Consider the following 72,089-nt stretch of genomic DNA (forward strand, 5'->3'; position numbering starts at 1 on the left):
AATCATTTAAACTTGTTACGGTCATAGGAAACACTTGTATTTGATGAAATTTACCTCCCCAAAGTCAAAATGGTCAAGTTTATGCACAAGTAGGGGGTTGGTAGTAAATAAATAAGTCTGAGGACAAGTCTGAAAATAGAATTTCAGACTTACATCAGCAATGGATCCTTCACCAAATTTCCCCAAAATTCACTAAAATTGGTGTACAAGTGAAATCACCCAAGTATGGAGGAGTTGGAAATGAAAAACTTAGTCTGAAGACAACCTATAACAAGTGTTTCAAACTTACACCAGCAATGGTGTACTCTGAAAAAAGCCTCCCAATGGCCCCAAAATGATTCTGCAATAAAGTCGCCTAAGTGTGGGATGGCTAGGAAGTGAAAATGAAATCTGAAAATGCACACTTCAACCAACAATGGTGTCCAGGTAAGCTCCAATAATGGTGAAAAACTCGGCTATGATCACAATGGCAGCCTACTAGCATAAATGAAACTCAGCAAAACTAACAAAATCACCCCACAAAGTGAAGTGATTGGCCACCAAACAAAATCGTGGCATCTCCAATCATGGAACCACCTTGTAAAATCGTCCAATGTGGCAAAATGTGCCACCAAATCTTGCTAAAGCTCCCTCCAATGGCAGCGCATAAGTGAGATTGGGCAAAATTGCCCTCTAATATGCAATTCCATCTCACAAATGGTGCCCAATAGACACTTAAACAAAATTGCCTAGCAAGGAAAACTCTCCAATTCACCTTCAATCTGCCACCTAATTATCACAATCAGCACTTATAATATTATTTTAATGTTGGGAAATCTCTTTTAAACTAGTTTTCACCTTGTCAACTCACCACACAAGCAATTTGGGATAAAAAATTTCCTTTTTATACTTGCCAAGGGGAAATCAATTTGCCTTAGGAAAATATCGAATCATTAATAATCACTGCAAATCATTAAATAATTATTTTTTATTATTAAATAATTGTTTGTCAATACCAAAACAATTATATTTGGCCCCACTTGCATTAAATTTATTTCACCTTCATCAAAATTGAACCAATTGGGGAAAATCGCCCCATATCTAGATAAAAATCCAGATGAAAATTCATCACAAAACGTCCTTATTTCTTCCAAGGGAAAAATGACCCCTATGTGGATAAAAATCCAGATGAAAATTCATCAAAAATCATCACACAATGCCTTAGGGGAAAATCAATTTCCATCTAGATAAATTTCCAAATTAAAAATCATCACAAATCATGCTTGGGGGGAATTGCCACCTATCGGGACAATCATCTGCATTAAAATCCATCAAATTTGCTCATAAACTGATCTATGGGAAAATCATACTCCATCTGGATAGGCAATTTCATCCGCATTAAACTTCATACTTTAGTCCAGTGGAAAAGCATGGTTCATTAGGACAAATTCCAACACTTAGACAAAATTCGGGCCCCTTGGTGGAAAAATGTGGTCAATGTCAAGACAATTAGGGGAAAATCGCCCTCCATCACGATTTCGAGTGGGAGAAAATCATGGGTCGTCAAAAATTTGCTCAAAACTGGGGGAAAACACCCCTCATCAGAATTTTTGACCCTTAGACTTCAATTTAATGGATATCCATCAGGGATTTGATGATTCCCACACTCAAGAACATCTAGACATGTCAAATTTCACCATTACGCATCAGGACTTAACCAAATTTATCAAAATTTGAGCGAGAAAATAGGGATTTCATCGGGATAAAGTGCAATCTTGACTTGAATTACATCTTAGGAGCAATAAAATAACCCCTAAATGACCTCTTCATGCTTAGGCAAAAAAATATCACCGACTTCAACACATTTAAACTCAATCATGCTCAAAAGTCCAGACTTAGGCAAAATTGGGACTACTTAGACATTTAACACTTTACTTGCACTTAAAAAATGTGCATAGAAAATCAGGAAAACATCAAAACAATATCAATTAGCTAACCACAAAAGCTAAATTGCAATGAAATGGATCCTAATACATTCAATGAAAGTATGGAAACAAAACATTTAAAATAAATGCAAACCAACGCAAATGCTTCTTCCATTCCCTTCCATTTTTCTTCGTTCTCCTTCAAATATATGTGGCTCTCACCTACAAAGCAAGTGTATTGAAAGCAATTGATGGAAATATGATGGCAAAAGCAAATTGAAATTGACAGCATAAGGATACTTGAAGTGTGGTTGTTTGAAAATGAGCAATGAAAGCTCAATTTATAGAAAAATTGAGGATTAATTAAATGGCTAAGATTGATTTAAGACTAAAAATAATCAACAGACAAGATTGAGTGTACAACAAAGTTGCTATTCGTGGAAGGATGAAGATAGAAGAAAGCAAATGAGAAGATATTATGAAAATAAATAATAAAAACTTTAATTAACTTCTCACAAATACCAAATTAGCAAGTTGAAGAGATAAGGGAGATAAAAATTAGAAAGTGGAAGAGATAAGTGGGGTCATAAATAAAGAAATAAAATTTATTTATTTCACCCACACATGGTAATTAAATAAATTAAAAATTTATTTAATTAGAACAATTGGAGAAAGGGAATTAAATAATTAAAAGAATTATTTAATCAAAGAGGAATAGTTAGGATTAATTGATTAAGATCAAGATTAATTTATTAGAAAGTGACAATGATGAACATTAATTAAATAATGAAAATTATTTAATTAATGGTTTAGAAGAACAATAATTAAATAATTAGGACTTATTTAATTATTGGAAATTAGGAGAAGAATATTAGCACTAATTAAAATTATTTAATTAGTTTAGACGAAAAAGGTTAGTGAAAAGTGTCGTCGAAGACTTAGGACAATTTTTTCAATGTCTACAAATCCTATTCAAAACTCGAAAACCCTAATAGCACTTAGGCATGATCATATCAAAACTTGAGACTCAGGTACCTAAAAAGCTCAAAATTGCCGCATAACTGCCAAAACCCTAAACTAACATGACACAGAAACCAGGAAAGAGGGGGTCCCTGTTTGCAATGGGGTGATCTATGAAAAGGTCGCCATAGTACTCCAAGATAGGAGAAATCTATAAGAGAGTATGAGGCTCTGTCACATCTCCAAATGTGAAGAACTTGGTACTGTTTGTGGAACTTGACTAACAAGAGGTCGGAAATGTCAATTGGTGAATACATTATTGGTAATTTTGAAGTAATGATAGTAAAACAGGGAGCGGGGTAGTCAAGATGACCCTGCAACTGTATAGGCAAGGTATAGAGTGTTAATGTTAAAACCAAAAACATAAGACATAGAAATCTGAAACTTAGAAAATCTCACAAGAACAAGATACATAGAATTTATCCTAGGAAAACCCTCCACCTGAGGGTGAAAACCCCAGCCACACAAAAAAAAATATTTTATTGAATGCACAAATTGTGTACAGAACTTAAGAGATCAAATCCTCACACACATATGATCTCAGTTGAACATAATAATTATATCAGGAGACTGAAGATGATGCAAGGTCACAACAGCAAAGTCCTGAGTTTTTCATCGATAATCATCAAATACATCAGAACATCGATCACACTAAACTTCACATCCCTCAGTGTATTATCGCACATAACATGACCCAATATAGCTCACAAAGAAGAAAGACGAAAGGCCAAACACCAAAAGAAGATGTCAGTTACACAACCGACATACACAAAGAGCCAAAGAACTTCAACAGAGGAAATCCACGAAGAAGTAACTTCTGCCAACTCACATACAGATCGTAGACGAAATACTTCCAGCTAATCATCGAACAAGAAATAAGGAACGACAAAACGGAAAGACAACCAACAGAGAAATAAATAAAATCTCCTGAAGCATATGCAAACATTAACACTCCCTCTTAGCAAAGCAGATATTATTTTATGATTTTCAAGTCATGGAGTCTCTCAACATGGCAAACACAATGGCTACACCCATATGTGTAAAAAGAAACATTTTATCACGGATTCTCTCAACATGATAGCATCATGGATTCACTCAACATGATGTTCACCATGGCTACTCCCATGAGTGAAATAAACACAAGCTCTCATCACGAAGTCACTCAACGTGATGTTTTCATGGAGTCTCTCAACATGACATCCACCATGGCTACTTCCAGAGGGTGGAACAAGGACTTTCACCTCATACTTCTCTAGCAAAGAAGAATACATTAACAAGGGCTTGCACCTCAAATTTCTCCATCATAGAGAAAAATGCATTACAAGGGCTTTCACCTCAAATTTCTCCATCACAGAGAAAAATGCATTAACAAAATCTTCATGATGATGTGGCTTCCTAATATCAACCTTTTGACCTCCTCGTCCAAGGTTGCCTCTAATGAAATGACAGGCTCCTTCTGAAGCTAGATGTCAAGCTCCCTCTGAAGCTGAAATGTCAGGCTCCCTCTAAAGCTGAAAAGATCAAGATCCTAGGACCTAGAACATGTGTAGCCTCCACCTCTTTATTGTTGGTACCCATTGAGTTAGTCATGTAGTCGAGTCTTATCTTCTCATAAGACTCCTCCAGCACTGTTCTTTATATCAGGAATCTTTTGGTATGCATTAAGGTATACTCAAATACACCACATACTGAGTGTTCTCTCCTTTGAACAACATAGAGATTGCAGACAATAGCAATGACAACAATGTGATAAGTGATCACAGCAAATACAAGTTGATAGGATGCAGATGCCAGATAAGAGGAACGACATGGAGAAGCTGTGATCTTGTCCTTCCAAAACAATAAAGTGGACCTCACAAGATGTAATACCCTCAGATCAGTTGCATTACAAAGTGTTGGCATTGGGTTGTCATTGATGGCAATCAGTATGGGATGACTACGGGTATGAGAGATGTATGTGCAACATTGTCAGGGAGAAGTACAGGTTGAGATATCTTTGATATCACCTTATGTTGTAGAACATCGTTAAGGTAAGGAAGATGACTCTGGGAGTCACTAGTACACAAGGTGGTGCCTGACTTGTGTGGATGGAATGGTAAAGTGATCAGTACCGGTATAGTGCATCATCGGTAAGGAAAGGATGTCAACTGGTAAGTGATGTGTTGACATGGGGAAGTCAGATCAGCCAACTAAGTGGTTGTCAGCCTGCAAAGGTCATGACCAATGTACAAGCAAGATGAGCAAGGTGCTTGGATGTTGTTTGTGATGAAGAGGCAGAGTGTTACCTAAATCGCATCAACACTGGAGGAGAAGAATGCATAGATCACAGGTATGTTGTAAGGTTGCAGGACAATAGGACTCCCACCTGATGAAGATACAGTCATCATGAGAAGAAATGACTGACAATGAATGTGCCCACACTGGATCACATGTGCATGTTTGAAGATATGCTGCACAAACAGGGAAGTCACATGAGTATACTGCAGGATGCAGAAGACAAGGTGCCACTCCACTGGTAAGTGTAACTTATCTCCTATCATGCATTGTGTGCATCATAGTTTTGTGAGATAAGGAAGAAGAGGTGTGCATTAAGTGCATGAAATCAAGGATATGTACTGGATCAACTGAGAAGGCATGTTGAGCTACTGATATAGATGAAGAGTGCTTGTGAGTGCTTGTTAGTATGTAAGTCCACCGGAAATATGAGCAAGGTGCAGATGCAGATGTCCTCCCCACCTTGTGGGAATGTGCATGCTTGGGATAGACATGTCTAAAGACTAGTTTAGGTGTTTCACCGACAGTTCAACAAGTGCAGACATGAGGAGTTGACCAATAGAATGTGAGTTATCGGGAGGGTTAGAAAACTAGCAGGAAAGAGGGACCGGTAGAGTGTTTGGTCGGTGATCCTATCTGGACCGACATGAAGAGCCTTGTTGGTAGTTGGTCGGCATGGATGCCACTTGGAGTTAAGGTGGCAAGATCGCAGAGATTGGTGAAGTGTCATGTCGAGATAGGTATTTCTACAGGTGTGCATTGAATGTGGATCCCGTGATTTATGGATCGGGTCTGAGAAGTGTGGCTCGAGGAAGAATGAACGAGAGAGAAGAATTAGGGAGTTGTTGGCGCCTGGATCGAAGCAAGAAGATCAGACTGTGAGAAGACCTCAAGGAGGAAATAATAGAAACATTAATGGCATTTTGACAAAGGCAAGTCAAGATACATGATCGTGTTTGCTACATTTGGAAAACGTGTATTGGAAGGCGCTCTATTGGTGGAATTGTACAGTTGGATGTCTGGGAGATCAGATCAGGGAAGATCTGATTGGATTTTTTTTGCCTCGAGGGAGATGAGGAAACCCTAACCAGCTAGTTTTTGAATTGGCCTTTGGTGGGAAAACCAATCTATAAATATGCAGGCCAAAGACATAGTTAAGGTGTTGTTGAAGAGAAGAGGATAGTGCTACTGCGAAGTGATTGAGTGTTACTTCTGATGGTTTGATGAAAGAATAAGTATCTGGTAGAATACTGAGAGGGGGGGGGGGGGCTGAATCAGTAAACTAAAAAAGTGATACAAACTTCCCAATCTCAAATTCAAACTCACAAAGTAAACTTTCACTATCAAGATCAATACTCAACATCAACTAGTTAACTGTTATAACAACTTAATAGTAAACAACTTCAATCTTGTAAACATCAAAATGCTTAATCATAACTCAACATATTCAATCTCTCAATGCTTATAGCTATCATGCCTTATCAGAATAGTTAAGTAGTCAATCAAATCAACAAATAAGATCATAACCACAAAAAAATTCACCACTTGACACAAATGTTTATACGTGGAAAACCCAAATAGGTAAAAGCCATGGTGAGATGAGACTCACAAGGATAGCTATCTAAACTCTTCTGAAGTTCGCCATGTTAGGAGCCAAGCCTGTTAAAGCTTTTACAATAAGTCATGTTAAGATCCGATTCTGTTAGGAATCACCCAGTTAAGGGATTTACAAAATGCCTTGATGAAAAGCAAATTACCCTGTTAGGAGTAACCTCGGTAGAGGGTTTGAGAATCCAAGCTAATGGACCACCTTGTTAGAGGATTTAAGAAGTAACCAAGCTTGTTAGAGCTTACCTGGTTAGGGGATTTCAATTATGTTGTAATTGATAGAAAAAAACTGGTTTTCTTAATCTGTCTGAATAGAACTACATTTGCTTGATCAGATCCTTTTTAGGTTCAATCTACTTCTACACAAACTACAGATCCATTCTCTGGTTAGGCAATTACACACTCAACTGGTTTTAGCCAACACTTTTTCAAAACTCTTACAAACTACTTGATCGACCTTAAATACAAATCAATTAGGTCAGTAACACAACAAAAACCTAATTCTCTCATAGAGATTACAAACAAGTTGGTTCAATCTTGACCATTAGAAATCATAACAATCTCTTCACATTCTTCAAGAAAATTCCAACCACTTCATCGGACTTTGTAACTCATCACGCGCTATGCATTAGGTGCAATACACTTTGCTCATTCCCTAGACAATCAATCAATCAAACAAACAAACAAACAAATAAAGGCGCCAAAACAGTCTAAACTAATCCTCATTCAATGATCACATGTGTCTCCATCATTATCGCTCATCATTCGATCTTAAACCAACAAACTTGATCAGTTAGAGTTTAACAAAAAACAATTGGTAGGGTTTACCAGTTACATTGCATAGAAAAGGGTTTAACCTTATACACCGGTTTACCGGTTCAACTCACAAACTTAACATACTGGTTTACAACATCTTCCACAAAGCTCTTCCTATCGGTTACAAGCCAATATCAATAACAACAACAATATCAGAAATATCATAAATACCATTACCGGTTCAATTGACATCAATGACAACATAACATATTATTAATGCAATCTGCAAGCAAATGCCAACAATCTCCCCCTTTGGCATTGATGGCAATACAAATATCAATGCCTTTGATTGCTACTGTGATTGGTTAACAGGAATCTTGGTTTACATTACCAAGTATTCACCATGCTCTGTATGTCTCTGGCATGTGCTAGTTTCCAATCACATAATTCTTCTCCCCCTTTGACAGCAATGCCAAATTGAAAGTAAAACATTTAATGTCAAATTTTCACTGTGCATCTACAACATACTGCAACTTGATGCTCCCCCTGTGGAATACATCCACTTCTTCATCAATCCATGTAAAATTTTACAAGTAATTCAGGGACTAATGCAATTAGCATTATGCTCAACTAACTTCATGAAGAGGGACAACCCCCAATGGACTTCTAAGATACTCAAAAGTGGTCTTAGGTAGAGGTTTGGTAAAGATATCTGCAAGCTGCTCTTGGGTGGAAACATGCTCTAAGATAACATCTTCACTTTGAACTTTTTCCCTCAAAAAGTGATACTTCAATTCAATGTGCTTGGTGCGAGCGTGCAAAACAGGATTCTTAGAAATATTAATGGCACTTGTATTATCACATAATATCTTTATAGGTTATGAGATATTCATCTTAAAACCTTCCAAAATGTGCCTCATCCAAATAGCTTGTGTGCAATTCATATAAGCTGCAACATACTCAGCTTCAGCAATAGATTGTGAAGTACAACTCTGCTTCTTACTACTCCATGAAACTAGCCTTCCTCCTAGAAAGAATGCTCCACCGGTAGTACTTTTCCAGTCATCAATATTTCCTGTCCAATCAGCATCAGTGTATTCCTTCAAATGAAAGTTTTCTCCATATGGATACCATAATCCATAGTCAACAGTACCTTTTAGATACCTAAAAATTCTCTTTGTTGCTCTCAGGTGTGATTCCTTTGGATTCTTCTAAAATATAGTAACTATACCAACTGCATGGGCAATATTCGGTCTGTTGTGAACAACATAGTGTAATTTTCCATTCATTGACCTGTATTCTTTTTCATCAACAGACTTCGATTCATCCTCCTTGGACAACTTACAACCTGTAACCATTGGTGTTCCAACTGGTTTATAGTCACTCATGCCAAAAGTCTTCAAAAGCTCTTTCACATACTTAGATTGAGTAATGAAAATACCATTCTTCATTTGCTGTATTTGCAAGCCTATGAAAAAATTTATTTCCCCTACTAAAGACATTTCAAACTCATTTTTCATTTCATCTGCAAAAATATTGCTCATGACATCATTACCTCCAAAAATAATATCATCAACAAATACTTCACTAACCAGTATTTCATCTCCTTCAAACTTGAGATAAATATTACTATCATCATTGGTTCTTGCAAAGCCTATCTTCATCAGATGTGTATGGAGTCATTCATACCATGCTCTGGGTGTCTGCTTTAATCCATACAAAGCTTTATGAAATCGGCATACCATGTCTTTCTCATTTGTCAATGCATAACCATCAGTCTTCTCTATGTATACCTCTTCTTCCAATATCCCATTCAAAAATGCAGACTTAACATCCATCTGGTATACCTTAAACTTCTTATGGGATGCAAATGCAAGTAAAGTTCTGACACCTTCCAGTCTTGCTACTGGTGTAAAAGTTTCGCCATAATCTTCTCCTTCTTCTTGAGCATAACCCTTGCAGACTAATCTTGCCTTGTTGCGAACTACAACACCATCTTCATTTAACTTGTTTCTAAACACCCATTTAGTACCTATAACATTCTTGTTTACCAGTTGGGGTACTAGGGTCCAAGTGTTGTTGTTCTCAATTTGATCCAATTCCTCCTCCATAGCTTTAACTCAATGATCATGACCAAATGCCTCCTTAGCACTTCTAGGTTCAATGGTGGAGATCATGCAAGAGTTCTCTCTTATTTTCCTTCTAGTTAGTACTCCAGCATCCTTATCCCCAATAATCTGCTCAAGACTGTGGTTCAGTCTTACATACCTAGGAATAACATGATCATTCTCTTCAGGTTCAGCTTCTTCATTATCATCTTCTTTTGAATTTATTTTTTCCGGTTGAACAAGTACATCAGGATTTTCTTTACCGATTTTTTATTTGACAGTTTCAAGTTCCAAAAGCAAAATGCAAGGATCTTCATCCTTTTTCTCTAAACTGGTTCCTTCTGAAACTTTAGGACATTCATCTACATGAACATCAGCACTCTCAACAATTCTTTGTGTTCAATTGTTGAAGCATTTGTAGGCCTTACTCTTGGTGGAATAGCCAAGAAGTATGCCTTCATCACTCTTAGCTTCAAACTTGCTTATGTAATCACCTCTTTTAATAAAACATTTGCTACCAAATATTTTAAAATAACTAACATCAAGTGATCTCCCATACCAATATTCATAAGGGGTCTTGTCCTTACCTCTTTTCATCAAAACTCGGCTCATTGTGTAGACAATTATACTTATAGCTTCTTTCCAAAATGTTTTCACTACATTTCTTTGTATCAACATTGTCCTAGCAGCTTCAACCACTGACCAGTTGTTCCTCTCTTCTATACCATTCTATTGTGGTGTCCTTGGTGCAGAAAGTTGTCGCTTGATACCATTCTCATCACAGTACTTAGTGAATTCCTTAGAAGTAAATTCACCGCCTTGATCTGTTCTCAAACATTTTATCTTTTTGCCACTCTCATTCTCAGCTAAGGCCCTGAATGCCTTGAAATTACCAAAATATTCATTCTTATCCTTCAATAATGTGACCCACATCATCCTTGAACAATCATCAGTGAAGATCATGAAATATCTATCACCTTGAATGCTTCTTGTTCTTATTGGTCCACATAGATCTGTATGAACCAAATCTAACAAGTGCTCTGCTAAGAAGGAATTTCTCTTGAAAGTTGAAGAAGTCATCTTTCCTAACTGGCATTCTTTACAAAGAGCATTAACCAGTTTGTCTAGTTGAGGCAAACCTCTTACTGTCTTGGACTTTCTCGCTTTAACAATGTTATCAAAGTTTATATGACAAAATCTCCTATGCCAAAGCCAGCTATCATCTATCTTTGCAATCAAACAGTTGCTGACTTTAGGATTAAGATGAAATAGATTACCTCTGGTTTGTTTCTCGATTGCAATAAATTCACCTTTGTTGTCAAAGATTTTACACATACCATTTCTAAACTCCAATGGGTATCCTCTATCATTAAGTTGTGCCACACTCAGAAGATTGTCTTTAGGCCTTCAACCCAATAGACATCGTCAACACTGCTCTTCCCATTAAGAGAAATAACTCCCTTACCTTTAACCATATAGGGTGAGTCATTGCCAAATTTGACAACACTGCCATCAAATGACTTCAAGGAAATAAATTTGCTCCGATCACCAGTCATGTGATGTGAACAACCACTATCAATGATCCAATCATCAAAGTTATCCATCCTGGACACTAGTGTCTTTTGATCTGATATCTCTTCCTTAATAGCTACAAACACAATATCTTCACTAGCATCATCATCAGATTCTTCATTAGTAATACCACTGTTAATAGCAATAAGACAATCTATCTTGCCTTTCCCCTTATACTTCTTGAATTTGTCTCTCTTGTATTCATTTTCACCATTAGGACAGTTAGCTGCTATATGACCAATCTTGTTGCATGCAAAACATTTTAAAGGTAGTTTCCTCTATATTTCCCAGTGCCTCTAGGCAGTCATTTTGCAAACAATGCTTCAAGTTCCACTAAGTTGTCTTCATCATCAGCATCTCTACTGGATCTAGATTCATAACCATGACAAGTATCTCTACTTTTTTCTCACATATGGGTTAGAGACAGAACCTCTAAATGCAGATTCTGATTTATGTACACTACCATCATAACCATTTAATTCAAAAGTAGTAAGTTTGCCAATGATAGAGTCAAGAGTTACCTTAGTTTTGTCAATCGACTTCAGCTCCTGAATAGCTGCAACTCAGATAGCATAGACCGGTAGCATGGTTCTCAGTACCTTACTGATCACTATGGCATCTTCCACTTTCCCTCCTGCACTCTTTATTTCACCAACTATCTATTTTATCCTTTGACCATACTGTTGGATATTCTCACCTTCAGACATTCTCATGTCATCAAACTTTCCTCTTAGGCTCTCCTCTTTAGCAATCTCAACATGTTCATCACCGCTATAAATTTCTTCAAGTTTTTTCCATACTTCATATGCAATTTCAAGAACATGAACATCTACATATTCAGCATCAGACAGGGAACTGATAATAGCCTCCAATGCTTGATGATTTTCTTGTCGTTCTTTCTTCTGATCATCAGTCAGAGTTCCAATAGGTGCAACATATAGAGTTTCTACATGATCCCAATACTGACTTCCCAGACTCTATAGTTATCTTTGTTGAACTTTGGACCTTCTTTCTTCATTATGATCTACAAGATCCTTTCCTCAAGTTGTTAGGCTTTTAGGTTAAAGAGAGCTTGAGATGCTCTGATACCAATTGATGGTATGATGAAAGAATAAGTATCTGGTAGAATACTGAGAGCGGGGGGTGAATCAATAAACTGAAAAACTGATACAAACTTCCCAATCTCAAATTCAAACTCACAAAGTAAACTTTCACTATCAAGATCAATACTCAACATCAACCAGTTAACTGTTATAACAACTTAAAAGTAAACAACTTCAATCTTGTAAACATCAAAACGTTTAATCATATCTCAACATATTCAATCTCTTAATGCTTCTAGTTATCATGCCTTATCAAAATAGTTAAGTAGTCAATCAAATCAACAAATAAGATCATAACCACAAAAACATTTACCACTTGACACAAATGTTTATACGTGGAAAACCCAAATAGGTAAAAACCACGGTGAGATGAGACTCACAAGGATGGCTATCTGAACTCTTCTGAAGTTTTCCCTGTTAGGAGCCAAGCCTGTTAAAGCTTTTACAATAAGCCCTGTTAAGAACTGATTCTGTTAGGAATCACCCGGTTAAGGGATTTATAAAATGCCTTGATGAAAAGCAAATTACCCTGTTAGGAGTAACCTCGGTAGAGGGTTTGAGAATCCAAGCTAATGGACCACCTTGTTAGAGGATTTAAGAAGTAACCAAGCTTGTTAGAGCTTACCTGGTTAGGGGATTTCAATTATGTTGTAATTGTTGGAAAACAACAGGTTTTCTTGATCTGTTTGAATAGCACTACATTTGTTTGATCAGATCCTTTTAAGCTTCAACCTGCTTCTACACAAACTGGAGTTCCATTCTCCGGTTAAGCAACTACACACTCAACTAGTTTCAGCCAACACTTTGCCAACACTCTAAAAGACTACTTGATCGACCTTAAATACAAATCAATTAGGTCAGTAACACAACAAAAACCTAATTCTCTCATAGAGATTACAAACAATTCAGTTCAATCTTAACCGTTAGAAATCATAACAATATCTTCACATTCTTTAAGAAAATTCAAATCGCTCCATGATTACCGCTTCATCAAACTTTGTAACTCATCATGCACTATGCTTTAGATGCAATCCACTTTGTCTATTCCCTAGTCAATCAAACAAATGAACAAACGCGCCAAAACAATCTGAACTAATCCTCATTCAATGATCACATGTGTCTCCATCATTACCACTCATCATTAGATCTTAAACCAACAAACTTGATCGGTTAGGGTTTAACAAAAAAATAACTGGTAGGGTTTACTGGTTACATTGTATAGAAAAGGGTTTAACCTTATACACCGATTTACCAATTCAACGCACAAACTTAACATACCGGTTTACAACATCTTCCACAAAACTCTTCCTACCAATTACAAGCCAATATCAATAACAACAATAATATCAGCAATATCATAAATACCATTACCGTTTCAATTGACATCAATGACAACATAACATATCATTAATGCAATCTTCATGCAAATGCCAACAACTTCTGCATGTGAGAGCAAATCAACCAAGTGCTCAACGAGTATCTGAAATAAGAGAGAGAGTGAAGAGCAAAACCGGTAGTGGTTATACCGGTAGAGCAGAAATGAAGAGAGTTGTAGAGAAGGCAAACATTGGACCAGTAGAGTATAGCATAGATAAAGTGCAGAGTAGAGAGGAGAAGATCCAGCAGAGAAGAAGAAGAGAAGAGGTGTATTGGTAGGGTTTGTCAGTAGTAGAGTAGCAAGTGAGAGCAGCAGAAGAGTGAGTCGGTGTAGCAAAGATGGTATTTCACTGGTAGAGTAAGGTATAAGAAATGGTTGCAAGATTCACTTGTAACAAGATAACTACTTTTGTAATTGATGTTTTCATTGTGAAAATTGAGTTGTAGCTCAGTGTAGGGGTTGTAGCTCCTTTGGGTTGAAGCCCATAAAAATGTTGGGAGTTGATGCTCCTTGGGTTGGTGCCCTAAATCAGTGGTTGATGCTCCTTGTGTTGGTTCTCTAAATTAGGGGTTGTAGCTCCTTGGGTCGGTGCCCTAAACATTGTAACTGAGTTTTCACTATGAGGCTAGATTGGAGCAGTAGACTCCAGCAGCATTGCTCACCGAGGTTTTTCCCATCTTGGGTTTTCCTCATATATATTGGTGTTATGTGATGTCCCTTGTGTGATTGCATTTGTGTTGGTCTCCCCACTAACTGGTAAGACTGCATTGAGTTAGATCTATTAACCGGTAAGCTCACATAGGTTAGCTAAAGAGAAAAATGGACAACCACTAATTCACCTCCCCCCCCCTCTTAGTGGTGCATTGTGTCTAACAATTGGTATCAGAGCCAAGTTCCCAATTAAACGATCTTTCTCCAGCTTGGGTAGATTCTGGCTTAAGGACACAATGGTTTGTTTAGTGTCAATCCCTGCTCCAATCTTTGATGGATCAAACTATGCCATTTGGAGTTGCAAAATGGAAGTCTACCTATCCTCCCTAGGTTATGATGTCTGGATGGCGGTTGTCAATGGTCTTCCTAGGAATGTCAGTCCTCTCACCGGATCTTAAGAAGAAAGAAGATGCTTGTGCAATGAAGAAGCCATGAAGACCATATTCAGTGGGCTCACCAGTGATGTCTCCTCACAGATGGATAAGTGTAAATCAGCAAAAAGTCTATGGGATAGACTAAAGAAACTCTAAGGAAATGAACCCTGTACCACTGAATCAGCTTGCGAGAGTGAGAAGAACAATGTTGAAGATACATGTGAAGATGACATAGGCAATTCAGATTGTTGCTACAGCTTTGGTGATGTGGAGACTCATCTCTTCATGGCTCATGAGACAGACATTGAGAGTCACACATCAAAAGGGGATAATGTAGATAAATCCCACCAGTATGATGTGTTTGACAGCAACACTGAAAAGGAAGGAGGAGGAGAAAAGATAAATAGTTCTAGCCGAAAAGATTTATTTGGAAATGATGATGAAGAAGATGCAGAAGTAGATCTTGAGTGTGAACTGGTAAGTGCTCTAGAAGAGCTCCAAAATGTTAGAATGATTTTAAAATCTACAAAAGATCAGTTCATGAGGATTGTAGCCAGTTGAGAACCTTCCTTGAAGTGTCAAACCAAAAGGTTGGCTTATTGACCACTCAACTAGAAGAGACAAAAAGAGTGACTGATGATTTGAAATCAGTCTTGGACTCCAAGGAAAGTGAAAGGGAGAATCTGAGAAATGAATACAAGCTATTCAAGAATGTTGCTATAGTAGAGCAGAACCGGGTGACAAAATGTCTTGAGGAATCTGAGAAATGCATCTCAGAGTTGAAGTCTCGGGCAAAGAACACCAAGGTGTGTCAGTGTGAAGATCTAGCATCTAGGCTAGAAGTCAAAGATAAAGAATATCATAAGCTGCTTGGAGAAATGGAGTCTCTCTGAAATGACCTTGAGAAGTGTCAGGATGAGCTCAAGGTAAGAATCTGGTTTGATGGCAGCAGTGATGCCTTGGACAAAATGTTGAAGAAGCAAAAGCATGCCAAGGACACTGAAGGGTTAGGAAGTGGTGTCGATGAATGCTCCACTAGCAAGAATGCCCCCCACAATGACATTCAATTTGTCTCCTCAAATGGAGAGAACAAGGGACAGACCTTCATAGTTAGAAATGATCCCTGAAAGAAGGTTGATCTAAATACAACCGAAGAGGACTTGCAGACAGAAAGGAAGACCGGTGCTGCAAGAAGGAGGAACAATGCAGATCCCAAAGGTAAAGGGAAGATGGGAGAAGACAACTTCACCTGAAGCAAGAACATGAGAAGTCAGCAAAGAAGACCTCCTACCAGAAGTGGACAAAGAAATGCTACCACCCACAGGGCAAAGCAAGTTTGGGAGAAGAAGAGATCAGATGGAAGAGCCGCACAGAATGGACAACCAAGGATCCATTCTCAAAGAAGAAGAAATGGAGAAGCTAAACCAGTAAGATCTCCTCATGCATGGCAAAATAAAATTGTAACTCATATGCCATTCTTTACCAGTTACTGCTTTGCATGTAATGCTTATGGCCATAGGGCAGAGGAATGTAGAATGAGGTCTAGAAAGAATAATATAGGATCCCATGGACATCATGCATATGAGAAAAATATATCCAGGAGTAGATAAATGCATGTACCCTCTCCCAGTTATGCAAATGTTGTCTATCATAACTGCGATGGATTTGGCCATAGAGAGTTTGAATGCAGGAAGAGGAATCTGCAGTCACATGGAGGCTGGTATAACTATGCTCTGCAGAAAGGTGAACTCAGAGCATTTGGAAGTCAGAGACCTGCATGGAACCAAAGGAGGAATGTCCCTGCAGGAGCAAGAGGTCCACCAATTTCGGTTGCCAGTCACAGCAACATGACCAGAAGGAGATGGTCAAACTAGTATGTCAAGAGATTCCCCAAACATGAAGTTGGGATGGATGTTGTGTGCTACTATAGCACTGCTTCTGGTTGTGATGGAGAATCAGGAAAGGAAGGACCCATCAGCAGAAGAAGGAAAGACCTGCTCCCAAGCCTGAAAAATGGGAAGAAGAATGAGACCAAGCAGGCATGGAGGAAGAAGACCATGAACCAGCATTGTGCACCCAATGCATGGGTGATATCTCCTAAGGCCTACAAGAGATGCAGGATCTTAGGGGGAGTAGCACATTGAGTTTATCATTCACCCCCTTAGTGAAGAAGGCAACATGGAAGAACACATTGATGTCGGTATGAAGAATGGAAATGATATGATAAGTGTGTGTAGAGGTTGTCGTAACTACACATCTACAAATCAGTGTTGAATCACTACTACATGTGTCAATAAGTGGAGGTTAACAATTGGTATCGGATGTTAATCGGGATGTGCAGGATGTTACCGATATAGATGCCTACAGGTACTTGTAGGTTATGTAAGACAATGAAGTTGGAAATCGTTGCATTAGCCCTAGTAGCATGGAATGTTGAGTTCATGTCTCAAGTGGTATTGGAAAAGACCTGAATGACATATGTTGGCTCGGTAGTTGATCATGCAGGCATGCATATTTTTGGACTAATCAGTTAGAATTATGACTTGATGATGACATTGTATGGCATTGTGTTCATCCAGGATCATGTCATAGGCTATGGTGGATATAATGGAACTGAAAGATCATCAGATGATCACAGTTGCACAGCTTAACCAATATGAAGACAACTGGAGCCACAGTATTAGACCTCACCGGAGATAAGGACCTAAGATGTATGACTCAGGGGGAGTTCAAGTGGCTATGACGCAAAGTCGGGATGCTTGAACTTAGAAGAGTAAGTGCATTGACTGCCCAAAACTGCAAGTTGACTGGCAGATGAGAAGTGTTTAATGGCACATCCCTCTGAAATTAAGTACTGTAACAAATGGTATAACATTTGCATGCTCATTTGGTGTCATTTGATAGTTGAGTCCTCCATCTCAAGTGTTGTGACTTGAGAAAAATGCAACAAAATGTATCAATTGGTATCAAAGAAGGAGAGACATCCGCTAAAGACAAAGGGGGAGAAAGAATTTTGTCAGTACCTAGTAAATACAAGGAGGAATGATACCCTGACAATGCCCTTTGACATTGTTGTCAAAGGGGGAGAAAGACTTTGTAGTATGTCGGATACTACATGACTTGACATCAATGTCAAAGGGGGAGATTGTTGGCATTGGGTTGTCATTGATGTCAACCGATATATGGATGACTACCAGTATGAGAGATGTATGTGCAACATAGTCAAGGAGGAGTATAGGTTGAGATATCTTTGATATCACCTTGTGTTGCAGAACACCGTTAAGGTAAGGAAGATGACTCTGGGTGTCACCGGTGCACAAGTTGGTGCCCGACTTGTGTGGATGGAATGGTAAGGTGATCAGTACCGGTACAATGCATCATCGGTAAGGAAAGGATGTCAACTGGTAAGTGATGTGTTGACATGGGGAAGTCAGATCAACCAAGTAAGTGGTTGTCATCCTGCAAAGGTCATGAACAGTGTACAAGCAGGATGGGCAAGGTGCTTGGATGTTGTTTGTGATGAAGAGGCAGAGTGTTACCTAAATCGCATCAACACTGGAGGAGAAGAATGAATAGATCACAGGTATGTTGTAAGGTTGTAGGGCAGCAAGACTCCCACCTAATGAAGATGCAGTCATCATGAGAAGCAATGACTGACAGTGAATGTGCCCACACCAGATCACATGTGCCTATTTGAAGATATGTTGCACAAATAGGGAAGTCACATGAGTACACTGCAGGATGTAGAAGACAAGGTGCCACTCCACTGGTAAGTGGAACTTATCTCCTATCATGCATTGTTTGCATCATAGTTTTGTGAGATAAGGAAGAAGAGGTGTGCATTAAGTGCATGAAATCAAGGATATGCACTGGATCGACTAAGAAGGCATGTTGAGATGCCAGTACAAATGAAGAGTTCTTGTCAATATGTAAGTCCACCAGAAATATGAGCAAGTTGCATATGCAGATGTCCTCCCCACCTTGTGGGAATATGCATCCTTGGGATAGACATGTCTAAAGACCAGTTTAGCTGTTTCACCGGCAGTTCAACAAGTGCAGACATGAGGAGTTAGCCGGTAGAATGTGAGATACCGATAGGATTAGAAAACCAGTAGGAAAGAGGGACTGGTAGAGTGTTTGGTCAGTGATCCTATCTGGACCGACATGAAGAGCCTTGTTGGCAGTTGGTCGACATGGATGCCACTTGGAGTTAAGTTGGAAAGATCATAAAGATTGGTGAAGTGTCATGTAGAGATAGGTATTTCTACAGCTATGCATTGAATGTGGATCCCGTGATTTATGGATCGGATATGAGAAGTGTGTCTCGGGGAAGAATGAACGACAAAGAAGAATCAGGGAGTTGTTGGCGCCTGGATCGAAGCAAAAAGATCAGACTGTGAGAAGACCTCAAGGAGGAAATAGCAGAAACATTAATGGCATTTTGACAGAGGCAGGTCAAGATACATGACCGTGTTTGCTACATTTGGAAAACGTGTATTTGAAGGCGCGCTATTGGCGGAATTGTACAGTTGGTTGTCTAGGAGATCAGATTGGAGAAGATATATGATTGGATTTGTTTTACCTCGAGGGAGAGGAGGAAACCCTAACCGGCTAGTTTTTGAATTGGCCTTTGGCGGGAAAACCAATCTATTAATATGCAGGCCAAAGACATAGTTAAGGTGTTGCTAAAGAGAAGAGGATAGTGCTACTGCGAAGTGATTGAGTGTTGCTTCTGCATGTGAGAGAAAATCAGCCACGTGCTCAACGAGTATTTGAGATAAGAGGGAGAGTGAAGAGAAGAACCGGTAGTGGTTATACCAGCAGAGCAGAAGTGAAGAGAGTTGTAGAGAAGGTAGACATTGGACCAATAGAGTATAGCACAGATAAAGTGCAGAGTAGTGAGGAAGACATCCAATAGAGAAGAAGAAGAGAAGAGGTGTACTGGTAGGGTTTACCGGTAGTAGAGTAGCAAGTGAGAGCAACAAAAGAGTGAGTCGATGTAGCAAAGATGGTATTTCACCGATAGAGTAAGGTATAAGAAGTGATTGCAAGATTCACTTGTAACGAGATAACTACTTTTGCAATTGATGTTTTCATTGTGAATACTGAGTTGTAGCTCCTTTGGGTTGAAGCCCATAAAAAGGTTGGGGGTTGATGCTCCTTGGGTTGGTGCCCTAAATCAGGGGTTGATGCTCCTTGGGTTGGTGCCCTAAATTAGGGGTTGGTGCCCTAAATCAGGGGTTGTAGCTCCTTGGGTTGGTGCCCTAAACATTGTAACTGAGTTTTCACTGTGAAACTGGATTGGAGCAGTAGACTCCAGCAGCATTGCTCACCGAGGTTTTTCTCATCTTGGGTTTTCCTCATATATATTGGTGTTATGTGATGTCCCTTGTGTGATTGCATTTGTGTTGGTCTCCCCACTAATCGGTAAGACTGCATTGAGTTAGATCTATTAACCGGTATGCTCACATAGGTTAGGTAAAGAGAAAAGTTGACAACCACTTATTCACCCCCCCCCCCCCCCCTCTCAGTGGTGCATTGTGTCTAACATAGAGATCCCATCGTGTTTTGTAGGGTTGCTCAAGAAATTCGAAATAGGCAAAAAGGAAGTCACAGCTTAGAGAATGGCGTTGTATTCAGAAAACATAGATCGAATAACACCAAACAATAAACAAGCAACCTTCCCAGAATCCTGAGGCCTCCTGTGAGGGAGACGGCCTCAGACTCATTCTGATACCATGTTAATGTTAGAACCAGAAACATAAGACACAAAAATCTAAAACTTAGAAAATCTCACAAGAACAAGATACATAGAATTTACCCTCCACCTGAGGGTGAAAAACCTAGCCACACAAAAAAAAAAATATTGAATGCACAAATTGTGTATAGAACTTAAGAGATCAAATCCTCACACATAGATGATCTCAGCTGAACATAATAATTATATCAGAAGACTAAAGATGATGCAAGGTCACAGCAGCAAAACCCTAAGCTTTTCGTCGATAATCATCAAATACATCAGAATATCGATCACACTAAACTTCACATCCCTCAGCGTATATATAACACATAACACGACCCAATATAGCTCACGAAGAAGAAAGACGAAAGGCCAAACACAAAAAGAAGATGTCAGTTACACAACCGACATACACAAAGAGTCAAAGAACTTCAATTGAAGAAATTCATGAAGAAGTAACTACTACCAGCTCACATACAGATCAGAGATGGAATACTTCGAGCTAATCACCGGACAAGAAATAAGGAACAGCAAAACGAAAAGACAACCATCGAAGAAATAAATACAATCTCTTGAAGCGTACACAAACATTAACATAGAGAAGTGGTAGCTGGGAGAACTTGGTGAGAGCATAATGATCAATATGCTGTAATTTTCCTTTTCATTAGTATAACGGGAGTTGCCCCCTTTGGCAGCGCTTATATATATATATATATATATATATATATATATATATATATATATATATATATATATATATATATATATATATATATATATATATATATATATATATATATATATATATATATATATATATATATATATATAATTGTGATAATGTCATGGACTGAGAAAGATTAATTGTTTTAATGAACTAAATGTTAACATGAGATGATATTTTTTTTTTTGTTTTGGCAAAAGTGGCAAGCCACTGATATATATATTAATAAGAAAGCCGATTCAAGAGCTCAATAGGGAAATAATCGGGAAGAAAACCCTATATCCTTGCTCAAATACAATGAAAAAGAGGAAAGGAGGCTATGAGAAGAAGCCCCCCGAAGATTCGGAGAGATAGATAGGACCTGCCCATAAAATGAGCCTCTTGGAGGCTAAATTTAGAGTAGCAGGTCAGGACGAGATCGGAAGAAACCTTAAAAAACTGACCCCCACAACCGGTTATCATGAAGACTGGGAAGCGGAAATCCGGTTATCGGAACACTGAAGAGCTGCCACGACTAGTTTCCGGTTGTGTTGTACCGGGACTTTGATATCGGTATGTTGTCCTCGTGATCGGTTCATAAAAGAAAAGCCTCCATTACCGGTGCTAGCCGACAGGCTAAGAAGATGGCTCCGCTACCGGTTCTGATATACCAGTGGAAATAAACACATAAACCAACACCAGTAAACAAGGGGCAGTCAAAAAAATTTGGGTCATACCGATTGCTGTCATATTTTCCACCCGTCAAAAAGGAGCATATTCTAAGTAGCAAAAAACAAAGCCAGAATAACTTTACTCGTCCATGGCGGCGTCCTCCTAGGTCTAAATTACAGGGGCATCGAAGGCAGGCAGAAAGGAGGTAGTCCATCCCATGGCTTCATCCTACACCGGTGCGTTGAGGTTTGGCACCCTATCTATAGGTCGTCCCCTTTCCATCGGTTGCGAAATTGACAAACAGGGATCAACGTTTTCTAATTCCAGGATCACCATGAGAGCCCCAACTTTAATTTTGACTCTGTGCACAATGTGGTCATCCAATTGTTTGCCGAATTGATGCAGGTCGTTCTTCACATGGCGGAATTTTTGCCGTTTGAGGGCATGTTTTATTCGGTCATAAAGTACCATGTAAGCATGGCTAGATTGAATAAAGTGACGTGGAAAGAGGCCCCCAAGGAGATTCGACCCCTGCCATAGATTATATTTTACCAGGGCTTCATGGAACAAGGCCGATGCAAGCACATCTTGTCTTACCAACTTAAAGAACACTAGTTCAAGCAGAGGAATAGATTGCAAGAGATCCAAAGCATTTGATAGAAAAGAACTAAGAAGTTGATAGGGATAAAGAATCATTTTGGCTTGAGGGGATAAAATCTCCTCACCGATGAAGTCTTTGACAGCTCTTCTCAATTGTGGATTGTGCAGAAGAAAAAGTTGGTCGAGGTCCCTATCATTGATGTGTCCATGAAAAGCCGCTGAAGGTTCTGAAATTTGCACTGAAACCCGGTCATTCCATGGCATATACTCCCAATGCATTTGCCTACACCCTACGCAAGAGCTGCTCTCCATATTGCAGAGCACTGAGATACTTCAAAAATTTAAAAGATTTCAAAAATTTCCACTGAGAACTGTGTATATAAAAGCAGGTTGGTTCCATTTATAAACAAAAATTACCATCTCAAAGTGCAATAAATGATCAAACTTTAGGATCATATTTGCAATTCTTGCATTAATTTGTGACCGTAATGCAGTCGAGAGGATGTGTGAGAGGCCTAAGTCTGTTTTGCCCCGTGTGAAGTGACGTTATGAAAGTCCCAGAGTACTCTGCACTAAAATTTCATTCATACCATCTACAAAATGCATTTAAAAGCATAAATGCTAGTGTCCTGTCAGCCTTTTTGTTCACAGGCACCGGTTAAATGCTTACATGCAAGTATTTATTAGGAAGTAATTTGTGATTTGAGTGTTGTACTTTCCTTTAGTACCAATTCAAGCAATTTGGGAAAAGAAGACAGTTTAGTGGGAATTGCAACCAACTCAACTGAAATGCCATCGCAGCCCATATTTGCTAACATGTCAGCAACGGAGCTGCCCTCTCTTAATGTGTGGCTGACAATGTAGTCCAAGAAAGTGTCGAGAAGATCCAAGGTGTGCTTCAAAACATACGATAGATGCCAGGTCTTAGATCTTTTCGAGGTAATTGAATTGATAATAACTAATGAATCTCCTTCTATGTGTATATTGGAGAAGCCACACTTCCTTGCTAATACTAGACCAGCTAGTAAGGCATTTGCTCCGCCAAGTTATTTGTACCCGGAGGGATGGGTGAAGCTTGGAAAGCACACATTTTGCCAAATTGATCTCGAATGCAAACTCCAATTCCCGACTTCCCTGGGTTTCCACGAGAAGAGCCATCAAAGTTGATCTTAAAGAAATTAGGTGCTGGGGGTACCCATTTTATGGACAACCTATCTCTCACATGAGCTGAGGACCAGTTTAGGGGATTTTTAGCATGACATATTTTCCAGAGAGGCTAAGGGGATTTTCCTTTCATTTGTCATATTACTATTCCATAGAAAATCTCTAACGAGTTTCTGCAATTGTTGAATGACGGATGAGGGAGCTTTGAGAAAAGACATGTAATAGTTCGGTATTGTTGTTAACACTGACTTGATAAGAAGGATTCTACCTGATAGTGAAAGTCACCTTACTTTCCAAGCTGAAATTCATGTCTTGATTCTACCAATGACAGCAGACCAATAAGAAGGTTTGTTTGTTCCCATAAAAAAGGGGATGCCAAGGTAGGAAGATGGCAATTGGTCCATTGAGAAGCCCAAAGTCTTGCATATTCTTAGTGACAAGATTGAAGGTGTGTTGAAAATGAAAATCTTAGACTTGGCAGCATTAATTTTCTGACCCGAAGCAGAAGAATAGATATCCAGTGTTTGCTTGATGAGCCTGGCTTCTTTTAGAGAAGACTTACCAAATAACAATGTATCATTAGCAAAAAGAGAGTGAGTTATTGTTATTAAAGTACATGGGAGAGTGACACCAAGCCAAAGCCCTTTTGAAGATTGAAAATTGATGTATCTGCTCAAAGCATCTGCCATGAGAATGAAGAGAAAAGGTGATAAAGGGTCGCCTTGTCTTATTCCCTGTGTACCCTGAAAAAACCCTAAGGGATGTCCATTTATTAGAATAGAAAAATGTGCACCTGAGACACAAGTTTTGATCCATTTGCACCATTTGTTTGAGAAGCCGAATTTTGATAATACTTTAATAAGAAAATCCCACTTAACCCGGTCATATGCTTTCATCATATCAAGTTTGACAACAAAATTTGCTTGTTGGTTTTCATGGATAGAGTGTAAAACCTCATGTGCTACTAGGGCTCCTTCCATAGTCTCCCTACCTAGGACAAAACCCCCTTGTTCTTGCGAGATGATCTTAGGTATAAGGTAATGCATTCTAAGGTAAATGGCCTTAGTTACAATCTTATAGATTGTGTTACAAATAGAAATAGGTCCGAACTCTGCGAATGTTGATGGAGAAGGGGTTTTTGGGATGAGAACAATATTTGTTGCATTAAAACTTTTTAGCATTGCTCCCCTTTTCCTGGATTCTTCCATTACCGCTAAGAGGTCAAAACCAATCACATCCCAACACTTTTGAAAAAAGAGGGCGGTGAACCCATCCGAACCTGGGGCTTTATCTGGGGAAAGGGAGAATACCACTTTGTGGACTTGCTCCAGAGTGAAGGGGGCTAGTAGGACTCTGTTATCCTGGTTGGAGATCAGAGGTGGGATAGATTGCAGTAGAAGCTCAGCATTATCCTTCCAAAAAGGATATAAATTAGAAGGTGAGGGGGCTAATAGATTCTTGATAAACTTTACTCCTTCATCTTGAATGTCTGCTAAATTTTTAATCAATACCCCTGTGTCCGCATGCTTGATTGAGAATATAACATTAGATGCTTTTCTTTGTTTTGTGGGAGCATGAAAGAATTTTGTTTTTATCTCCCTGCTTCAGCCAGAGCTCTCTTGATTTCTGTCTCCAGTATTCTTCTTCTCTCGTACAGGCTTCTTCCCACTCACTTTGAAGACCCTTCTGTGTAGAATGCAGGAGCTGGTCCAATCCCTTGGAAATTATGTTTTGGTTAACTTCTTCCAGTTGTTGAGCAATGATTTTTTTTTTAGCAAAAACATTCTTAAAGATCTTTCTATTCCATTCCTTAGCCTGGACCTTAATAAACTGAAGTTTCTTAAAAAATTGGAACATCTTTGTTCCACTACATGCAGGGGCAGATACCCACCATTGTCTTAATAAAGCCTGAAAATGTGGATGTCTAAACCACATGCGCTCAAACTTGAAGGAGGAACCAAAACACAACATAGGGTTCTGTTTTTGTCATTCAAGGACAATTTGGAGTAGGAAGTGGTCTGTTTCAGAAATAGGAAGAATGTCTGAATAATAACTGACCTGATTAAGGCGCCATTCCAAGGGAATGAAAAACCTATCGAGTCTCTCTGCAATTTGGAGGAAGCCTGATCTCCTGTTAGTCCAAGTGAAGAGACTATTATTGGGGATCACATCCAATAAGTTGTTTTCTATGGTGAAACTTAGAAAATCCTGCATAGATCGTGGGGGTGGGCAGATTCCTCCTTGTTTCTCCTTATGAGACAAGATTGCATTAAAGTCTCCTCCAATGATAAAATTATGTGCTTCTTCTTGTTGGAGTAAAAGAGTCAGTTTGTCCCATAGGTCTTTCTTTTCCTGGGTGGGGATGGGACCATAAACATTAAATACTGTAAAGGTCATGTCATAGCATACTACTTTCAACATTTGCCAATTATGATCTTGATCTAATAAGTGAACTTGAACTTTTTTAGGATTCCATACTGTAAGCAGTCCTCCCGAGGCCCCAACACCTTGCATGTGGGCAGATCCAAATTGTGTCCATTTAGCCACTGTTTTGTGATGCATTTCCTGTGATAACTTCGTTTCTTGGAGTATAAAGATGTCAGCCTTTGAAGAATCAAGGTGAGATTTGATTCTCCCTCTTTTGTCAGGAGCATTAATGCCCCTGACGTTCCAAGAAATCATTTTCATTATGAAACGGGAGTGCCTTTTGCACTCCTTGTAATTCTTTTTGATACCTTGAATTTTCCATCTAGAGTACTCTGCACACCTGCCTCTATTTCTTCTTGAATCTTCACAGAGTTCGGTTTCCTACCTCTCTTTTTTGGGGTTGTAAACACTTTTGATTTCAAGTTGGGGCTCTTCTCAACCGATAAGGATTGTGCATAGTCAAAAATAAATTTTTATGTCTCACCATCTTGTGGAGGGGTTTCCATTTCTTCCTGCCTAATTTCCAAGGGGAGTTCCCCTTTATCTGAGAGGTCAATAGTTGAACAGCAACACCTTGTATTTCGTAAGGGACACATTACATTTGTCATACTAACACCTTCCTCCTTTGCAATTTCCTCAATCATAGTGGCAGCTAAAGTGGACAAAATATCATCTGCTACTTCCTAGATATGACCCTCCTTATTTGAGACAGCTATCCCTGAAACTAATAAATTCTGCATTAAACTCTAAATATCAATCGGGGATTCGTTGAACATTAGGTCTCGAACTATAGCTTCTCTGTCATCAAATGTTTTGTCACATAATTGGAGAACCGGTGTGGGCGTGGAGCCAGATTTATAGCTATAAAGAATCCAGCTATACATGATAAAGAAATGGGTCAACTGATTAATCCACTGAATGTAGGATGGCTCAAAATTTAAGGCATCCTGAGGTTCAGAAGGACCATTACATGGTTGTACAGGATCAGAAGACAAAACTACCTCGCGCTGGTGGGCAGTGCACAGAAGAGGGTCTGAGCAGTGATTTTTACAGACTAAAAACTCTGAGCGCTAATGACCACTACAGGAATTAGTGAAATGGCCTAGTTGATGCTGATATTTGCAGATGACCTCTGCATTATCCAAAACAATGTCTTGATGCCACAAACCCCATTTTGATGTGATGGTTAAGTGCCTTGGCAGGGTTTTATCTAAGGCAAGGAGAAGGCAAACTCTAACATCTCTTTGGATTGTTTCAAAGGGTATAAGATCATGAGAAACAAAGATGCCTAGTTGATTGGCCATGGTCTCCACAATATCTGGATCTCTGTATTCCAAAGGCAAACACGGAAAAGAGATCCAATGGGGGTAAAATCTACAAAGATTAGCATCTGGTTTAAAATTTGGAATCCAGGATAAGGTAAAAAGACTAGCCCCTTGACAAAACCAACCTTTGTTTTTATGAACTGCATCTCTAACTTCAGATGAAAAAACAGAGCTATAAAAAACCCTGAATGGCTGTTTATGAAGAAAATGTCACGAAGACCCAACCAGTGACTATTTGCCCATCAAAGCAGAGTTTGAAGAGGGATTGAAGAACTAAACTTACCGGTGAGAGCCGATTTTCGGAGAAAGGAGAGCGACTGGGAGAGAACGTGGTCAAGAAAGGTTATCTTGATAGTGGAAGCGTTCTCAACCGGGGCCCGAGTCGGAGTGGGAAAAGAGGAGTCCGCCTCTTTAAAATTTGCCTGTTTTCTTTTCCACACAAGGTGCACTGGTTTCGACTTGAGGGGGTCTCCATGATCACCTTGTTGATCTGCTCCACTTTCCCCTTCGGCGAGACAATCCTTGAGAGAAGACTGTTGAGATGCTTTGCAGATGTCAAAAATCGGTTGTTTCTTTTGGTGTTTTGATCGAAACGCATTCGGAAGTGGAAACTTTTTGACAGGATTTTGAAAAAGAATTTCCTACCCAAATAAATTTTGAAATGATGGGCCATGGTTAAAAGAAAAAAAAATTCCCGCCTGAATGATTTTTGAAGTGGGCGGTGGCCTAGGTGTCCTCTGGAGTCCTTACGAGCCCCTTGGTTGAGAGAAGCTCCCTGGACGTAGGTGTTGGACTCCAAATGATTCCGCAGATTTCCTTTTACTTTGTGGGGTTGAAAATGAAATGAGCGGGCCGGTTGAGCAAGAGGACGATTGAAAAAAGTGTCGGGGCTATCTGACTGGTCTTGTAGACAATCGAAACGATTCAACCATCGGTTCCCTAAAGGTAAGTCTGAAACTGGTTTGATAAAAGGTTTGTCCCTGAAGATATTACAAAACTTGGTATATAAGTGATTTCAATGTCTACAATATATTTTAAAAACTTTATATATATATAAACAAAAACTAACAAAGTTGGAATAAAAGGGAATAGTCCCTTCCCATACCCAGCTTCTCTTTAAGACCCAAGTTTCATTTTTCATTCAACTTCTCTTTTTTCTCCAGCTTCTATTTCTTCTGATTCTGGTAAAAGGAATTGTTGTCCTTTCTCCGCCCTACTTTCAGTTTTCATATTTGGAAGAACATTTGTTATTCTTTTCTATAGTGATGCAAATGTTGGTCTTCCTAAAATGACTTTGTTAGTTAATCTAGTTTGATCTATTAAGTTGAAGGAAGAAGGGTCACACAATCCTTCTTCCATTTGAGCCAATAAGAAGACACTTCAGGGGTTGAAAATGAGAAATGTCCTCTTTCATGATCATGTTAACCTATCAAGGACATTCAAGGACATTCCTATGTAAGATATTATATAAACTTTTGAGCATACAATTTTAGAAAAACAAAAAGATCATTCCTCCTCATGATCGATTATCGAGTGTGATTTAAAACATTTATCCAAGAAAACTGGAAGTGTTTCAAATTATATCCCAATCATAGACAATCCTTTATGTGCCCACATTCCATTGAGGAGCTAAGTTTAAGATTTTATGCTTCAATTGAGTCTACCAAAAGATCTTGTAAAACCACTTCAAAAATTCCTCCCAATCATAGACAACCCTTTAGATGTCCACATTCCATTGAGGAGCTAAGTTTAAGATTTTATGCTTCAATGGAGTCTACCAAAAGATCTTGTGAAACTATTTCAAGAATTCCAATTCTGATAAGCAATCAAAGATATATCACCTACCAAACTAAGAAACAGCGTCCTAGTTAAGGCGCCACATATGATAGACATTAGATTCCCATCACAAACCAATCTCATAAAGTCAAATGGCACTAGTAAAAATAGTTGAACAGACTTCTCATTCACCTATATGCAACCAAACCCAAATTAGTTGCCCTATCAAAGCATTAAGTGGAAGGTTAAGTTTTTAAATGTTCCCACTTCTTATCTTAAGTAGATGGTGGATACTTCCTCCCCACAACCTTCATACAGGTAAACAGTCCCACAGCATATGTTTAGCAGGCGATGAGCCTACTAAATCTGAAAACATGCATTTAATATAAACCAGGGCAATTAAAACCTGTGTTGTCAAATATGACTGTATATCCTACTCCATTTGCAGCTGAGATTTAACACACCACACATAGCTTCCTTGAACAAGTGTTATGGACTTCATAACTAGTTAGATAAAACTGAAAACAGATGACCTAATATCCTGCTTTATTACCAACATGAAACTATAGTATTTCCCAGAAGATTCAAAGAGAGATCCTCCTTGAACAAAGTTCACAAAAGAAAAAAGAGTTAGCAGGTAGCAATGATTCTTAATCAAGTCATACCAGTTTCGTAATTTCGACCTTGTTTCAGTTACCTTATTTTGATCTTGATGATGTCGATCCTGAAAATGTTTTAAGCCTCTTCATAGATAAAGATGAATTCTGGACTGCACTTGCTTCTTGACTGAAGGGTGTTTCTGAATGTATTGAACTGAAGCAACATTATGCCAATACATAGATAGAAAAATTAATTTGAGTCCAGTCCAGCACAAAAAGCTGTACCATGTAGTAGGATATGAGGTATCTCAAACCAGAAAAGATATCCTGTTGAAGACAGTGGCAGCCTAACTAAATAGATGTAGCTTGCTTGAATGGGAAATAACATAGCAAAAGCAAAATGAATAGAACAAATGAGACTTAATATTCTCTGCAAAGCTCCCATATATTCTTCTATATTTTGAAACTTTTATCAAGCCTTACTTGAAATCTACTTGCCTATATGATGGAATATCTCGATTGCATTTACTACAAGGTAATATTGAACAAAATGATAAAATGATCAATGTCCTATAAACGTTGAAGTTAAGAGCATTTTAGTTGAGCACAGAGGCAAGTACATAATGGATTAAAGAAAAGAAAATTAGGAAATAATATAACTAGGATTCTGCTGCAACTGGAAATTTCTGACAGAAAAGGTTGCGAACACCATGATCCTCCTCTGACCCCACACTCTTCCTAAGCTCATCAAGTGTTGCAGCCACATCTTTTGCCTCCTCCCTCAAATGTCCCAAAGTCTTTAACAATTCTTCTGACTTCCTTACATTCTCCTCACAACCCACATTACCTGCACCCTTGAATGATCTATCACATCCTTCTGGAAAGCAATAAAAATCTTTTCTTTGTAGATTGAACTCAGACTCTTCTTGCAGCTTCTTCTTCACCAAATTGAATTCATCCTCAACAGCACAATGTAGGCCACTACTCTTACAAGAATTATCATACCAATCAAAGGTCTCTTCGCTTTCCTCATCTGTATCTGAGATCTCTGTACCCCTTTTGTGATACTTATTTTTTACATTGATAGAGTTTTTATTGTCATCCATTTTGTATTTTCTAAAAATGTCAGAGTCACGGAAAAATCCATGTCGTGCATCAGAACCACTCTCTGCTTGCAACTTCCGGAACAGTCCATCTAAGTTTCGTGGACTACTGGAAGACTCCCTGCAAAATGACTTTCTTTCCTTGAGAATTTCTTTCACATCTTTACGAAGGATATTTTTCTTGAATACAGAGAAAGGGACCTTCTTGCTTGTTGACTCTTCATAGATTGGTGTTTCTAACTTCTCTCTTCTGTAACGACCTCTTACTTCATATGTAGATTCATTTCTCTCTTGGTTATAGCAGAAGAACCTGTCTTCTGAATTCTTGAAAATGGGAATATCTGTGCTTGTTTTCATCTCCATTGGCATTCTTAGATGTGGATAGCTAGGAAACAAGCATTCATTTGCATCAAACGTGGGAAATTCTTTTCTTTCCACTCTATTGGACTGAAAAGCATTGTTCACAATATGGAACTCCTCTTTAAATCTAGCTCGTCGTTCTTGCCATGCCTGAGCTGTTGAATCAACTCTCACTCTAGCTCTTTCCCGGAACATTTGGAGTTTTTCCTCATCAGACATTCTGTCAGAATACGTTGCATCCTTTTCCACAAAAAGCCTCCATGTTTTTGAATATTTCTGCTCATGTTCAACCTGATCAGAAGTTGATGATCCAAAGGTACCTTTTGAATTCTGCACTTTTTGTGAGCATCTCTTACAGCTTAGTTTTGACCTTTCTACGTTGTACAGTGCTCGTTTTTTTTTGTCAGACAGACATGCGTAAGCCTGCAAGAACATGAACCAGATGTGATGTTACAGTTAAGGCACCGTGACTCAAGTTTCACACTCAACATGGCTCTATGCATCATATGATTTGGTTCAAGAAATGAATAATTCAGAACACTAATTAATCTGCGATGTTGTCAATTTGTATTTGAATTTCAGTTTCAGCAATGAATAATAGAAAACTGAGAGCATCAGATGAATAGGACACCAATGTTGACATCCTCTATTGAAAGTCCAGTACATGAAGTTGAAACAAAAAATTCTTCGAAAACTTTCTTCACAACAATTAAAATTTGGCTGCATCTCAATTATCATGACATCTGAGCTGTAATCAAATAATGGCCAAGAAAGAAAATTGCAATACAGGCCATTGCGGGAAACAGCATGGCCAATCAGATTAACAATCAAGGAGAGAAAAAATGTCCTATTTTGAAAAGACTCATAGTTGAACTTGAAGAACAGTCATACAATTGAAATCACTTTTCTGATCAGAAAATACAGAAAGAGATAAGTATTGCTTTTAGTTAGAATGGTGTTCTTATCTATCCATTTCACATCAACAAGCAAAAAGCACGACATGGCTGCATGCAAGGTGGTCACTTATATTTGAATTCTGCACATATAAAGTTTAAGAGGTTTTGTGGCATATGTGATTAGGCACTATGCAAAACGGGATATACAAACTTTTTCTATGGAAAAGGTTTCTGGAAAAGCTGTGCAAATTTTTTACCATCACTAAATATGGCTGCACTCACCTCAGAAACAAGTTTGAATGCAGCCTCTGCTTTTGGATGTTTGTTCTTGTCTGGATGAAGTAACAATGCTGCAGAAAGAGAACATCAGTTTCATAAATATTCAACTATTCCATGGGTTAAAATTGCATCCAAATAAACATGGCTAATATCAAATGACAAGAAGATGTAGGAAATTATAATTCCAAGGCTTACCAAGTCGGCGGTATCTTCTTCGTATCACATCAATTTCTGCATTCTCCTCTACCTATTCTTAAAAAAGCTTATTAGAATTATGTCCAAATTAATAGCCAAGGCACAGAGAATTGTAACCATAAATATTTATCCTAGACGCAGTCGAGTAGCCATGACATTATAACATTACAATGGAATATATAAACAAGTCAGATTTTTCGGCTAAATTATGGATGAATGACATTTGATGAACCAGCTAGCTAAAACATCCCTTTCACACCAACAATATTTATATTTACATTGTAAAGATGTAAAAACAATAGGGTACTCAAAACAATCATAGAAAGTAACAAAACATTTGAGGAGGATCTGCTCCCTCTCATTTAAGAGTCACAAGTTCATTGGCAAAGATTCAAATAGCCACACAAGAAAGCAAACTTACAGATTAGTTCACCTTGCATACTGATCTGATCTTTTGCAGCAATTACAGTTGATTCTTCATTCATTTACGGCCAACTCTGTTTCTAGGGGATTTATTTCAGAAAACAATAATCTTCCAAACCTTGAACACTTGAAACTAATGCAAACAATTTGTTTGCTTACTTGGCCAATTTGTGGATGTTATTAAAATACTATAAGTAAAATTATATCTTACAAACACTTGATAGAATCTCCCAAGGAGAGGTTTGCTTGTGATAAGAGACGAAGCAAGACAAGGAAATAGAGAGCGGGGAGGAACAAATAAGTGGTAGTGGGGAAGGAGGGCAACAAGGAAGGGTGAAGGAGAGGCAGAGGGAAATGTCACTGCTCAGTTTTACAAGGCATAAGGAACCAACCAAGATTAAGAATGACAAGATTGTGTATATGCTCCAAGATTAAGAATTTGAAGATCATGAACAAAAATCTACAAAAGAGGAAAAAGAAGTGCCCAAGCAATAATTTGAAGGTGAACAGAACTTGGGTGCTAGTCAAGGAAATCAAACCCAAGCAATCATCTTCTTCGCTGGAGGAGATCTTAATTTTGATCTCTTATTTACAATATCATCTTCTTCCTATTCTTTGATAAATGAGAGGATTTGCTCCTTTGACAACCCCTTTTGTTCAGCTCTTGACAAACTCTAATTCCTTGGCCAGCTGACTTTTTACTCAGATATTCAACCTCTTACAGTCATTGAGGCACCAACTACAACATCAAAGCAAATCTGTACCTCCAAAAATCTGCTCAATCAACGTAAAATATTGTTGTAGAGGTGATGCTTGATCGAATTTGATCAACCCATTTGTTCAGGGCCCAATAAACTAGAATGGGCAACCATTCTATATGGATTCCTATTATAAGAAAAAATTAAAAAATTTAAAATGTAACCCTAGGGATGTTAACTTAAGAAAAAAAACAATACAATCCTACAATGCATGCAAAAGTGATAAAAATATTTCAAAATTTAAAAAACCTTAAAATTATTATTTTTTAATGGAAAGCATGGAAAAAATCTGAAATAAAAAAAATAACTTCGAAAAATTTACAAAAACTTTGAAAACACAAAATAAATTTACATTTGATTGATAAATCTCCTTGGCGCAAGCTAGTTGTTTCCCGTAGTTCTTAACAAACACACTTTATGCCCTTGCAATCACTCAGCAGCAAAGAAACAGCAAGCTTGAAGAATGAAAAATGGTAAGTTCGAATAAGGGCATATGTTTTTTGGTTTTTGTGTTTTGTGTAATTAGGGTTTTCCACGTCACTTATAGGTAGGTTTTGTATTAAAAGGGTTTTTTATCTTAAAAACAGAATTTAAGCACAAGCCTTACTAGGCCCTAGGCACAAGCCAAGTACCCCCCAACTACATCTTAGATGTACCTGAGGGTATTTGGGCCACATGAGCTATGCCTTAGGTGAACTCAAGATGAAATTGGGCTGAAAGATGTTCATAAACCCATTTGGGTTGGGTACAATACCCATACCAAGCAAACCCAACTTCTTAGGTTTTTAGAAATACCCACACATGGATCTAACCTAAGATACCGGTTCTTGGCATTTTAGGTTGCGTCCGAGTCTGGTTCTTGCCTGGTCCTGGTCCTCCACGAGTTCTCCCTAAGTTCCACCCAAGTCCTGCCCAGGTGGATGGGTTCTCTATGGGTGGATGGGTTCTCTATGGGTCCTGCCACAGAGAACCCATCCACCTGGGCAGGACCCAGGTGGAACCCAGGGAGAACCCGGGCGGACCTAGGAGAACCCAAGCCCGTGGGTTCCCAAAAACGGGGCCCATGGGTCATAAAAACACAAAAACCAATAAAAAAATACTTTTTTAAATATTTTTTTAACATGTAAACCCATGTCTCTCTGATCTTTTCCAATATGCTTCACCGGTCTGCTCTAAATTTTGTTCTTATCCTCTACATAAGGCTGCTCATATATTCTCTTGTTCTATCGCACCAAGTTGTTCTAGACTACTACGGATCTGCTTTTATTTATGTCCTTATTCTGTTCATCCTTCTGTCCTAATGCTATTCTTATTCATCTCTGTCATGCTCTAACTTAGGATCCTTTTTTCATGGTTGAATGATGTTGTATTATATTATTCTATGTAATATCTGATATGTTTATAACTGCTGTAATATATCATTGCAGCAGTCACATTGTATATTTCATTTTTGTATGGATTGTATCATTGTAATAATCAATAATGGTAGTGATAGTTTATAAATTATATAATTATATTTTATAATTTTGATGTTTGAACACACACACACACACACACATATATATATATGTGTGTGTGTGTGTGTGTGTACGGAGTACGGACAAACCCGTACCCGTACCCAAGAAAAAAAAAATTGCCAAATCCATACCTGAATCCGAACCCGAACCGGTAACTTAGGATCTAACTAAAAAGAACCCACTCAAGGATCTAACTAGTAAAACCCACTCATGATGTTTGTGGGGAAGAATAATAGTGCAAAGAGTTGTGTGGAAGCTCAAGAATCAAGAAAAATCTACCAACTTGAGCAGCAATGCTAAAGATTCCAGAGGTTAGACAAAAGCTTGCATAGTAGTGCATGGGCTGAATCGTACTCATCAAAGCTTGTACAAGGCATGTTGAACAACTCGACCTAATAGAGTTTGCACAAAAGAACAATATATGCAAAAGTACAAGAATTGTGCAAGTCCACTCACAACAAAATTGCCCCTAGCATACCACACCAACACAAAAACATCAAAATACACAAGGCACCCAAGCTATTCTTGTGCACAAAAAACCAAAAACAAGATATTTTTAGGTGATGCAAGATTGCTTAACCCTAGGATGCTTCTACATAAATGTTCCTAGAGGGAAGGTTTTCTTATGGATCTCATGGGTTATGATAGGAAAGATAAGGTTTCATGATGTAATGAAATCTTAAAAGGAACCATATGAGGATCGTATTGCATTATTGCAATTTCCAATAGGATATAGAAAGGACCTCATAACCTACCAAGACCATAAGCTGACATCATTTAGATATCTAGAGATTTAACATCCTTAGGGAGTGATCATCCAAAAGTACTATGAGAATTAAAAGAAAGATCCAATAAAATGAAAACCCAAACATTCGATAAATGATTCACATAAAAATGCCAAGATGTTAGTGGATGCCCCTATGGCACCTCATAAGTTCATAACACAATATATTCATTATAGAATTAGAATGTACTTAATGATATGACATGAATAGAGGTAGGGCCCTTCCCCTTCTCAAACTCTTCCCAAGTATGCTTCCCAAGAAAATACTCTTAGAGCGAGATATAGAAGGTAGACCATAAACCATATTCAACAAGGCCATCGCATGCTTGTAAAATACAAGTGCGCCACTCCCATGCCATAGACAAAACTCTTGATATATCTTAGTCACCAATCACAAAACTTTTGTTCCTTCATAACACTTTCAAACCTTGTTCACTCATAAGCATTAGAAGGCTTATCAAGTGAAACATTTGCAACTACCTGAGTTTATTAAAGATATCTTTGAGACTAAATCTGTTAGGCTAATATCAACTTTGTAACCTTAGTGATTTGGAACATGGACAAAAGGTTATCCCTCAAATCAATAATAGCATAGATACCATGAATAGCCCCATTTTATAACACAACATGACCATTTCCTACAACTATTTACATTGAATCATGTGTTATTTATCTTCTTATCAGTAAGTTTTCCAAGTGATGTAAATAAACTACCATCCTTAGCCATATGATAAAGTGCATCTTTAATCCAACATCCAATCAAATCTAGAAGTACGATCAACAAGAGCAACATCCTCACCACTACCTTGCCCTTGAAAAGGCTTGAGTTCTTTGCATTCCTTCCTAAGGTCCTTCATCTTCTTTACAAAAGCATTCTCTTTATGGCTTGTCACAATAGTAGGCATCCTTTCTTGCCTTTTTTGCCTTCCTTGGCATTGCATATGTGACCACCCTTGCCTCAAGTGTCACCATTATGAGAAATCATTTTGCTCCTATCATATTTGGCTTCTTGGTCTTCACTTGAACATGCTCCGTTGTCATGATTCCCCTTAAAGTTTTACCTTCCTCCTTTTCCATCAATCATGTGAATCTCTTGATTCCAACCACATTCACCCAACCATATGAGCTTCTATTCAGAAATCAATAGTGAGCACATCCTATCAAAAGTGACAGGTTTTCGACCATCATTCATTGTGGTTCTAGTGAAGAGAAAGATATCATATTAAAGCTTTAAGTTTCAAACAGATTCCACCACTTGACTGACTTCTAGAACTTCTGTTTGCCTTCCTCCAGCTGCTACAACATACTGCTCATTTGTACTCAATTGTCCTTAATCTAACCAATATCTCATGGATCAAATCTGACTAACTCCTCGTCCAATTTAGTACAAATCTTAAAGTCATCCTACATCTCCTTTGGAGTCTTTTGCCTCTTAAGATGAAAATTAAGCTCAGAGACAATCTGAACCCTGATCATTGCCATTCCTTGATCTTCCCTATTTTGTAGGCATCTCTCTTCTCTAAGGATGTTAGAACTATTAATGTCCCGTGAATAATTTGGAACATGTTCTCCCCATCAATAAAGAAAATATTTAAGTTCTCAAAGAAGCACAGCATATCACCTGACAGCACAAATTATCACTCTCAATTTGTTGGATTGGATTCTAATCAAATTATAGTCTGGCTGTATTTCTCTGGTGTACCTGTAGTTATGGCACTACCACTTGGAACTGTGAGATTCATCAAGAAATTGATGACTTCACACCACTTTTAATATGCAAAACATCCACCCAGTTACACTCAAACATGTGTCAGCAATGGGATTAATATATAAATTCCTACATGAGCCAATATATGAAATCCCACAAATTAGTCACATCAGTATCAATCAATTCACTGCCACATGGTATGCCAATCAAAAAAGACGAAAGAGCCTGCAATGTCCCCTCTCTGGATCGCCTTATATTTTGCCCTAAGTTCACAAATCCAAATGAAACAAAGAATATAATATAGTTAGAGATAGAATTCTTACCCAAGGATAAGATATGTCCGTTTTGGAAACCTGCAATCAAGTTAGATAAACATTGAAGATATAATTCATGAGATAAATCCATTACTAAGGTTAAAAGAAACATATTTTCATAAACATATAACAAATCTAAACTATTATATGGGGTTCTACCATAACAGGGCATGAGATAAAGAGACATGATAAGGTTCCCAAAAGATCCCCTACCCTGGGCCCAAGAGCAGATTTCCTATCCCTCTTAGCCTCATGTAGCCTTCTACCATCTCATATGAGGTGTACCTAGTGAAGCATCCATAGTCGTTCCCCTTCATCATGCCATCCTTCTCACCCTCTTATTATTGAAGGTCCCTTGAGTTTGTCGGTTTCTGTCCCAACAATCGATCAAGATAGAGGTCGTAGGGGAAACTACAATAGGGTGCCCCAAAATGACCCTCTACCCTAGGCCGAAGAGCATATACCCTATCCCTCTTGGCCTCATGTGGCCTTTCGCCATCTCATATGAGGTGGTGTGCCAGTGAGGGATCCATAGCCACTCCCCCTCCTTACATTCCCTTCCTCACCCTACAATGATCGATTGTTGCAAATTAGAAATCATATGATTGCTCATATCTAATATTGTTAAATCCATCAGTATATATGTTATATTAGCGTATAAGGATTCATACATTTATTTCTGCATACAACCAATATATATATCGCCTTTCGCCATCTAATATGAGGTGGAGTGCCAATGAGGAATCCATAGCCGCTCCCCCTCCTTGCATTCCCTTCCTCACCCTACCATGATCAAGTGTTGCAAATTAGAAATCATATGATTGCTCATATCTAATATTGTTAAATCCATCAGTATATATGTTATATTAGCATATAAGGATTCGTACACTTATTTCTGCATACCATAAGAGATTAGAGTATCACAGTTCATATCAGGTATATTAGAGCTCCTACTGTTCTTCAATGCACTGCTTGAATGCTTGATGTTGTTCTCTTATATTCGTCCATCAGGGTGGAAGATTATGACTTTTCTCAAGGTGGTGACCGTTGGAATGAGAAGTGTCCCTTTGCTGCCAATCACGTGTCCTTTCATGACCAAACTGCTCCTTCAGATCATTATTATTTATTCTAGCTAATCCTTGATCTCGTCCTAGAGGAGATCACTGCCACTAAGGGGAGAGGATTGATCTCTTCAAGCAATTACTATTCAATAGCAAATCTTATTATATCTGGCCTGCAATATCCCAACTACTGGAGATAGGCGATTGTAGCATGTTTTATGATCAATGAAATTATGAAGTCTTACGTGTGTAAGACAATTTCATATTATGGTTTTTTTGTTCATATGATGTTAGATCGGGGGCATGACAGTCCGTTGCTCCTTCCTATTGTGACATTTTCACACATCGCCCCATTGCAAATGGGGACCCCTGCTTTTTGTTGGCTGGGTTAGGTGTTTTGGTTAGTTTAGTGTTAGCTTGGCAGCAGTGTAAGTCTTTAACCTTTGAAGGAGGAGTTCACTTTGTTTTGCCATGGCCTAGAGGTGAGTTGAAAGGTAAAGTTGTGATCATTGCAGGTGGAATTGCAAGCTTCCCTTGCAATCCCGCTATATTCTGCTAAGTTACTCTTCATCTTCAATCCAAATGCATGATTAGGTGTAATGGTTGCTTGAGGCTGCAAAAGTGTTTGTTTGTAAAGGGTATTATTGTGCTTGATTGAAGGTTGCAACGTTGTGTTGAGTGTGCATGAAACCCCTTGCAACTCCAAGATTGATTGCACAAAAGACTTAAGTTTTCGAGGATGACTGCAAGAAGTTGTCTAACATGCAATTTTGAATGTACGCATGAGCACTTGCAACTCCCGCCACACTATGCATGACCACTGCATAAACTCTAAATTAGTTGAATGGAAGATCTGATTGTTGATTAATGATGAAGCCTATATGTTCATACCATTTGGAATTTGTTGCTTTCAAGTTGCAATGCATGGTCAGACTGAACTTATCTAAAAGCTTAACTTCAAGTGCTTTATGCTCATTGTTCATGGTGTTGGTGTGTATAAATGATATGAAAATCATTCGCTTACCCTTAGGAGATTGCACCATCTTTGTGTAGTTGTTTCCTCATGGTGAAGCAAAGCTTGGTTTGGTTTCATCGAGTCAACAATCATTTCTTACATCCATAGGTGTTAGCTTAGATTTCCTTAAACCTTTCACCTTTTGTCTTTTATTTTCCAAGTGAGTTTAAGTATTTCGCATTCCAGTTGTTTCACAAAGCGTAAGTCCCTTTATGATTACTAGCATTATCACATCATATACACTATCTGTCCAATGTATAAAGTCAATGGTTCGCATAGTAAACCTTGGAGTTGCCTTATTTGATCATGTTGTTTAGCATAAAAGGTTTCTTTGTTTGAGAGGATAGAATACCTAGTATTTTATTCTGTGTTCCAAATGCATAAAAAGCACATCAACACTTCCCAAGTAGCATCTTTTGTAGGTAGACCCTTCCATTTAGCTATGTACTCCTCAATAGTTTTATTTCTTAATCTCTTCTCTCACACATTAAGAATGGTCTTTGATTCCAAAATCGACTTGCCTTCATCATCTAATGGTGGCAACTCTGGACATGGGGTAATATGTTGCCCTAATACCTTTTTGAGGTGAGACACATGGAACACGTTGTGAATCTTGCTATTTATGGATAGCTCCAACTCATAGGCAACTTATATTTTACTCAAAATTACATATGACCCATAAAACTTCGGCTTAAGTTTCTCAACCCCACTCACTTTGACGAATCTTTATATGTTTGCAGTCTTAAAAAGACCAAGTCTCTGATTTCAAATGTTTGTTCGGTCCTTTTCCTATCTGCAAACATTTCTGCTAGTTTTGTGCTTGGTGGAGGTTGTCCTTAAGTGTATTCATGATATCGACATTTTGTATCCGTATAACGCTCAAAAGGGACTCATCCCTATAGACACATGGTGGGTGGTATTGTAGCAATACTCTCCCAAGTGTAGCCATTTAATCAATGCATTCAGTTGCCCAGTGAAATAGTTCCTCAAATATCCCTCCAACCATTTATTTACAATCTTTGTTTGCCCATCTATTTGCAAGTAATAGCTGGTACTGGGGGTTAGTTCTATTCTGGCTAATTTGAATAGCTCTCACCAAAATAGGCTAAGGAAACTATTGCCTTAGTCACTTACAATATTTCGAGGTAGACCATGCAGTTTGAAGACTTCTTTAAAGAAATTCTTGGCCACTTGAGGGGCTCTAAAATCTGTTGATATAGCCATGAAGTGTGCACATTTGGTTAGACAGTCCACTAACACATAGATGCAGCCTTCACCTTTCACCTTAGGTAGTCCTATTATGAAGTCCATAGAAATGCTTTCCCACTTTTGATTGGGTATGGGCATGGGTTGAAGAAGACCTGCTAGGAATGTATGTTCTTTATTTCTTTGGCACACCATGCATTCCTGTTGTGACGTATTCACACATCGCCCCATTGCAAATGGGGACCCCTACTTTTTGCTTTCTAGGGTTTGTTTTCTAGGTCTTTTAGGGTTTTGTCTGTTAGCCTTTGCAGGATGAGTGCTGTCGAGGGGATCGTTGGATTATAGGCTTTGCTTGAGCCAGGGTGAGTCCACAGGGCCCCAAAATTAGGGTTTCTTTGAGAGTCTTCCTTAGGGCCTGGTTTTGCTATCATTGCTAATTGTGTCTTTCTTTGTGAGTGGGTATCATTCTTGAAAGTCCGAGCTAGGTCGAGTTGGTGAGTGATGAAGTCTGAAATGTCATCCTAACCTTCAAATGCCCTGAAATTCGGCTAAGTCTGGAATGTCCTGATCCTGAAATTTGGCTAAGTCTGGAAAACTGAAGAATCCTCCAAAAACTAGATTTTGCAATATAACTCCTGGAGGTCCGAAACCACTCTCAAACATCCTGAAAGTATATATGGAACATAACTTAAAGTATAAGAAAGAAGTTATATTCCATAAAATGATCCTGACAGAGAGTCCAAAATGTCAAATTTCGCTCCTGACCCTTCCAAAGGGTCCAAAGCGAATTTCGCTCCTGACCCTTCCAAAGGGTCCAGAGCGAAATTCTCCATAAGACATTCCACTTTGACCAAAACTTAGAACTAATGCATTCCTAGGCTTGAATTAAGGTAAAAACACTTGTTTGAATGAAGAAATGTGAAAATGAAGTTAGGACCTTGGCCAAGATTAGGAATTTCGCTCCTGACCCTTCCAGAGGGTCCAGAGCGAAAATCTTTATAACTCTTGTTTTCCTCCTTATTTTGGCTAGGCGTTGGCTTGATGAGAGATGAATGGGTATGTTTTTGCCTTGGGAGGGAGTTTGATTGATTTTGAAGATCAAGATTTTAGCCTAAAGGAGAATTTCGCTCCTGACCCTTCCAAAGGGTCCAGAGCGAAATTCATCATAAACTTCATTTGCCACCTTGTTTGAGCTCGAAACCTTTTCCTAACTTGGAAAATGGCCTAACTTTGCCCCGAGAGATGGTTTGAAGCTTGAAAAATGAGCAATTTTGGACAAGAAGGGAAATTTCGCTCTTGACCCTTCCAAAGGGTCCAGAGCGAAATTCCCAAAAGCTCTTACTTTGCAATAAAGGAAGTCAAGTTTTTGATTTGTAATGACATGGATGGAAAGAAAATGACTTGCTTTTGCCTCTTGAGGTCGTTTTGAAAGGGAGAAATGAAGGATTTAGCCCAAAAAGTGATTTTCGCTCCTGACCCTTCCAAAGGGTCCAGAGCGAAAATCTCTCTAAGAGACATTTCTTGCCTCATTTGGCCAAAATTTGATGTCCAAGGCATGATGAGATGAAGTATGAACATGGTCTAGCCTTTGGGGATGTTTAGAAGCATTGAAAATGAAGGATTCTAGCCAGGAAAGGAAATTTTGCTCTTGACCCTTCTAGAGGGTCCAGAGTGAAATTCCTTATAAACACATTTTTTAGCCTTTCTTGGACATGAAATCCTATTCCTAGCACAGTGCAAGGTGAAATCCCACTCAGCAAAGAAGTTTCAAGGTGAAAAATAAAGGATTTTGGTCAAGAATGAAAAAATCGCTCCTGACCCTTCCAGAGGGTCCAAGGCGAAATTCACATTTTCACCTAGTTGCTGCATGAAAAATGATATAAATTTGAAATACAAGACCTTGAGTAGGTCAAGACACACATAAACTCACCTTCTAGGAGATTTTGGAGTCAAGAAATGAGAGATTCAGGACCTAATTGAAAAAATCACTCCTGACCCTTCCAGAGGGTCCAAGGCGAAATCATCAAGAAGCTTCATTAAGCCTCAATCAAACATTGATATTCCCCAATTTGCGCTAAATTCCCTAAATTAAAACATTTGGAAAGATTGAATTAAATGCGCATTAATTAAGGTATTTTTAATTTAATAAATTAATTTTTGGCCTTGAAATAATTAAAAAAAAATTTACCTTGGAGGCACTTAAATTAATTTTTAAAATTAAAAAAATACAAATGAGCGCTCAAAAAACATTATTTTGCCTTTATAGACAAGTCGGCCACCTTTTCAAGGAAATTTTATTTATTTTACCCCTTATTTGCCAAGTCGGCCTTGAAGGGAGTAGGGTGAGCGCTCTATATAATGGGGGAGTATTGCTTCAAGTTTCAAATCATTCATTCATCCCTTCTAAGTGCGAAATTGAGGAGCAATTTGAGGAGCGAAATCCAGCAGATTGGAGGCGAAATTTTGCTAAGTGTTGGAGGCTGAAGAAGGAGAAGCTCTTTTGGAGGCTAATGGAGGCATAATTCATCCAAAGGAAGACCACAATTCAACCCTTGTCCAGCAAAATCCGGTCTTCTTTCATCATTTTCCAAGGTTTTATAGTTAGGCTTTCAAAGGAGAAGGTATGAAGAATCATTTTGAAATTCTTATTCAAGATTTATTTTGATTTCATTGCCATTAATTTGAAAAATTAGAATTCTAGATTTATCATGTCATTTTCAAATTAATGTTTTGAACTATTCCTTTGAAAGGTCTTGAATTCTATGCTTTAAGGTTTGATGCTCAAAGACTAACTTTAATCTTTTGTGTAGGCATCAAATGGCGACCCCAGAGAGAGAAGATCAAGACAAGGACGACCTCCTCCCGTCTAGCATCGACAAGGATGGCCTTCTTCAGTCAAGCATCATCAAGAATAACCTCTTCCAATCCAGCATTCCAAGGCGAGGTACATCATCATCCTGCACATCAAAGACAAAAGAAGTCAGAGCAAGGGTTCGTTGAAGAAGCAGATAGTTTCAGATGAATTAATTAAAGCTAGCTTCTCAGCATCATCAAATTGGATATCTACCAAGTTGGGAGTGTTAGACAAGGTGGCATCCTAGTCATCACTCCTCCAGTCGGGTTGGTCCACCTCAGCATGTCCAGATTCGATGCACCTGACTCATGGGAGATGGCACAAACTTCGATGTACCTACCCCAGCTATCCATTGGTCGAATATTCCAGAGAAGACATGTGTCCAATTAATACAATTATTTCATTGGTCAGAATTGAGTTTGTTGTAACAAACCCTAATTAGGGTTTTCATTGTAGAATCTTGGCCATTGATCTCAAATTGATCTTAGCCATTGAATTGTATTAAAGGCACTATATAAGCCCTGACTCTTCATTTGTAAAGGCTAATAGAAAGTAGTTAGTGAATAGTGGAAAAATAGTGGGTAAATAGTTAGTGAATAGTCAGTTAATAGTATAGCAATTAGAGTAGAGTAGAGAGAGAAGGCAAAGATTGTTGCCAAGATGTTGTAAAAGACTTGTAAAACTTCATTGAAGAAATGGTGAAATCTACGGGTTGATTCAACATTTGCATGGTCTCTATACTTCTCAAATTTGATTTCATGTTATTAGATGAGTGGAAGAAATGTGTTTGATTGATGGTGAAATTCGTATATCCATACTACTAGCAGTTTGTTGATTGCAGACTTGCCTTGTGTAGTCAACTGGAATCATTCAGCTTAAGCTTAACTTCAATTGTTGCTTCTTCATTGATATGCATCAACCTAATGGTGTCTATGCCTGTAGTGATGATCTGAACATCATAAAGCTTTCCTCCGAAGATCGCACTAACCTTGTGGAGATGGTCCTGGGATGTCAAAACAAGACTTAGTTAGAATTTCATCAAAGATCAATCATTGCTCCTACATTTCTTAGTGTCAGAATTAGATCCTTTCCTCGCCCTCATCCTTTTTCCTTTTTTCAAAAAGTCTAGGCAAGTGAAATCCTATGTTCCAACAATATTCAAAGCAAATCAGACGTTTAGGTCGTCAAGTGTAAGTCCCCTTGTGATTCCAACAAAATCACATCATACCACAGAGAGCTTATCCACACGTAGAGATCCTACAAAAAGAACCTTGAAGTCATCCCGATTGATCCTTTTCGCGACATCTTCAGCATTCAGAGACTTTATTCAAGAGAGGATAAGGTACCCTTTAGGTATTTTATTCTGTGTTCGCATGTGCATAAAAAACACATCAACAATTCCCTAGTATGTTTTAGTAAATCTCCTTTGAGACCTTTCCATGAGAATCTTTCCCTGATTTGTGCATAAGTCTTGAAGTATCCTTGATGCCCTAACAAGGTGTTGTCATGGTAGGTTTTCAGAATTTCCTTTTTTATCTTTGACCTCAAAGTGATGTATATTCTATCTTTGTAGAGGATGAGTTCATCAATAACTCAGTATCTCTCATCTTGTACCTTTCCTTCTAATGTCATTTGAGAGTGCATCCTTAGCATATTCTATAATTATGGATGTTTTCCAATTCGTGGATATTGTTGTCATGGAGCCAAGGTGGGATCTTTGTGATAGGGCATCAGCTACAACATTGTTTTTCCCCTTCATGTACTCGATGCCGAAATCATATGCTTGTAACTTGCTTACCCATTTTTGTTGCCTATCATTCAAATTCTTTTGGTATACAAAAAACCTCAAGCTATTATAATCGGTTTTCACTACAAATCTCCCACAGATTAGATATTATCTGAATTTTGCTAATGAATGCATGATTGCTAGCATTTCTTTGTCATAAACAAAACAGGTCCTTTCTATTTCTTTGAGTTTCCTACTTTCAAAAGCTATGGGGTATTTGTTTTGCATTAACACCACCCCAATACCTTCCCCTAAAGCATCAAAATATAATTCAAAAGGTGAAGAGGTCTGGTATTGCCAAAGTGAGACAAGAACTCATTACTTATTTAAGTCTTTCAAAGGCTGCTTGTGCTTCTTCGCTCCAGGAAAATACCCCTTTCTTGGTTAAGTTGGTTAGGAGGGCAACCAATTTTGAGAAACCTTGGACAAATCTTTGATAATAGCTGCAAAGTCCTAAGAAACCTCGAAGGTGTTTAAAAGTTCTTGGTTTTGGCCAACTCCTTATGGCCTCAATCTTCTCTTCATCCACACTAATTCGTTGAACAATAATTTTGTGCCCTAGGTACGAAATTTCTTCCAACCCAAATCCGCACTTGGAGAGTTTGGCAAATAGTGAATGGTGCTCAAGTATCCCCAACACTTCATCTATGTGTCTTAGGTGTTCTTCCCAAGTTTTACTATAAATTAGGGTGTCATCAAAGTAGACCAATAGGAATTTCCTTAGCTGCCCCCTGAAGATGTGATTCATACATGACTAGAAAGTGGTCGGGGCATTTGTTACCCCAAAGGGTAGCACAAGAAATTCAAAATGACCGTAGTGGCACCTAAAAACTATTTTGGGTATATCTTCTTCCCTTAGTCTAATTTGGTGGTACCCTGATCATAGGTCAATTTTTGAGAAGTATACCACCCCATGAAATTCGTCGATTAGTTTATTGACTTGAGGGATGGGGTGTCGATTTTTTATTGTCTTTTTATTTAGTGCCCTGTAATCAATGCACATTTGCATTGTGCCATCTTTCTTTTTTGAAAGTACGAAAGAAGAGGCAAAAGGACTAGAACTTGGTTGGATATGTCCCATTTCTAACAATTCTTTTATTGCTTTTTCAATCTCTTCTTTGTATTTACGAGGATGGTGATAAGGAGTAGTAACAAAAGGCTTTGTCCCTTCCTCTAAATCAATAGAATGTTCAAAGGCCCTTTTTGGTGCAAGTCCTGGAGGGATGTTACTAAACACCTTATGTTTGTTCAATAGTGGTTGTATGTCAACATGAATTGATTTTCCTTTGGTGGAGGATTTGTCTAGGATCAAACATTGGGCAGCCCATTCTACTTGTCCATGTTTAAAAATTCTCTCCATCCTTTTGGATGAGATGACTCTTGGGGACCCATCGGATGGTCCTTGTAAAGGACCTTTTGCCCATTATGTTCAAAACATATTTCCAACTTTGGGAAGTCTAGGATGCACCAGCGCAATGAGTGTAACCATGGGGTACCCAAAATTACATTAGTATCTCCCATATTTACAATGTAAAATTTGTCCTTGATTGGATGTTCACCCAAGGTGATGTTTAGTTGGGAGATTTTCTTTGTGCATGAAGTAGTAGATCCATCAGCCAAGGCCACCTTAAAGCCTTTAAAGTCTGCTATTTATAGCTTTAGTCTTGCAACCAAGTTTTCATCAATAAAATTGTGGGTGGCCCCACTATCTACAGGGTTGCCATTTTTTGCCCTTTAATAACACCTCGTATTTTGAAAGGATGATGCTTGGATGCCCTTGAAATGGAGGCCAAGGTCCCACATTTCTCGTCCTCTTCATCATACCTCACTTTCTTGTTTGGGTTTTCTTCTTCTTCCTCTCCTATTTCTTTTTTGGATGTTGCTTCAATATTATGGGCTTGGCTTCTTTTCCCATATCTATGCCTTGGTTCCCAATCATCTTTGCTTTTATAACACTTTTTTTTTCTTTTAAGATCCTTCTAGTAACATTTATGTCCAAGTGCCCATGGATCATTGCACTTGAAACACAACTTTTTCTCTTGGTTTTCCTTCTACTTGCATACATGTTGGGGCTCCCATCTTTCCTTGCAATCATAGCATAGATTTTTCCTTCGGAGTTCTAGTCAAGAATCTCTAGAAAGAAATGGCCTTTTATGCCTATCATTCCCATAGAAGTGTTTATCTTCTGGTGTTACCTTTTTGGAGTAGCCTCTTTCCCTTGTTTTGGTGTTATCAAGCCATGTGGCTTTTAGGATTGCTTCTTGGAGTTTGGTAGGGTCAAAGGCACTTACTAGGCCATGGATGGTATCTGATAATCCCTCTATAAATAGGTAGATGAGCCTTTCCTCGGATATATCGAGAACCATGACTGCTAGTCTTTGGAACTCTGTCACATAATCTTCAAGGGATCCTTCTTCCTTTATTCTTGTTAACTCTTTGAAGTATCTTTCGAGACGTTTTTGGTCAAACCTCTCAATGATTTTTTTCTTGAAGGCATCATAGGTCTTTATCCTTCGATGGTTTTGGGTGATTACGCCATGGTGCCACCAATCATGAGCAACCCTTCTAGATGCAATATGGCAAATGTAATGGTGTCTTCTTCTAACATGGGGCTAAGAGACAGGTAGGTCTCTAGTTTTTGGATCCATGCATGGGCCGTGATTTTTTCCAACCCATCAAAGTAAGGTATGGTCAATTTTCCTACTTTGTGTTGTAAATCTTGATTAAATCGATTCTTCCCTCTTCTATGAATACTTTTTGTTCCGGCCTCACGATATATTGTGAAGAGAATGCTCCTCTTGACTTCAAGGTCAAGCCTTGAATATGCTTCAACAAGTTCATTCAAATTAGGGTTGGGTGTGTTAATCTCCTCATCTTCCCTTGATGGCCTTTCCCTAGTTAAGAAGGGAAGTTGGGTTGTTTCTGGGGTTGATCCTAATGTAGTTCTATTGTCACTTTCAAATTGGCTAGGAGTGATATTTCTCTCATTTCTTTGGTTGGGTGTCAGCATATTCATGGTGATGTTTATATTTTGTAGGGTTTGAAGAAGGGATTGAGTTTTTTATTCGTTTTTCTCCATAAAAGCCCTCAATTCATGTTCCATTTGTTCACCCCTTGTGTTGTCTTGGTTCGCAATTTTCTTCTTTTACCTTTCTAGAGCCCTTAAAGCCCTTTGACTAAGTTGCATCAACTATTGTTCGTCTCTCAAGCTGGCAAGAACGATGCTCTGACACCACTTCTAAAGTCCCCTTTCTGATCACCTTATATTTTGCTCTAAATTCACAAATCCAAATGAAACAAAGAATATAATATAGTTAGAGATATAATTCTCACCCAAGGATAAAAATAGTCCATTTTGGAAACCTACAATCAAGTTAGATAAACATTGAAGATATAATTCCTGAGATAAATCCATTATTAGGGTTAAAAGAAACATATATTGATAAACATATAACAAATCTAAACTATTATCTGGGATTCAACCATAACAAGGCATGAGATAAGGAGACATGATAAGGTTCCCAAAAGATTCCCTACTCTAGGCCCAAGAGTGGATTTCCTATCCCTCTTAGCCTCATGTGGTCTTCTGCCATCTCATATGAGGTGGTGTACCTAGTGAGGCATCCATAGTTGTTCCTCTTCATCATGTCATCCTTCTCACCCTCTTATGATTGAAGGTCCCTTGAGTTCATCCCAACAAATCGATCAATATAGAAGTCATAGGGGAAACTGCAATAGGGTGCCCCAAAATGACCTCTACCCAAGGCCCAAGAACAGATACACTATCCCTCTTGGCCTCATGCGGCTTTTTGCCATCTCATATGAGTTGGTGTGCCTAGTGGGGTATCCATAGTCGTTCCCCCTCCTTGCATTCCCTTCCTCACCCTACCATGATCGATTTTTGCAAATTGGAAATCATATGATAGCTCACATCTAATATTGTTAAATGAATAGGTATATATGTCGTATTAGCATATAAGGATTCATACATTTATTTCTGCATACAACCTATATATGTTAAATAATAATTTCTGGATACCACAAGAGATTAGAGTATCACAGTTCAGATCAGGTCTGATCGCTGTATATGAGAGCTCTTGAAGTTCTTCGATGCACTCCTTGAATGCTTGGTGATGTTCTCTTATATTCCTCCATTGGGGTGTAAGGTTATGACTTTTCTCTAAGGGGTGACCATTGGAATGAGAAGTGTCCCTTTGCTGCCAATTGCATGTCCTTTCATGACTAAGCCGCTCCTTCAGATCATTATTATTTATTCTAAGTTCTAACTAATCCTTGATCTCATCCCAGAGGAGATCGCTGCCACTAAGGGGAGAGGATCGGTCTCTTCAAGCAATAACTGTTCAATATCAAATCTTATTATATCAGGCCTGCAATATCTCCAACTACTGGAGATAGGCGATTGTAGCATGTTTTACAATCAATGAAATTGTGAAGTCTTACGTGTAAGACAATTTCATATTACAGTTTTTCTGTTCATCTGATGTTAGATTAGGGGCATGACAAAGCCTATCCACAAGTATTGTTGGCACCTATCTCACTAGTGTTATGTGATTAAATTATGTTTCAATACCAGTTATCCAATCTTGACTGCACCACCACCTTTACTCACCCCTTGCTGATATAGTGGAGTCATCACTCTACAATCAGTACTACTCCCACACATTCCAAGTGACCTACTAAAGGAGTTCTTGACTTGTCCACACAATCATCTCTATTAGAAAACTTTGATGAAGAATTTGAGGGGCTAAACAGAAGAGTTTCGTAGACCCCAGTGAAATTTTACAAGAAATCCAAAAATGTGATTTAGATCAGAAAAATTCAGCCATTTACTAGGGGTTGTTACTTGTTGCACAAATGCTAATTCTCCTAGATAGATAAATTATCATCCCAAAGGACCAAAATAAAATTGCTACTCTCTGAATAGGTGCTCCTGAGATCAAAAAATAATTGTCAGACTCCTTCCTACATCCACCACTAGAAACATCCCTTTCATCAGAAACTTAGTTGGATTTTTTCACCTCTTCTAAATGTGACTACCCTACAAAATGCTAAAATATGACCAAACATGTAATGTCCCTTATTGGAACGCTACCTGTTTCCCAATAGTTACATACATCCTTTCACATCATTATGTTTTAACTTAGGATATTGAGATTAGAAGTATATATAATGCAATAAATAACTAATTAAATTTAGGGTCTGCCATCACTTCTTCCCTAACCCTATGGAAGATGGTGGAATTACTGTGTTAGGGTGCTTGGAAACAGTCTAAAAGCGGGCTCCCTCAAGGTTTCTTAGGAACATATGTTCATGGCAATCTCGCGACTCTCCCTTAAGGCTTCAGAAATATATGTCCTTACCCATCTAGTGACTGAATTACTCCGCCTTTCCCTACACAAACCCCCTATCCCTATGTAGGCATTAGTGGAAGACTAAGGACTAGAGCATTAATATATTAATATCTTTATGTATTATGAATATATATAAATTATTATGAATATATATAAAATTAAGTATGACTGTCATACATATTGCAGTCTATATTAATATTACTATTAATTCTGCAGAAGAACATTATCAGGCTTCATATATTAAGCATACATATTAACAACCTCCCCATGCATACCACCAAGAACAAAGGATGTTACTGCCTGTAACTTAATAACAGTTCTGATCTGATCTGATCGATGGTGATTCACTGGATGCTTTGATTCCTTTCCTTTATATCTGTCAATGTGAAGGAGAGGTCAAACCTCTTCATAATGTATGCCCTTTGGCAAGAGACACACCCTTTCACCATTAGTACCCTTTGAAAGAGTGCAACTCTTCATCATTTCTGCCATTTGAAAGCGACACAACCTTTCACAATCAGATCTGCACTTCTTATTTAAATCAGATCTGCACTTCTGATTCCCAAATTATCCCCCCTCAAATGAGGTTCTCTTCTCCCTTTTATATCTCATGTTTGAGGGAGTCACAACTTTTCATTTCGTGTCTTTTGACCATTAATTAACTTCATTAAATTTTAATTAAAGTTAATTATATTCTTTTATATTTTAATTTAATTTTTAATATTTTAATTTAATTTTTAATATTTTAATTTAATTATTATTATTTATTATTAAATTCTATTTCAAAGTGGGGACATTATAAAACACCTTCACATGATTTCACCATTTATGCACACCAGGTGATTTGTAAAGGATCAAAACCTAAGGGTCTTTAGACCCTAGGCTGTAGTTCAATGTGAGTATTAAGTGCAATAAAACATTACCAAGGTAATAGAAAACACATACATGGAAGAGATCACAAGAATACCAAGTTATTGGTGGATTCCCTAGAGGCATCCAAGTACACAACATACTCAATATAGAATCAGAACAGGATTAATGACAACATGGATATAGGTGGAGAAATACCTTCCATTTATTTTTATTTTTTTGGTGACCCAGTGGTATCCCAAACCCTGAGGAATGCCACATAGATTTGTGACTCAGTGCAGCGATCTCCACCACCCTTGCCCTGGTCTTACATTTTTGCCAGATTTTGGGGGAGGAGGAGGCGAGCTGAGGCAAGACCAGTCCACTAGAAGTGGCAGCCCGGCCTGAACGAACCACACACACCATTTAACCCTAAGCAGAGAGAATAGATCTCGGTACCTATATGGGATGAACCCAAAGCCTTAACCAACTACGCTGCCCCTTCAGGCTTACCTTTCATTTATACGCCTACTTTCATAGCATGTAAGGAGAATCAACATTCTATGCATACTATGGAAATATCAATCCGAAGGTCTCTATGGGTCCAATAAGATGAATTTAACAACTCTAAAAATTATATTGTACAACCCACTCAATTTCTTTTCTAGCAGCCACAACTTATGTGTGAACCTTCCCAAGATCCTCCAGTAGGAGTCTTATGGAATTTGCATCAGAAAAAGAAGCTTCATATCAAGAGTGTATCAGAAGTCACCGAAGCTCTATCAAGGAAGATGTCTTTAAGGTCCAACGACCTGTGCAAAAAGGAATTGTCAACTTGCAACATGCAACTTCTCCAGGAGAGGCCAACAATCTGCTAAAGATGACATGATGGCCAAAAACTGGTGGGCATGCAAAATAGGGAGAAGGGCATTATTTCTTCTTGAATTTTGGAACTATAGTAGCTGTTAAACCAAGGAATTAAAATTGGACAACTAAGGTATGTAACAAAGTTTCAGTGGATTGGATTTTAGAGACATCTAGACATTCTAAATGATGTCTAGGATAAAGTTTCCCAGAAGAATTAAAATAATTGTTTCGTTAATCATATTTGCTGCGTTACATGTCAAAGAAGTGGTACCATATGGTGGCAGAAGGAAAAGGCAAGTGATCAATTACTTAGACACTAGATAGTTGGCACAAAATTTTCTGATTGACAATGAAGCTCTTCCTCTTATGAAATAATATTTTTATGTTCATAACATTAGAAAAAGGAGAGAGGTAAGGAAGAAAGATGATGAATTTGAAGATGTCATGCTGCCTTCATTTTCTTAAATAGTGTCTGCTTATTACCCGGTCTTACATTTCCTGTGTTAAATCTTAGCATCATTGAGCCTAAGTATACATGGAAGAAATAGTGCATAAGATTATGATATATGGAATTCAAGATTTCTACTAAGATGATACATCATACATCATGATATGTCATCGAATACCCAGGACAACAAAGTCGTTAAATATTTTGTTTATACTTTAATGTAAAGTTCTGGAATATTGTTGTTGGTGATGATTTTAACAGGACATCAACTCTTACTGGCAATCAGACAAGCACTTGGACTTCCTGAAGTTTTTGCCCCCTGCATATGAGGGAAATAGCCTTAGGATGAACAAGGTTGGCTTTTGTTTATTTCCTAATGATAAGGGTATCATCTCTCACTCCCCACCTATTTCAACCGTGGACTTTTTTTCTCTGGTACATGTAGTTCCAATAAGAAACTGCAATAAGCAATAAGAATCAATAAGACAAATTTGAAGGGCATAGGTCAAATCTATATGGAAGAGACCATGCTACTCTGCAACTCATTGGGTAGTCGTGCAGCCTAAAAACGTCCTCATCTCTATATCAGTTTCTCCTGTAAAATATTGTGTGCCTTTCTTTAAAGCAGTACATCGACATCATATTTCCCATTCAAAAAATGCCCTGCATCTGGGTGGTTGAATGTTTCAGTTGTTTGGGTGAGGATTGAATTTTTATAATAAGAGTTGAATTTTTAGAGTTGTAATGAAATTCTGAAACTGGTGGACATTACTTGTTCTTTTTACAGATTATCTCTCAAAAAAATCATTTTGTGTATCTAATTTATTCCTGAAGACGGGTCTAGAAAATAGAGCCATCAGTAAATTTAAGTTAATTAAACACAGTTGTATCCAGATATATTTCAAAAAACAAATATTGGCCTGCTCATAAATAAGAAACATCAAACATCATGTTTGAGAAATTTAAGATAGGTATTCAACAACACTAAAGTAGGCATAACAAAAACATCATGAGAAAAAGCTTGTAGGTAAAGTGAAATATTAGTACAAAACAATATTTGAATTGTAGAAAAACTCATTTAGAATCCAGACAATACTATTTTAGTCAGAGAGACTATGGTGATATATGAAGTGTAAGTCATAAGAGGCAATATTTCAAGTATACAAATATTATAAAAACAAAATCAGAGTCACTTACCTTCAAAATGACATACCAATCAAGGGTCTTTGATTTCTGTGGCTTTGTGCAGGAACAAGATGTCTTAGTTGCAGCAAAGCAAATTTCAGCTACAGATACAAGCTCAGAAACATCTTTAATGCCAGGAAACTGCTGTTCAAGCTTCTCCAGAAGTACAAAAGCATCTTCATACTGACAATTGTCCACGTAAGCACTTGCTTGTCTTAGTGAATCTTTTAATTCTTCAGAAGGCCCCTCCCCCATGTTGCTAGATTCTTTTGATTTTATTTCTAATCCTCAAAATCAGCAATAAGATCCATCAGCATTCAGATATGAAACTCTTACAGCCATAAAACCGAAAAGTAGCATTCATTTACTTATTAAAGCTTGAGGGCTATTCAAAGACGAAAGATATTTCTCAATTTTCAATTGTATATGGGTACTATTAGAGCAATAAGAATATTACTGCGGTTAAAAGTGCATGAGTACTATGTGACAGAAGTCTGCTAATTAGAAGTGTAAGATATTAGTCACAATCAAAACTTATCTGCTAGAAACTCAATTGCAACTACAACAAATGTATAGTTATAATGCCAAGGATATCAAGTTAAAACAGGCAGACAGTGTTCTCTTCCAGAGTATTTGTATTGAGGAAATGCATTCACACAGATGGTACCCTGTTCTTCACAATATGCATGCAATTTGTCCAGTGTTTCATCTTAACAGTTTTTCTCTGAAAAAACATTTGATTGCAAGAAAATCAATTGTGATGAAAGCTTATTCTTATGTGTATATAATAATAAGGGTTCACATTCTATTTTTGCGGACACTTTAAACAGATTGCAACCTGGGTCTCATGACAGGAATAGGTATGCATCCATCCTTTTCACAAATCTATGAATAGATATGCTCGTACTCATTCTAAGATAAAAACTCATAAATCCCACTACAAGTTTCAAAGCAAACTTCACCTTTTACCCTTTTATCAGCTACTCAAACACATATGCAGAACTTTATCAAAGCACTCACTGGCAGCATACCTTGTAATCAAGATGTTCAAAATTACATTCCTTATCCCTATCATTTTCTTTTGTGAGTAGCTGTTCAATTTTCACACGGACTGTTCAGTTTGCTAACATTTGTGTCTCACCCAAAGTGAGTTTGCAAAGAATGTAGATCAATATACCTATAACAGAAATGACAATTTTTTGTTTCTTTCTAGACCACATTCTGTCAGGCTGTGATCTAGCAGTAATAGTTGCACATTTTGTGCATGTCCTCCATATCAAGTAGTCTTTGCTTTAATGCACTTTGGTGGATGCAGCAGATGAGTTGGCTTTCCATGAACCTTGATCCAAAGTGTACATGACGACACAGTTGGCTTCTCAGCTTAAGAGATATTCTTCACTATGATGAATATTTGAGAGTACAGGGTGAGGGTAGACAGCTGACCACTAATCATCCAAAATGTAATGGGCATTGAAAAACAATACATAGCGGCAGTTCATAGCACTACAGAGCAGATTTGGATAGTTAAACCTCCCTTTCCATGAACCTTGATCCAAAATGTACATGACGACACAGTTGGCTTCTCAGCTTAAGAGATATTCTTCACTATGATGAATATTTGAGAGTACAGGGTGAGGGTAGACAGCTGACCACTAATTATCCAAAATGTAATGGGCATTGAAAAACAATACATAGCGGCAGTTCATAGCACTATAGAGCAGATTTGGATAGTTAAACCTCCCATGCATGAGTAGAGTAAACCATTAATATATCTAGCACAAATTTGAGTCGCAGCCCTACTCGCCAATAGGCAGCAGTTCCTGAGTACCAAACTAAAAAGCCAGAAATATAGAATCTTGATCAAGATCTGCCTTTGATCAGTGCAATCAGATGGCCTTCGTGATTCACCTTATGCGAACTCGTAACTCGTATGAATTGATCCTAGGACCACAGAAAAGTAGATCATTGACTTTTTAAGCTACACACTAAAACCCAAAACAAAACAAAACAAAAAAAGGTATACAACATTCTTCTCTCGAATTAAGCTAAATTCCCACCATCCATTCTCGAAAGAAAAAATGAAAACATTATTTTGCATTATGTTCGAAATGCAGAGAAGACAATGTACCGATAGAAATGGTAGCCGAAACGCCAACTTTGCCAGTGGGTACTTACAACAACACTTGACGTGCACTAGATCAAACCCAAATTAATTTCAGATGGTTTTCTAGTATGATATGATACTGAACTTAGATTCAACAAGTACATTGCATGTTGTTTATAAGGAACATTGGACTCACGTAATATCATACTTGAAGCTCAATAGGAATTCCACTCATCGCCAGATCACAATGCAGTTTCATTAAAGATGTGCGAAAAATGCACCCAATCTAATGTGCATGGACACACATAAACATAATCACATGAAAACCTCAAAATCTCATCACCTTATATGCCTCAAAATCCACAGAAGGTGGAGAAAAAGGAAATGAAGAAACATAACTCAATTTGGAAGGAGTATGTGGCTGGCAAATCTCCATTTGCATCGACATCCAAAATTCTTGGTATCTGTATGGATAGGTATTCTGGTGGAGGGAATTAGGTATTCTAGTTTGGGTTATTTGTATTGGTTATAAGAGGAAAGAGTGGGGCCAGGATTGATACAGGTGGAATATTGAATAGAGTCCCTAACCAGTTGGAGAGAGTGTCCCCAGTTCGACATCATTCAATCACAAGTTTGCCATCACTTTTCCTTCATTGACTGGCCCAAACTATTATGATGGATCATGTGCAAGAAAAAGTGTATGACATACTGTCCCTATCAAGCACCCTAGATGTCCTATAGACTCCTCTTTTTGGCCTTTTTGAAAATGAAACTAGTGTCTTTTATATTCCATACAAGGCTAACTATGATTTTCAAACTAATTATTCTATGCACACAGGGATTATAGAAGCACGGGTTTTTGGAAAGAATTCCGATAAGTCAAGAAATTCAACGTATAAAAGGAATCTGCAATAAATCCTGAAGTTCCAAATGAAAAATGTGGAATTCACGTGTTGGCATCTATGGAATGGATTAGATGGGGTCTTCTTGGCTTTTGTCTCTTATGCTTTTGATCTTTTTGTAGCCATTCTTTTTTTCATGACCATGTATATCTGTGCCCAGTGATTAAAATTCATAAATTAATAGTAAATAATTTATTTAAATAAATGAGTAGGGATTTATAATTGAAATTAGAGCAGTTTAGATAGTTGCGATGTTCATGCATTCTTTCCGATATTAGAATAATTTCATGTGATATCTTTAAATACCAACCTTAGACATGTAGTTCAAAATCTTTGTTGCATCAACTAAAGGGTAATACTCTTATTTTGGAATACTGCGAATGGTTAAAATTGAATTTGAAGAAATATATTGAGGATACTCTAACGAAAGTAATGTGGCATAACATTATGGTGGATTTTAGTGTCATCAAGTGAGCAAAATAAGATTAGTTTAAGAGTGAGCAAAATAAGATTAGTTTAAGTGTGAGCACTATGCATTAAATTACATCCACACAAAGTGGGGTAAAACAAATAAGATATAAGTGTAAGGATGATTTTTTATCATTTATAGTTGGAATATTGAATGTGACAATTTAATAAATAATGATGTTTCAACAATAAACCATTTGTTGTGAAATAGACCAGTGACTAAACAATTAGACTACATACATGTTTGCATATTGTTATGTCTCACCCAAAACATATTGATTCATGTACCTCCTCCCTGACCTACTACATAATATATTTAGAGGCACTTCATTATGCTACATAAAATTAATTAGAAAGAATGAACATCTTTGTGTATATGCATACTTGCACTCTTCATCTATATTCTACATATCACGCATCCATAAGTGTCTTACTTCGCACCTAAGGTATATATAGGTGTCTATCTTCTAGTATCGCCTAAACGATGTATAGAATGTGTTGGTATACAATTTGACTATGCCTAATTGTGCTTGAATCTGAGCCCCTTTATATAATTTGGCCTTATTATGCCCATCATAAATAACCAATCTTAGATGTTTCCTAATAGATCTCCCCTAGTTTAAATTTGCATATATGTTGTTCTTCCTCACCCCCCACATGTCTATCATGTTTTGAAAGTTGTAAAAGTGTCCTAAAAATTCTATGTGGGGCATTTTAAGTTCAAATTTCTAAGGACTATGCATATGTCATAGTTTTGGAGTTTCTCCTCCTAGAATGCATTTCCACTCAATTCTACATTATGCCTTATTAGACTTTCCCATGTTAGCATACCTTTCACCCATTCCCCACTTTCATTCCCTTCCCTAATGAAAACTTTGGAGTTCTTCTTCTTGATATCCCTTTCATGCATTCCCCGGCTTTTTATTTTCTTTTGTTGGTGTTTCAAACTTTGCCTTACTAGCATTATTTTCCTTGGAACCCCAACTCCCAAATGTTGTATACTAATTTTCCTTTCAAAGCTAGAGTTTTATCCATCTCTTTAACTTAGTACATTTTCTTTGGTGTCCCCAATCCTCAACTTTTGAAATTTCCATCTATACATTTTTATCAAAGTCAAGAATGTAGAAATACTTGTAATGTGGTAATGTGGTATGAATTATCCTTGAACCCCAAACCTTAACACTTTTTAATATATTATCTCATCAAGCTCATGGGTTTATACATGTCCTTATTTGGGTTCCTCATAAGAGATACTCCCTATTTCCAATCCATGACACTTTTCACTATGTTATCTTATTGAGATCACTAGTTTAGAATTTAACCCAATTCACATACCCAATGGGATAAATTTCTTGGTATCTCGAGTCCCCAACTCTTGATAACTCCCTTTATATTTCCTTTCAAATTTGAAGATGTGAGGGTACTATTACTCTTTTACTTTAAGCATGAAGCAAGTTATATCTTGATCCTTGACTCCCTAACAATGGTATGGGTTATGAGGTATCCCTAATCCCCAATCCCTAAAACATTGAAAACTCATTATTTGCATTGTTCACTCTACCACTTGCATGACCCAATATCTCATGAATGACCATATTTAACACCATAAATACTCTAAAAGGTTTTTTCTCACCCAAAAATAGTTATCCATCTTAAGAGTGCAAATTCACATGTGCTTTTAGTGATGAAGGATGAGGAACAACATGCCACCCTTTATGCAATGGTTACACATTTGGCATGGATGGTGTTCATGTAAAATCTCAACCACTATTTTAATAGATTTCATGAGATCTAATCTCACCTTACATGTAGTGTCCATTGACCCAATTCCTCCTTAATTTCTTAAGTGACAAGGCAACCAATAATGTGCCACATATGACAATTCACTTTTCAATAAAAAGGTCAATCATTTTGCCCTTCCACATGACTACAAGCCAAATGAGTTTGTAAGGTTTCAACTTCTACAAATATAGTTACCACTAGAGTAGTTGATGTTTATATATCTCAAGGAGATTAATATCGTAAGTGGTTCTTATATGTTAATATGTCCATAATTCCATTTGTCAATTTTTTAAGAAGTTTAAGCTTAGGGTTTCTTCTTGCTTGTAAATTCTACTAAGAATTCAATGAATATTTGATGAATGGGATAGCATTCTAATGCATTACAATCTTTTGCAATAGTCATCTATCTAGGATGGATTACTAAGAATGCATTGTTTCTTGATATCATTATTTGTGATGTATGTGTATTCATATATCATATTCATGTAGCGTCATAAATTGTACTCCTTTAATTATGGAGTCCAATTTCAAACTATCCTAGTACTTATTTTAATTTCCTTGTTCCTCTATGCATTATAGGGCCTTTTCTTGATTAAAAATTTATATTTAAAATTTAATATTATGATTCCTATTTTACATTTCCTAAAAGCATTTCAATTCAGATTTATGCTTCTTATTAATCTCAACCCAGGGTTTGACTAAGGCAAACCTCTATATAGCCCTAAATACCAATTTTCTCCTCTTGTGTGCAGATTTAGGCTTGGAAACAGGTTGCAGGCTTAGACAAAGTACATGGGAGAACAATACAAATAAAGACAGAGGGAAGGAAACTTAGTTCATTAGTAGATATAAGGACTAGGGCACCTAGCACTATAGTCTAGGTGATTTAACCAAAACATTTACAATGGGGGCTTCACTTAGTGAACCTGGGTTATATCACGTGCGTTCATGGCATACTAAAGAATCCCCCTATTTTCAAAGAGTATTGCCCTAAACTCCTTTTTTGTCACCCTCTCCCAATTCATAGCTTGAATTTTTTTTTAAAACCCTATTTTCACCAGATATTGTACTTTTTCATAGCCTAAATTAAAAACCTCCCTATTTTCATTAGATAAGCAATATATTGTCTTTGATTTTTGGGATATTAAACCCCCCCATATGAACCCACGTGATATAATATTCCCTAGCTAGTGAAGCCTCCGTGAATTTGACCAAGGTAGGGTGCCTATCAATGGTGTCCACCTAGTTTCAACTTAGATTTTAAATACAAGTCATCTCTTTATCTGCTTTCCAGTTATGTACCAGTTAATTCATTTCTAGATCTACATTTTCTAGTTTATGTTGTTTATTGTCAATTTTGCACCTTTTAGCCTAGTTCTTGCATTCAACTTATTTTATCAAATTCAAATCAATCAATAAGAGAACAATAAAAAACCATTTTGCCCAACTCACCCAATAGATCTAAAGTTGGGCCTATTGGTTGTTCTCCAATGAAATTGATGGGATTGGGTTTGACTCCTAGTTTGCATGATTAGACTAATGAATCCCATTTCCAATACATTACAATTCCTTTGCATTTTAAATTTTTTGTACATTATGGTGTACACAATATAACCCAATGAATATACACCAATACTAGAAGTAATTATATACCATGCACTTAAACTAAAAACATCTTATAATAATAAAGTAGGAGTAGGAAGTAAATGTGTATGCACTTCATGACTCAATGTTATAACCAAGGGAAATATCTTCAACAATCTATAGTAGTTATCATCCTATAGAGTTATTTCATTCATACCCGCATCCTATTGTCATACAATGATGTGCTTATTATATTAATAGAGGTTATAACAATAGGTTGGTCCTTGACCTATTGACAACTTTTGGAGCTAGACATGCACTAGCTACTACTACATAGTTTATCTATGTGTATATCTTTAGTTGTGTTTGATCCTATTTAGGATACCTCTAGGAAAGTCCCCATAGGTCTAGCTTAGCCCAAAGTTGAAATTATTACTCACTTTAGTATATTATTAGTGCTAGTTAATATATTTGTCCTTTGATAAAAAATAAAATAATCACAACTCTATTGCCCCTTTAAAGAACAAAATAGTAACCAAACAGTTGGGTAAACTTATGAAAGTTTCCCTTTGAATTTTCTGAGGTACAGCTCCCTCTTATATTTTCAATGAATGAAAACAAGAAAATAAACTATACATATACTTTTAACCAAAAAGTACAAAAGGCATTTTCACATCTACATATCACTATCTTGTAAATGCAATTTTTTTTTTTTTAAATATAGTTCTTAAATGACAAAGCTCACAAACTTTGTTATGTTTCACACTTCTCATTCAAAAGAAACTTTCAGACTAAAGTCCTTCTCAAATGCATAACATCCTTAAAGAATCAGAAGACTATTTTTGACAGAAAAGAACTCAAACAAAAATTTGATTTCATTCATCAAACACATAGATTTGAAACTCCAAAATATTCACTTGAATTCATTCACAGATAAATGAGTGTTTCTTTTAAAAACATTATGCAACTACAAAATAAAGTATATCAAGTCTGAAAGCCAAAAAATTTCGGACCTTCACATAGTCTTTTTAAAACATATAAATAGCCACAAATCGACTAACTACAGTTTAGAGAAACACAGAATTACATAAATTTGCCCCTGAGTCAAGATTCAATTTTAAAACATAACCAAAAAACTAATTTCTAAAATTGTCATAAAATTCATCATCAAACAACTTCAAAGGGCCTGCACGACCGAGATTGCAGCTATGGAATGGGATCCTCAGGCTGGTTTTGCATTGCGTTGATGACACGTTTCCAATCCAAATGAGAGGCTGAAAAGCTTTGTATAATGATATAGTTTGGAAATCCAATGTGAGAAATCCTCTGACGCCACACTTCCTTATCTCTTCAGACTTGGGCCATAATATCTGCATGACTTCCCAAGTGTTCTATGCACAAAAAAAGGAGGCACTCGATTTTTGCCACCATTGAGAAATCGTCTGTTGTTAGAGTTTTTTCTTCTCTAACATAATTAATTTTTCCTCCAAAGTACTGAGTAATAACTTCCAGACTTTCTATCATTTTCCCATCCTCTTTCAGACACTTGATTCCTATGCATTTCAAATCATTTTGCATGGATAAAACAAGTTGAGCCAACTCGTTTCGCAGTTTAGAATAATCTTCACATCCTTATTCTACTACAGAGCTATGCCACTCAATTCTTTTCTTGCATACGTAAAGAATATTATCATCCAAGAACTGCACTAGTTTTTCTAACAGAAACTTCATAATGTCATACTTTTGTACATCAATCATTTGAGCTACTATAGCTCTCCACTTGGTTTCCTCCTTTTTCCAGTTAGCGATTTTTGTCTCTAACTCTTTCATTATGGTTATGGCATTTTCATACACCTTGCTCAGATTCTTGAAGTATTTTGTGCCAGATTTAGTGATCCCGTCCAACCACTCCAGGAAGGTCTCTGTCACCATCTTTCTCTTTTGAATTTGACCCAAGAGCTTTTGATTAGCATGTTACTTAGGATCAAATGATGTGGGAAGCTATGAAATCAAATGGGCATTGAGATTATGAATAGAATCTATATACTTAGCCATTTGCCTCAGTGTTTCCTTGAGATCCCGTTTATCCCTTTCATTCTTCCATTTCCTGATTATTATTCTCTTTGTGGAAGCTTCCAAATGGTGAACATCCACTACCTGTGATCCAACACCTAAATTAATATTTTCAATGATGAATCCTTTGCTGAAGGATTTTCCACCTCTTTATCTGAAATAGGATGAGGTATTTCAGCAGTCCAATTGCCAATATCTTGATCATAATCCATTTTTTAAACTATTTTTCAACCTTTTGGACTTTGGAGTTCCGCCCAAACATTTACTGACCATATCTTCATTAGGAATTGAAACAGGAACCAAATTTCTCTTTTTGCTACTAAGAGCAGTGTCTAACCAATGAGGAGCACTGGAATCGGCATCCTTCTTTGTTTGGGATTGCTCAACACCAACATTCGCTAAGACTATTGAACCTCCAATGCTTGCTTCTTCTTCTTCAGGCTTCTAATGTCACCAACTTCCATAGAGGACATCTCAATAATTTGTTCTGCCATTATATTCTCAGCCTCTAGAGATCCTTCTAAATCAACCACTACTGTGCTTTCTGGTAGCTTTTTGCCCTTGTTCTTGGTTCTTGATCTAGTGACACGGGTTGGAAGCTGGCTAACAAGCGATTTCTTCGAACCTTTGGTAGTATCTACCTCAATTTTAACTTTGGTGTTTCCTTTCATGCAACTAAGTGTCTGCTAATCCTAAGAAAATTACCTCTAGTGTCGAACCTCGACCTTTCCTAATTTAGTGTCTTCATGAAAATACAAATCTTTTAAAAAATTGATATAAATGGCTTAAAACTCAGTTTGATGATTACCACAACTCATTCACTTGTGTTGAGTTATGACGGAGATGACACTTCTGACACCAGCTTTTATTACAAAAAACTTCACACAAACTCTTATCAAGAAAATGATTACCTCCTTAAGTGAGAATTCTTTCAAATAAATCATCGAGATTCATAGAATATTCCCCTCCATGTCGATCATTTCCCTCCTTCGCCCTTTTCTTTTAAAAAGATTCCAATTTGAATGTGGGACCACTTAACCATTGAACCATTGAACTCTTGAACCAACAAAGGTTCAAGTTCATTCTTCACATGAGCTTTCTGCACAGGTTAGACTTATCGCAACTAAGACATAATACACACAAAGACTCAATGAACCGATGAACTATTGAACTAAACTTTAGGTTCAAACAAAAGGTTCAAAGACACTAACATTTTAGACATAAAGACACATCGACCGAGACAAACTTAAATAAAAAAGAAAACGATTTAAGAGAATTGACTATGCTAAAATAAACACACATTATCTTGACACGAATATTCCAATGCAAGGAAAATCAATGAATGTAAAAATAGGAGGTAACAATTGGCTATGACTGGGGACCAAGACTATAAAGGACTAGGAAATGAACCTAGAATCTATGGTTATGCATTAGCTTACAAACATGAAAATAAAGACCGAGACAAACCACAACTCACACTACCAAAACACCAGAACAAAGCAACTAATCTAAGACTATACAGATACAAGGGACTCTTGTTTTACATTTGATAGAGTTTTAGACCCTACCCATTATAGGATAGAGACAAGATTGTTCCCTTTGGATATTCTAACTTGAAATCGTTAGGCCCCAATACCTAATGGATTCAGAATAGTCCTTTCCAAAGAGAGTCAAATTTTCCATGAGCTCCTTTAGGTTCTCTCCTTTTATCCCATAGTAGAACTTGGTCTCCCTGCATGAATTTCCTGGATTTGGCCTTTTGATCAAATATCTTCTTAACTCAAGCTTGATGATTTTATAATATGATGAGTCAGATCATTCCTCTCCTTCTCTATTTTGGTCAAGTACATTACTATTTTCGCTAAGGAACTTTGAAAATATTGATGATCAATCATTGTTTGCAATTTGGCTAATGCTAAGCTCTAATGGAAGTGATAACTGAGCTCCCACTCCATATACTAGCTCAAAAGGCACCATCCCTATTGCCCTCTTGGGTGATGTTCGGTCAACCCACAGTGCTTCATACAACTTTTTATGCCAATCTCTCGGGTTATCACTTACCAACTTCCTCATAATAGCTATCAGTTTTTTATTACTAGACTCTACCTATCCATTCCCTTATGGGTAGTAGTCTGATGAATGAGAAAGTAAAATACTGTGATCATAATAGAATATAGCCAATTTTGTTGAGGAAAAAATTGTAGCATTATCTGTTACAATCTTCTGAGGAACACCAAAGCGTACTAATATATTTTCCTTCAGAAAATTACACACAATCTCAAAAGTAATTTTCTTAACCAGGATGGCCTCTACCCACTTGGTAAAATAGTCAGTAGCAATCAGGATATGGGTGTTCCCTACACTTGAAGGAGGTGAAAGGATCCCAATAAATTCTAAACCCCATTGCTTAAAGGGCTCCTCTATAACAACGAGTCTCAGTGGGAGTGCTGCTAATTGTGGCCTTCCAGAAAACAATTTACACTTCTCACAATTGGCTACCCATTTATATACATCTTTGAACATCTCAGGCCAGTAATAAAAGGTTTTGAGAATTTTGAAAGTTGTAACAGTGGATGAGAAGTGACCCTCACATGCCTCATCATGAAATGCCTTTAAAATCTTTTCTTGCTGGTCCTTATCCACACACCTCAAAAAGGTTCCATCTAAGCCTATTTTGTACAAAACATCACCAAAGATCACATACTTTGTCGCTTTCAACCTTAGATTTACTCTCTCCCTAGGAGACAGGTGCTTTGGACATTCTCCATATGTCAAATAATTTACCACATCAACAAACCACAGGTCTCGAAGACTGACAAATAAGACTGTCGGTAACTCTTCATCTTTGTTCTCCTTGTTCTCGGCAATCAATTGACACAAACCTTGTCCTCATACAAGATTTGTTGGCTTAATATCTAAATCAAACTCATGTATCTTTGAGGCCCAAGTAGCACGATTATTCATTCCAACCTCTTGTTGGGTTAGGTTACTTTTCATAGCAGAATGAGGTACAAACACAGTCAAATGAGAATGCAGGATATAATACCTGAAATGCTTAACAACTTTGACCACCACAAATGCCTGCTTCTTGGTCAAAGAATATTTGAGTTCATGTTTCTTAAGCGGTATGCCCATAAAGGCTATAGGGACTTCATCATTCTGATCATTCTTTTATAGAAGAATATCAGACATGGTATGTTCGGAAGCATAAGAGTAAATGATGAACTCTTTTTGAAAATATGGGTTGACTAAGGTAGGTTCTTGAGCAATAGCCTCCTTCACCTTTTCAAAGGCCTTCTTTGCTTCTTCATTCCATTTAAACACTTGTTTCTCACTCATCATTCTCACAATGTGTTTAGTGATTTCTGCAAAATCTGGTACAAATCTTCTGAGAAAGTTAACTTGCCCAAAAAAGGACTTAACGCCACTTTTTTTGGATGGAAGAGTCAACTATTGGATGGCTCTTACTCTATTTGGATCAATTTTGATACCATCCTTTGAGACAAGATGTCCTAATATCTTCCCTTTTGTAACACAAAAGACAAATTTCTTTGGGTTCAAAGAGATGTCATGATCCCTAAACCTCTGCAAAACAGTCTGCAAATCTCTCAAGTGGTTCTTTCTTCTTCTAGAAAAGACAGTTAAATCATCCAAATAAATAACAATTATTCTATCAATCAAATGACCAAAAGAGAGGTTCATTACCCTCTGGAAGGTTGCACCAACATTTATCAAGTCGAAGGGTATGCAGTTGTATGTAAAGGTTCCCCATGAAGTGGTAAAGGTGGTTTTATGTTGGTCTACCTCAACAACACTTATCTGGTTATAACTAGAGAACCCATCTAACATTGACATCATTTCTGATCCAGCAACGGTTTGAAGGATATGATCCATGACTAGTAGGGGATAACTGTCTTTGACACTAGCCTTGTTTAAATTCCTAAAATCCACACAACTTCTGATCTCCCCATTTTTCTTGTGCACTAGGACGATATTCACCACCCAAGTTGAATGATGAATTAGATATATGATTCTGGCTTTCAGCATCTTATCCACTTTTTTAAAAATAGCATCTGCAACTTTGGGATTATAGTTTCTCAGCTTCTGTCTAAAAGGTGTTGCTCCTGGTTTCAAAGGAATATGATGTTGAAACTGACCTTCCCTGAAATTCTTCAAATCATCATATGACCAAGCAAAAACATCCTTATAGCTTAGGAAAAGGTTAATAAACCTATGTTTTTCCTCAGGTGTGCAACACTTTCCCAGATTAACAAACTTTGGGTTAGCCTCATCTCCTATATTCACCTTTTCATAATCTCTTGATTCACTAGAATTGGATACATTTTTGTTTCCAATATACCTATCATGTCGATCAAACAATTTTTCAAGAGGCACTAACCCCTTGGGAATTTTATTTCCCTTCAATTGAATGATATTTTCATCTAAATTATCTCTTGGATTGGGACAAAATTCCTTACATTCAGAGCTAGAACCTTCAAAGAAAGCTGTCATGAACATACCTGCACTTTGCAAAAAAATATCAATTTATTTATCACTTTCAAACACCTACCAAGACTCAAAATTATCAAGCACATTAGGATGGTAAACTATCTCAATCCTATATGTTTCCTCCTTAAAATTAGGATGAGGAAGTAGAAGAGAAACTAATACAACAAGTGAATCTGCTCGAGTATTTTGATCTCTAGGAATCGCCTCAATTGAAAATGCATCAAAACTTTCAATCTAATCCTAGACCCTATTTTTGTAATGCTTGAGCCTTTCATTCTTTTCAGTAAAGATACCTCTCACTTGTTTAACATTCAACTCAGCATCCCCTTTAGCTTGAAGCATTTTTATCCCTTTCTTTTTAGCTTCCTCTAATCCCAATAACAAAGCTTCATATTATGTTGTATTATTAGTGTTCTTGAACTCCAATTTAAAAGAAAAAGGAAATTTCTCATTGTTAGGAGAAATCAAAACAACTCCTGCACCTGAACCAAATGATGAACAACTACCATCAAATTCCATGACCCAAAGATTATCAAAGCACTTAGGTTCAAGTATTGAGCTTTCATTTTGATCTTTAGAGGAAATCGTGTAGTTACCAAAATCACACTCCTGATACAATATTTGGGACTTAGGATTATCAGAAAGAAACACAGTAAATTTCACCTTAGTTTCAAGTTGCAACACCACTTTCTATTTTCCTGTTGGAATGGTTGCCTATGACCAATCCATTTTAATCTCTCCACCCAGATCTTTACAAAAAGTTTTGCTTAGCAACATGTCATAGCTAGAAGGTATATCAACCACAAGGATAGTTAATTTCACCCTTTTACTAGGATGAGTTGCTAGAGCTACTTGTGCATCCTTAATTTGACCAAGCAAAGGGATTTGTTTGAATCCATGGAATAGCATCTACCAAATGTCTTTGTGAGGGATAGGCCTAAAAATTTAGCTACTACAAAAGGCATGATATTATTTGACGCATCAGAGTCTATAATACAATTACTAAGCTTGTGCCATTGATAAACAAAGATACATAGAAAGGATTAGGCTTTGGGTCAAATGAAGGAGGAGAATCATTGGGCTCATTTACAATCAAATCAGGGGAAGGTTCAGTCGACTCAAACAACGAAATAGGAACTTCAACATCAGAAGAGTCGGCATTAATGGAATATCGACTACCAAATTCAATTTGAGGATCTTCACCTTTAATGTATTTTATCAATTTATCTAGATCCTTAGGGTTCAATTTAAGATATTCAGCAGGGGAGATTTGAATTTTTGAAGACTTACAAAATTCCACAATATCAAATGAAACCTCAAGGTTAGGTCTCTTTAACAATTGAACCTCTTAAACCTTTGAACTACTAGTAGGGGTATGAGTTTGAAGTTCCTTACCTTTGATTGATATTTTTGGAGAAGCTGCACCATTTGTGGATCTGAAATTGCATTGATTCCTAGTCAATACAACACATGAAGGATCTTCTAAAGTAACCAATATATCACCTCCTCTTTCTGAATCTGATTCATACTCCGAGAAGTGAATTCCAAAGTCGTCAGGCTGCTCAAAATCTCTCCCATTAGCTACAATCTCTTCCATAGTTTCTCTTGTATTGGTCATTTGTGCATAATGCACCATTTTTGGACAAGAACTTCCATCATGGTCATTCATCAAATGAAAGATACACATATTGCCTTTGCCAGGAGGAGCCTCAATAGCAAGCCTTTGTTGCACGGGTGAGAGTTGTTGGCATTATAATAGACAATGGGAGATTGTTGGCATTTCAATAAGGATATTGAGAAGGTTGTTGATGATTATGGATATAAATGATTAAGGATGATTTACTATCTTGATATTATTATTTTGTCATTGATGTCAAGAAATTGATTTTCTAATTCAGTATGATGTTGCCATATCTTGAGAAGTATGATTTGATGAGTATAAAGATGTCGGTAAAATACACAGAAAGAATATAATGAATAAGGGGATGAATAAGGTATTCAATGGGCAACTATTACCAAGTTAGACAATGATGAGATCATGATGTTTAGATTGTTTTAACATCATACATATGTTGTAAATTGTAAGGTTAATACTATACTATGTTACCGAGCAAGGAACCTAGTCAGTAAACCCTAAGGTTATCGCTATCGGTTAATGAAGGCAGAATGTCTACCGAGTGAAGTTTAGTATTTACCAAGTTGTTACTGAGTTGTAACCGAGTTATAACTGAGCTATAACAGAATGCATTAAATGGTTACATGCATTATTTAATGAAGGAAGTTGATGAGTTGGAACTGATTAAATGATTGGTATGTCATGCATGAAGTTTGTTAATGAATCTATGTCAAAGGAAAATCGGCATGAAAATCTACAACGTAGATTGAATTGCATTACCCTAGCACAAGTTCCAAGAAATGTATGCAAGTTCCTAGGTGGGGTAAAACATTTTTCAGATCGAAGGATACATTGAACCTGGACAAGTTTGAAGATCTGATGGCTATGATTGATCATGGGAAATGTGATCAAGGAGATTAAGCGGTTAGCTAATTGTTTATAAATAAGGAATTGTTGATAAACAATGTATGCGGGCAAATGTATGCACAAGGATGCTACATAGTGATTACCGAGCACAAAAGCTTGAAGACCTATTTGAATAACAGAGTATAGAAGCCCAACAGATGGACAAGATTAGTTCTATGTCTAGATTGTATTGAGCAAATAAGAATCTGCTTTAGCATTTTAGATGTGAAGTTGCAGATAGATTTTATTACTGTTATTTTGTGAAAGTGACAGAAAGTCTCTTAACCGAGTGGACTTAACAGTCTTATTTGTAAAACCCTCTAGCAAGGTGACATTTTGATTGAGTGTTTGAAATCCTTTAACAAGGTCACCTCTAACAAGGTGAAGATCCTAACAGATCTGAGGGAAATCCCTTTACCGAGTCACATCTAGCAATGTGTTTGTAATCTTTAATAGGATTTGCTTTTAACCGAGCATACTCTAGAAGAGTATATTTCTTAGTGGGTCCGAAATCCCATAGTGGTTTTTCCCTATTTGGGTTTCCACGTTAAATCTGGTGTTATGAGGTTTATGATGTTTATATGCTTTTGAATTTGCATGTTTAGCAGTTTTAGTTATATTATTGAAGTATATGTTACTGAGGTTGAATCTGATGTTTTTATGGAAGATTAAGTTTGTATGATTCACCCCCCCCCCCCTCTCATCTTGTTGGCTATTGGATCTGTACTTACATTAAGTATCAGAACTATCAATTTGGACTCCGGAAGAAAAGTTTAAAGGTACTTGAGGCAAAGATCCAAAGATGTATAAGAGGGATGCACCGAAGTTGAACAAGTCAAGTTTCTCTACATGGCAGAAAAGGATGAAGCTACACCTATCAGGAATTGGAGAATATGATGTATATTATCTGGAGAATGATTTCATCACACCGAGCACCTATCCATTAACTATGGAAGAAATAAAGGCAAAGCAAGAACATATCCAAACAATGATTGAAATAACATCTGCATTGACCTACTCAGAGTTTAATGCTTTAGAAGGCTGCAATGATGCAAAGGCAATGTGGGACAAGCTCATATCTGTATATGGTGGTGATGAACATGTTCAAAGAGAAAAAGTAGACAGTCTAAGAGGACAAATTGAATCTATGAGGATGAATGAAGGTGAGAACATAACCTAGTACAGTACAAGACTAAAGGAGATTGTCAATCAAATCAAAGGAGCAGGTGGAACTATTGAAGAAAAGGATATAACATGTAAGTTGTTAAGAACCCTTCTACCGGCTTATGCAATCCGAGTCTCTGCAATCAATGAATTGAGGTCTGTACCTAATATGCCAGTTTCTTTAGATG

At 37.4% G+C, this 72,089-nt stretch overlaps 1 protein-coding gene across 8 annotated transcripts; it reads right to left on the minus strand.

Moving 5' to 3' along the window:
- Nucleotides 1-30,240: 30,240 nt before the first annotated feature.
- Nucleotides 30,241-57,678, minus strand: LOC131078813 (uncharacterized). 8 transcript variants are annotated; one of them, XM_058016586.2, is made up of 7 exons: nucleotides 57,095-57,678; nucleotides 56,923-56,987; nucleotides 56,703-56,735; nucleotides 54,807-55,075; nucleotides 32,648-32,699; nucleotides 32,456-32,523; nucleotides 30,241-31,700 (listed from the first exon to the last, which is right to left on the minus strand). In XM_058016586.2, exons 4-7 carry the CDS (start codon nucleotides 55,047-55,049, stop codon nucleotides 30,474-30,476), a joined length of 1,590 nt encoding a protein of 529 aa, XP_057872569.1. In that variant the 5' UTR covers nucleotides 55,050-55,075; nucleotides 56,703-56,735; nucleotides 56,923-56,987; nucleotides 57,095-57,678; the 3' UTR covers nucleotides 30,241-30,473. The 8 variants fall into 8 exon arrangements, with proteins under 8 accessions (XP_057872569.1, XP_057872566.1, XP_057872568.1 ...); XM_058016583.2 differs by lacking the exon at nucleotides 56,703-56,735 and having other exon boundaries at nucleotides 57,095-57,676; XM_058016585.2 differs by lacking the exon at nucleotides 57,095-57,678 and having other exon boundaries at nucleotides 56,923-57,088.
- Nucleotides 57,679-72,089: the final 14,411 nt, after the last annotated feature.

This window comes from Cryptomeria japonica, chromosome 2, assembly GCF_030272615.1.
Source record: "Cryptomeria japonica chromosome 2, Sugi_1.0, whole genome shotgun sequence".
NCBI classification, from domain to species: domain Eukaryota; kingdom Viridiplantae; phylum Streptophyta; class Pinopsida; order Cupressales; family Cupressaceae; genus Cryptomeria; species Cryptomeria japonica.

Coding starts and splice junctions, on each gene's coding strand:
- LOC131078813 (XM_058016581.2), bottom strand. CDS start 56,014: ATGTGGTCTAGAAAGAAACAAAAAATTGTCATTTCTGTTATAG. Junction 55,076..55,971: donor AATTGTCATTTCTGTTATAG/GTATATTGATCT, acceptor TTTGAGGATTAG/AAATAAAATCAAAAGAATCT. Junction 32,524..32,647: donor AAGAAGATACCGCCGACTTG/GTAAGCCTTGGA, acceptor CTCTTTCTGCAG/CATTGTTACTTCATCCAGAC.